Source organism: Poecilia mexicana, unplaced genomic scaffold (assembly GCF_051168715.1).
Source record: "Poecilia mexicana isolate PSO_F unplaced genomic scaffold, ASM5116871v1 scaffold_6, whole genome shotgun sequence".
NCBI classification, from domain to species: Eukaryota; Metazoa; Chordata; class Actinopteri; order Cyprinodontiformes; family Poeciliidae; genus Poecilia; species Poecilia mexicana.
This window is the reverse complement of record NW_028263375.1, coordinates 29,561,851-29,620,363: the sequence shown is the minus strand read 5'-3', so window position 1 is coordinate 29,620,363 and position 58,513 is coordinate 29,561,851. Positions and strand designations below refer to the sequence as shown.

Below are 58,513 nucleotides of genomic sequence, written 5' to 3'. Positions count from 1 at the left end.
CAACGTGGAGCAGTCATGAGAGGAAATGTTTTCCCCTTTTTTTTCTCAGTATGTTCAGTCTCTCGCTGACCAAACGTACACGCAGCTGATTTATCAGACTTCACTGCAGTGAAAAAGAATGAGGCCCCTCACAGATTCCTTCAGCTTTTTGTTCATTTTCTTTCTTAATCATTAAAGCTGCAGTATGTATTTTTATTTTTATTTTTTTTACATATTTGTTAAAAGTGTCACCATGTTGTGACAGTGTAATGTGAGAAGGATAATCTGTGAAAAGATGGAGCTCCTCTGCCTCCTCTCTGAGCTGCTATTGCTGTTTGACGAAATGCAGCGCTATGGTCAAAAACAGCCAATCAGAGCCAGAAGGCGGATCTTAATACTGTCAGTCATGCTTGTCTACATGCTGCTTAAGGTGCTGATGGCGTAGAAACAACTTAACGCTACAGAAAAACTGTTTAACCGGTGTCACCAGGGGCCATGCTAACTACCCTTAGCATTCCTGACTCTCAGAGCAAGGAGGAAAGGTGAGCGGTGCATACATGAACCTGATTGACAGCGCTAAAACCCACCTTCTCCTGGCTCTTATTTGTTGTATATAGCTAGCACTGGGAGAAGACAGAGAAGATCATCTGTCTCATATTATACTGACACAACATAGTGTAGGTTTCAACAAATTTGTGGGAGTATTTTTAGTAACAGTCACATACTACAGACCCCATTTCTTAAGGTGTTTTCACATCTATAGTTCATATACTTTGGTTTGGATCAGTTGTTGAGTTTGTTAACTTGTAAATTTTTCTAGTGGTTTGGTTTTTCTTCACACAGAAAACGCCAAGCGAACCAAAACCCGCCACTACAAACAACCTGAGAACGTTCAGAATGGTCAGAAGAAGGTCTGAATACAGGAAGCAGCTGTAGTGTTCTGAGTCAGTAGGAAACTTTGACAATTTAATCATACTATTACTACTTTCCCACTGTTTAAACAAAGTTTATCTGGGAAGTATACTAAATTACTTGAAGAGGGTTTCTTGAAAGTTGCATGTGACTAAGATTTTACGGAAAAGAAGTCTATCTTTCTTCGTTTGTTTACTCTGCTGCATCCCACAATGCATTACATGCCTGGCTGTGGGGATGGCTCAAGCTAGCACCCTAGCAGTGCTGGATTGAAGTCTGATTAAATTGACGCTATAACCAAAGTGCTCTGGAGTTAACTTACCGAGACCACTGGCAGAAGGTTGTTTTGGTCCGGACCGTGGTACGATTGCTTTGTTCATGTCGACAAAAACAAACTGCAACAAGCAGTGAAACTAACCAGAGTTTGTTTTAGACAAACTAAACTCCTCAAGTGTATTTCATTTAAGACTCTTTTAGGGTTTATTTAAGCCAGTTACCAATTATTTTGACATTGTGATCACCGTGCTCAACCCAAGTATGATCGAGCTTAAATGTATCAACTGTTTGTGTCATCAATGCACTGAATATTTTTCCAAAAGTCTTGGGCATCATCAAGATGCTTTTTGCCAGAAGTCAGATGGGCCCATGTGTTTCTGATCAGATGTCAAAGACTTCTCCAGAAGAATAAGTCATTGTTTGGCTCTTGGAGTAATTTTGGTTGGCCATCCTCTCCCTGGATGGTTCACTACGGCTTCATGTTTTCTCAGTTTTTGAACAATGGCTCCCACTATAGTTCACTGGACTCTGAAGTCTTAGAAGGCTTTGTAATCTTTTCCACACTGATAGATATCAATGACCTCATTTGTGATAGATTGGGAAATTATGTTGCTTTATTAGATCTAGAAACATACTTCCTGTTGTCAGACAGGTTCTATTTAAGTGTTTCTAGAAGTCTGGTAAATAGGCCTTGGTTTCTGGTCAGTGAAATTCATTCGTAGTTTTCCAGGATATAGGGACTTTTTCAGTTATGGTCAGGTGGGTTTGGATAGTAGCCAGTAGTTATGCTCACTGTGAAATACTGTACCAACATGTTAGCAAAAACTAATGCTAAAGCACTAAAGCCAACCATGTTTACATCCATCATGTGTCAATAACACAACATGTATTACAACACAGTATTTTGCCCTCAACAGAATCAAATTTATTGACGGTACAGTTGCTCTTCAGGAAATTTCTCGAAGAAGATTAATTTAAACAGAGCCTTCTCTAATGGCTTCAGTTTTGTAATAAAGAATATCGCCAACTCTGTTACTAACTTAGGTTAATTGACCACTGCAGGCCATCAGTAGATTTTAAACTGTTCTACAACGATGCATTCTGGGTACAAACTCTTCACCCACTGTAAAACCATAGCAGAACTATAAACACCTGACTGCTTGAGGTCAGTAACCAAAACTTCAGCACAAATGTCGCACTTGATTCAACTGAAAGCTTATGATACAGTTAAGCATATTAGAGCTTTAAATTATTTCAGAGGAAGCTAAGCAGCTAAACGTTTCAAAGGTTAGCTAAAGTGCTCATTAGCTCCACTATTAGCGCTTTAGTGTAAGTGTGTTCACTGCTGGGGTTTCGCTTAGTAAATGGGATTCTTGTATTTGCTCTGGTTATCTTTGTTGATCATGTTGGGATTCATGTTTGTTGCCGTTGTCACGACGACGATGAAAGCATGTTGGATCCAACATGCTTTCACTATTTAAAATATTAATCTCTCTGTTGCTCCTTTGTTCTGATGAGCGGCTCACAGAACCTGAAGTGGTGTGTTTGTGAGTTCTGTCCACATCTGAGTACACAGAACCAAAGGTTCTCTGGAACCAATTATTTTTGTCTCAAACAAAAAGGATTTTCAGGGTATATGATATGTAAACATCACCGAATGGAAAGAGGACAGTTTGGTAAACATTTCAAAAGCGGATCCGATCTGCATGCCGTGTCATACAAATGGATTTGGACTCACACAATGTGGTCAGGTTGCTTTCAGTTCTCTGCTGTGGCTCATGTGTTAACACTTTCAAAAGTTCAAATTCTTGATCCTGGAGACAAAAAAAAAAAAAAAAAAAACGGCACTGGGTCTTGTTCTTCACAGCAGCAGAATTAGGAAGAAACCTTTACGTCAAAACTGACTGAATTTCTAAGTAGATGTGTAAATACACTGTACAGTCCACTGACAGCAGGGCTGCTGTGTTACTATTGTTAGGAAATGCTGAAAACACAAAGCAGAACCAAATACAGACACTTTGAAGATGGACCCAAAAATCAACTGGAGATATAAGAAAAATCAGAAGAACCTCAGGAGAGGCAGAAATGTTTTAGAACCCATCACTCACTCAACTTTTGGCTCTGCCGGCCAGCAAAACAAACACTCTGTACACTAATTACGACATTGCTTGTTGAAAGAGACGGATTGCTTGTCTTAACTGATTCCTTTTGATGCCAAGAGTGTGACTGATGGGTCACTCTGGCTGACCCTCACCGTGTTTTGGACTCAAAACTCTTAACCTTATTGCTTTACTATTCATTATGGTGCTTTAGTTTAGGAAAGAATGACCATGAATTTCATGTATTATATCACCCACAACAACATTTGTCTGAACTCTTGAACTTTTTCCACAATCACCATGTTTCCGTCCAATTGCGATGCAAATTTATAAAATGTTGCACAAAAGAAAATGCGAATTAGGCATGTTTCCATCTGGGGGTTTGAAGCTAAACTGAGGTACAAACCCACCAGTGGATGGGAAAGTTTGCTAAGTCAGAACTTATTTGGCAAACGTGTCTCTGTTTCCTCTTTTGCGCATCAACTTTTTCAGAAAATTCAAAAACCACCTCACGCTTTCAGTGAGCGTGAGGTGGTAAGTTAACTCCAAAACCTTTCCTTTGCAAAATTTGTAAGGTTTTTTTCTAATTTTACCATTTCCATCGACCTTTTCTATCATAATACTTCAAAATGTGCATAAAAAAAATCTTGATGGGAACACAGCCAAATGGAACGTCAAACCCACCTCCATGTTCCGATGTCCAAGGTAAACGAAACGTACGCGACACTTCGGACTACTGAGCCCGCAACTGCAAATTAGAAGCAGCGGTAATTCAGGGAAATTTGTCTATTTTTAACACATTTGCACTTTTGTCCACATCATCATAGCACGGCATCTGCGTGTCAAATTTTTAGGATGGAGATTCCTTTAGTATAACTTGGAATAAAGCCGTAGTATGAAATGTGGAAAAAGTTAAGCGCTGTGAATGCTTTCCGGATTCACTGCACAGCCAAAGCTAAGAATAATCGACAATCAAAGATTAGAAAATCTCAGTTCACAGATGTTTTCCTACCATTCTGATTGAACTTTAGCTATTTTACAAAGAACCTGCCAAAAAATACAATCCTTAATGGGCGAAGCTGGTAAAGATATGCAGCTGGACCTGCAGTAAAATATGGTTCTATGAGGAGTTAGCTCATGGAGAATGAATATAAAAGCATATCACTCTTAGGATATTAATATCCTAAAAATATAAAAACCCCTGTCTCATTTTGATTCTACAAAATTTCGCACTTACTTGTCGATCTAAAACATAAAAATTCTAATAAAAAACACTGAAGGTTGTGGTTGTAACATGAAAAAGCTATTAAAAAAATCCATGTTTTAGTGAGAATAAGGAACATCTGACACAAAATGAGCTTTATGCAGAAATATCAAAAATCCAAACAGGTAAGAAGGTTTTATTTAACTAAATATTATTTAGAAAAAGAAAGCTTCAATATTTATCTTACAGGTTTTTCTTTTAAACTTTTTTGTGCGTCACACAGAAACTGAACATTTGTGTCAGACCAAGTTCTTTGTAGCATCGATGCTTTTATTACTGAAACGCTCATGTTTGAAAGAACATATATGTGGGATTGCACTCATCGCAACCTTATGTTTTTTAATTGATCTTAAAATTGCGCAAATTGGAATCACGGAAATAAATTTGGTTGGTGGAAACACGGCAATGTGGGAAAAAAAAAAGTTTTTTGATGATAAAACGTTTCTCCGCTGGAATGAGGTCATTTTTCGGCCGTATCAAAATTAGCATGTTTCGCAAAACTGCAATGTAAACTCTTGTTTCACATCACGAATCACTTTGTCAACAAACGAATTTTACTACTGGTAAAGACGACATAGATGATAACAGGATGTGGGGTTTTTTAAAACAACTATTTGCCTGAACAAACTTATTCATGTGTGGTTTTAGTTAAGTTTCTTACTTAATGGAAAAACCGCATTTGTGCAATTGAGGCTTTTTTTTCTCGACTTTAGCGCGATAGCGACAAAGTTTTGCTGATGTTTCACTCTTAACTAGCTGAACTACATCCACCAAGGTGGAATGGTCTTCATGCAGTCTTGACTTCAACCCTGTTGAACACTTGTGGAAACCTGTCAACCACATCGATTGAGTTGCACTGGTTGAAGCCTGGGGTGCCATCCCACAGCAGTGTGTGACCACACTAATGGCCAGAATAAAGAGCTTGTTGTTGGCTGTGTATGGTTCTCTCATGAAGACCTCGTTTATTAAAACGAATACATTTGTTTTAATCGCCGACGTGGAATAATTCACGATGTGGTCTCGAACAACGATCGGCTCCAAATCTCCCAGGAGGAAATGAGCTTCGTTATCGTCGGTGTATGAAGAATAACAGAAAGGCCCACAGATGGCAGTGAGTCTACAGTTACACTGTTAAGGGCAGGATCAGCAAAATAGGTTTAGTCATTCTTGGCCTTTGAATGACCCCTGTGTGGGAGGGGACAGAGACAGAAAAGATATAAGAAATAAAGCAAGGGGGTAAAGGAAGATGGAAATGAAAACAGAGTGAGGGGCAGTGAGGGGAGAGAGAGAGCAGTAGGATAACAGAAAGGGATAACAGACATGAGAGAAGAGAGAGAGAGAGAAACGTACTGTAGAGCTCCTGGAAGACAAAAGGAGGGAGGGGGATTGTTTCGCCGTCTCTCTTCTCTCCCTCCGGCTTTAAAAAGTGAAACCGCTCTTTGAAGTGGGGAGGTGGGAGGAGGTGGGGGCCACAGTGCTGTACCTTCACCATCCTGTCTGGAGTGTCAGGAGTATATAATGCACGGACCTGGACCTGAATCCCAGACGCCACGCGGAGCTGCAAACGGACAACGAGCAGAGGACCCGACGCCACGACGACCATGAACGACGTCAAGCTGGCCCTGCTGGGAAGCCAGGGGGCCGGCAAGTCAGGTGGGCCACAAAAACTACTCTGATAACAGGGAAAAATTTATATTTACTTAGTTTTTTTTTTTGCTTTTAAGGCAGAGTTATAGAAATCAGTGAAAAATGTATCAATGTAAATAAATCATTTTAGACGAAAACTAATTGTAACTCTTGTGATTTCTGTGTAATAAACCAGATTCTTCTACATATTCCTGAGATGGAGCAAAATAAAATAACTTTTTTGGTAACTGGATTATTTTTTCTGCTTTACTTATAAATATAATATTTTCAAAATGCAGGGAAAAAACCAACATGAGCAGAAACAGAATGTGCATCAGACGTCCATTCTGTCTTCAGGAAAACATTTGCTGTGTTTGTATGAGAGATGCTGCTGGAAATTTCAGCTAATTAGTGATCAATTAATTAATCACTAATGATTCATCGTACTTGACACCATTGCTGCCTGTTCTTTTGATTTTAAAGCGAAACAAATCTGTTCTACTGATCAAATTAAATCCAAACATGACATTTATTCAGATCTTTTTTAAAATCTTTTTAGCCGTTTTCAAGAACATCTTTTTATTCTTCCATAATTACTTTTTTTCCCCCACTTACACCTTAGACCTGACAGTAATGTGATTTCTTATTAAATCAACTGTTCAGATCTGATAAGATGAATATATTTTATAGTTTTTGCTTCGTTCATTTTGCTCATTTTGTTTAACTCCGCGAAGCATTATGCTCTTGCTGTATGTTTTCTCATTTCAAACTTTTGAGGGTGGTTGTAATATAACGGCAATGAAAATAAATTAAAAATTAAAAATAAGAATGAAGGTACTAATAAAATTTTGTATTTGGAATTTAATTAAGTCATTGAAATTTCTCTTGTAACACAAAGTTATTTACTATTTTCAAAGAACAAATATTCTTCATGCTCTTCTTCATCTCATTATTAATAATAATAGTCTAGTAATAATTAGGATTCTTTTGCAAGCTAACAAAACAGTAGCACTTTGTTTTTCTGGATTCTTGGCATACCTGGAGGTCTTTATTTTCACTGACGTAATTATAAAGAAAAAAAGTAAAAGGAATTTTTGCCCAGTTCGTGTAGATTCATCAACTAGCATGAATCACATTTTGACCCAGGTCCATGTGGAAGGTTTTGATTTGCCAGAGTTCAAAGTTCACATGCAGTGGAGACCAAAATATATATTTTTTTGCAAAATGAAATCATTCCAATTTTAATCAGAGAGAAGTGGAAGGAAAGCATCCAGCAGCTGGTCCCGCTCCCAGAGGCTTATTCCAGGTCTTAGATTTTTTACTTTTCTGTTTGATAACTCTTAATCCTACCCCTCACTTCAACCTCAATCACAAACTACAACATTAGTTTGTACTGTGGAAACATTAGTTTCCACAGTACAACTGAGAGTTGATAAGTAACGCCCAAACTGGCCACTAGGGGGTTTGGAGCTTGATGACACCAATATTTGTCCAACTGTGAGAACAGAGAAGAGATTTGATGAGTTTCATTTCTGTAATGGACGACTGGAAGTGGCAAAAACCTGAAATGACTTCAGACTGTGGAGCTGGTGGCTGCTAAACAGCTATAGCTAGCACGAGCTAGCTACTAGCTAGCCACAGTTGAGTTTAGTGTGAGCTCTTTCTAACAAAAGTTTTCATTTGTATATATATTACTAAAACAGAAGACAAACAGGTCTTGTTTTCCGTTCAAAAATTTGTCGATGTGATTTTGTTTTGGTTGAAAAAAGTAGGTAAATGCCGAGAAGAGCAATGCTAACAGTGGAGTATCTGGTTTGTTTGTGCCATTAAGAGTTTAAATGTCACCATTTCTGAAGCAATTGTTTTGTTAGAAAAAACACATTTATTTAACCAAAGTGTGGTACGAAACTAAAACGGATCAAACCAAGATTTAGATAGGAAGAAAACAGAGAAAAAACCAGCACAAATAGAATTAAATCATGTTACAATGGCTAAAGTAAAAACAGAAACAGAAATAAAGCAGCTTACACTGTGAAAATAAAGAACCAGATAAGTAGGTTTTTAAGAGAAAAAAACAACAACACACTAATATTTAATGGCAACTTTTCCCATAATCTCCAAGACTGAAAAGGTTCAATCTGCTTTGAGCTTCGGCCTTGTTTTTGACAACCATCATAAGCTGGTCAGCTGATTTAAGGGCCAGATGTGAAACAAAAGGAGAGCTATTGAGAAGAAAGAGAACTGAGACATTTAAAAGCCAAGGGAAGGAATTTAAAATAATTTCTTTGTCACACAGGAAGCCAGTGAGGAGCAGACAGAACAGCCGAGATTAGTTTTCCTCCTTGGTACTTGAAAAAACAGCTGACATCATACCTATTTTGACATATTGCTTAAATTCAAATGGATTAGTAAGGCACAAATTTCAAAATAAAAGTTAGGCTAATTTAGGAGCTAATGGTTTATGTCCAACCCAGTTGTTGCTACATTTTGATGTCAGTTCTTCTGGTTATATTGAGTGAATACAGACTTAGTGCCTGATTTAAAGGTTTTATCACAGTCAACAGTTAATCATTCAGTTTTGTCAATACAAATGTTGATAGGGTTAAGGTTTTATTTCCATTTTATGTGAGAAATATTGTAAGCATCATATTTACTAACCTGGTAAAAGCCATCCCCTGATTCTACGCTTGACTTCGTCCAGAGGGTCTGGATTCTTTGGCTGTTGAGAAATGATTGCTTGCTGTAGATGTGGATTCTATTGAAGTTTTAAATTTTACCCAATTCGACACTATGAAGCTTACCGGAGATTCTGCGCACTGTGAACAACCATATCAGTAGCATAAAATCTGCTTTTTGACTTTTTGAAGACTTCTGTTAGCATCTTGTGGCCTTGAACTTGTTTAGCTAGCCAATGGTTTGTGTTGAATGTCTCCCATCTGTAGATGACGTACATCTCCTGAGAAGCTTCTGCTGTCTTTTCTTTGAAGGCCCCAGGTAGTGGATTTGATCTCAACATGTTCCGTCTCACTTCAACAGGCACACAAAAAAAGAAATCTCTAAAGCAGACCTTCAAAATCCTAAATGTCTGAAAAATGTAAAAAGGCCACTAGCAGCAGCCAAATACACAATATAAATAAAAAGAAAAGCAAAATGATGTTATAATCATCATTATTGAATAATCATGGTCAAAGATCGTGTTAATGTAATATTGTAAATATTTGACCATTAAAAAAAAGCCATAGAAAGACCTAAAACCTGTTCATCATTTTAACACATTTCTATTCACATTCCTGACTAATTGGAGGATTCTCGCGGATGGTTTTTTGAAGAGTCAGGACGCGTTGGAGCACATCTGGTTCAAAAGCACATTCAAAACTTTGGTTTAAGTGGTGCTTTGCATTTAAATAAATAATACTTTAATTAGAAGGAAAGTTAGGTGCAGAAGTTAGACTGCAACAACTGCACCGTACTGGTTAACTAAATGCATTAGCGGCCCCGCCCTGCTCCGCTCCTGTCAGTCACACATCCCAGACGGTTTACACTTGACTAACGCTGCAGTCGCAAGATGAGAAGATGTTGAGTCAAAGCTAAAAACAGGAGAAGTTACAGCGCTAAATCAAATGGTGGTCTAAGAACAAAAGTAGTAACATTTTATTTAAAATATGTCAGGATTTACTTCAGGCTGAGGCCTGTAATTAAAGTTAATCTGTTGGGTTGGAACAGGTTCAGACACAATATCTATGGGCTCGGTCTGGGTCGGGTTGGATTCTATAGGATCTAATCTCTAGTGCAGATCTACTTTTCCATTTTTTTTCACTGGCTTGTACCTTACAAACAACAGGGAATATAAAAGCCTTCAAGGTTTCTGAGGCCAAAGGAACAAACAAAAATAGACCCCCATTATAGTGGCGGTCACACAAAAAAACTACAATTACTAAACTCCCTGTCCGGCCACAAAACAGGGAAGAAATCAGTCAAAGGAAAATGGCAGAGAACTCAAACTGAACTCCCTATCTAAGCACTGAACATGCTGAAGTTCAAATGTCACTGAAGCTCTTACGCGGTCCACTGATGAGGGGGAAGTGGTTCCAGGTGTGTTAGAAGGCCTGCAAACACAAAGGAGCAAAGGTGGGACCTGGAGAACGAGGACCCCTAGAGGTCAGACGTAACAGTAGGTGAGCGGCCTACATCGGAGCTGTGACTGTGGAGGGTCTGTACCCTCTGCACTCTGTTCCTTCATGCTTGGGTCCGTTCGTTACCATTTCTGCTCTGTTTGTTGCGCTTTGTGCTCAGTTTTGTTCTCGGCCGCTTCGGCCTCTCTGCTGTGACAGCGACAAGAACGTCCGATGCGCTAAAGCACAATGAGATATAAGCCTTTGGGGTCATTTCCGAATTGAAATGACATTGTGTGTGTGTGTGTGTGTGTGTAGGTGTGTGGGTGTGTGTGTGTGCGTGTGTGTGTGTGTGCGTGTGTGTGTGTGTGTGTGTGTGTGTTGAGGCCTACCGTCATTAATGTTCTGTTCTGGGACCCCAGCCCAACAATTGAAACTTGTTGTCTGTGGGACCAGAATTGGCCCCGGTCAGTCGGTTTCATGTGGGTGTGAATGGACCGCTCACCTCGCTGTGCCAAACATGCACACAAAACTTTTCTAGCAAAGCGGCGTGACCTGTTTGATGTGGAGCTAAAGGTTTTCACCGTTCCAGTCCCAGAAACTGTTGGCTCTGTGTTGGGTCTGCACAGATAAAGGATTTTTTTTTTTTTTTTTTTGTCACACCTCATTCCCCCCACCTGTAAGAAATGAGACTTTAATGATCCTGTGTTTCATATTCTTGCTTTTTTTCCTTTTTCTTCTTCTTCTGTTTCCTCCAGCTGTCCTTGTGCGATTCTTGACCAGACGCTTTATTGGTGAATACGCCTCGAATGCAAGTAAGTGTTTCCAGATTTCAGAAAGCCTTTTGCTTTTAAAAGCTTTAGTAGAAGACCATAAATACCTAGCGCTGCTATCAGATGCAGATCGGTGAAGGTCGTTTCACCTCTTTATCATTTTGGTCGTTTCCTTTTACTGAAAATTTTTTCTTATCCAACCTGAAACCTGATGACCTAAGGTATTTTTTTCTGATGGATCTTTATGACTTTTAATCAAACAGAAACTACTCAGAATTAATTTGGTGTGATCAGATCAATTCATAGTCTTTAATTTTTCCAGAAATCAGCTGTACCAAACAATTCATGGTTAATGGAAAAGGTCATTATTTGAGTTTTTCACCTGCCCATCAAAAAACTCAAATAATATACAATTTATTGGAATTATACAAAATATTTGTGCATTTTTAGATATTTATTTGACTTACCTATTAAAACGTACCCAAAAACAATAATGACAGGGCACAAAATGAGGGTAGAAAATGGCAAAGTGGAAAAAGGTACTGAATTACAAATTTACCTGATGACTCTGCACCAGTACAGCAACTCTTCAATACAACAACAGTTTGGTCAAATATGTAAAAACAACTGTAATTTATTTAGTCAGTGCAATCAGGAGCATAACAGCCAATGAGAAATAAACATAAAGAAACTGACATAATGAAATTGACTTATGCCAACAGGTTTTGTCCTTTTTCTCTCTCTTGCGTCTCGTTTACAGACTCTTTGTACCATAAGAGGTTGTCGATCGACGGCAGGCAGTTGAACCTTGAAGTGTTTGACCCCTGCTCTCAGGTACGACTCACATGTCAAGGCTATGATATGGAGCCCAGGTTGTACGTTCCTGTTTGGAGTTCTCTTATTTTCAGCATTCATTACTATAGATAGACAAAAGTCAGCTTCTAGACTGACTTTTTTTCAGCCAGGAAGTAACAATACCTGGGACAGATTTTTTGTTTGTTTGTTTTTTTTTGTTTGTTTGTTTCACATTCCAACAACAAAACTTCAAATCTGAAAAGTGTGGCATGTGCAGGTGAAATCGGATGTTTACATACACCGAATACAAAGACACACACACATTTTTTTTCTCAGCATCTGAAGTAAAGTCAGACCAAAGTTTTCTTGTTCTAGGTCAGTTAGATTTACCAAAAATATCTATATTTGCTAAATGCCAGGATAAGGAGAAAAATAATATTTTAGAGATTTATTTATGAATGTGTTCAAGATCAGAAGCTGACATACAGAATGATTACTGTCTCTTTAAACAATCAGGGAACGCCCCGATGATGACGTGGTGAGGAACTGGTGCTCTTCATAAAATTCATACAGTTCAAAGGCAATGCTGACAAATACAGAGGAAATTTAGGTAAACTTCTAATTTTAAAAACATTAATAAGTATTAATAAATAAACATTGATTGATTGATTGATTGATTTGGACATTGCTTCTATATTTTTACGTAATGTTGTTTTCCTCATGATGTTATCTATTTTATGAAGTGCACCAGTTCCTCACCACGTCATCATCTGGGCGTTCCCTGATTGTTTAAAGGGACAGTAATCATTCTGTATGTCAGCTTCTGATTTTGAAGACATTCATAAATAAATCTCTGACATATTTTATCATTATTGTGACATTTAGCAAATAGAAACTAACAGAAGTACTTTAAAGTCTATTCTCTGAGATAAAGGGTGATAAAAGGGCAAAACATCCAAAGTTGGTTGAATACTTTTTGCGTGGTTGTAACGTGGAAACAATAGTGTGTATGAATACTTCTGCAAGGTGTTATACGCAGCTTTCAGACATGAAAATTGCATAACACACTTATAGAAACTCATCTAGCTAATAACATGTTTAGAATACAAAACTGAAATAAAACTAGTTTCTTTTTTGTTTTACTCTGAAACTGTGATTTCAGAATAAAAGCACTTGTCCCCCTGTCAGCAGAGCTCCGAGGCCCGGTGCATCCTGGAGGAGCCAGTGGACTGGGCCGACGGCTTCGTGGTGGTGTATAACATCAGTGACCGCTCTTCCTTCATCAACGCCAAAAGCATCCTGCGCCAGATCCGGGAGGCTCGCACCGACAGCTGCAAAGGGTCAGAGGCAACGCAACTCAACAGTAGATCAGAAATAACAGCACGCTGATGTCATGTAGCTGTAAGGAGCTCTGACAGATCAGAGGTTTGTTTAGCATTGAGGCTTTTCCTGCTAGCCTCTAAATGTTTCACAGGCAGAAATATGTCCTACTGCAAACATTTATGGCAGTTCTGTTCTGGATTTGAGAGTGCAGAACGTAACTACAGCGGCATGTTGGGGTCACTGTTAAGGGGGAAAAAAAGAGGTGTAGATTTCTGCAAAAAACAACTCAAAAATTTACCAAAACAAAAAAAGTGGAAATTTCTGAGTTTGAAAAGCCAAAAATTTGCTAAAACAACCCTCTGAAATTTTGAAATTAATCTTTGAATTTCTTTAGAAAAAAACTAAAAAATATCCATGTTATTCAAAAGTAAAAAAAGATGGCAGACTGTTTTTTGACAGAGAAAATATAAAAATGATTTTAATTAACAAAATATGTAATGTACTACAAAATTAACAAAAGCTAAATTATAAAGACAGAAACACTAAGAAACATTATTTGGGTCAATTATTCTGTTTGGTTTCACTATAATATTTCTACATTTCTAAAAGCAACTCTTCATGCTGAACAGCTGCTATAACTGATTGCAGAAATCACTTTCCGAAAGTTGTTCAGGGAGAAAAGTCATTTTTAATGTCAGCTCCTAAAAACTAGGGATGCATCCGTACAACAATTTGAGCTGATATCGATATCCGATACTAATATTGCTGTTATGGTTGATAACCGATATTTTCCGTTATTACATATAGTTCAATACCGTTTTGACACCTTGGGGAAAAAACCCCCCAAAAAAACCCCCACCAGAAATAGACGGCAACAAGATAAAAATAAGTATCGGTTGCTCATATCGGCCCAGTTTTATTTATGGGGCCAACACTGATTTGTTAAAAAAATTACTAATATCGGCCAATACGGATGTTGGAAGCAGTATATTGTGTATCCCTACTAAAATCATGGCATTATTGTTTATTCTTTTTCTCCTTGTTCTGTCATGAAGTTTGACATTTAACTTGCTAACTGAGGCCTGTTGACTTTAATCCTTTGCTGTGTTGTAAACCTAACATATGATGGCGATCATCGAGGTGTTTGTCGTTATTTTGAGAAATTCCAAACTTGTCCTCATGTGGAAAAAGCACAAAAATAACATTTGTGATATTCATAGCTGTATTTTCACCAAATGATAAAACTGAACAAGCAAAGATGTTTTTATTTAAAAAGCAAACAAAAAGCAAAGATTCCTAAGAAGAAACTTTTTTTTGTTTGTTTTTGATTCCATAGCACCATATGATTCTCACACAACGTAACTCTTAATGAACAGCATTACATTCACTCTGACGAAGGAAATCGTTAACCAGCCACCTCCAGCGAAAGGCATTTCTTCTCATAGCTAGACTGTTGGTTTATGAGAGAATATTTAAACAAGGGAAGCGGTGAAGTGGTTGGAATTATTTACATCTACACTGCACCCAGACATCCGCAAAAAGAAAATGAAAAAAATACGGCGGGAAGACGGAACGAAAACAAAAGCTCCACTTTGAAGATGAACAGGAATCTTTGTGCAGGTTTGAGTTTGTGGAATGTCCCGACTGAGCCGTGTGCGTCCTGATTAACGGTTCGAGACGATGGGCAAGAAAAACAAGCCGAGCCACATCAGTGGGGCAACCCGGCTCAGGAAAATTCATCTTACCAACGGAAAGGGAAGAGGAGTGAAGGTGGAGATCATTAACTCATGGTGAAGATAAGAAGAGGATCTGAATGTTGTGTTTGCATGCTACGACCAGGGAGGCACAGATCAATTTTTTTCACTTCCGATACCAATATCTGAAGTTTAGTATCCGCCGATACGATACAGTACAGAAAAACAGTGCTGAGTTGACTTAAAAGGGTTCTTCTTTTTAAAAAAAATAAAAAACACTGACAAATGTAAATTCTCCAGTAGCATCACAAGCTTGATTAAACGTGTAAAATCAACTTTAATTGGTTCAGTCAGTCCAAGTGACTTGAATTGCACTGATTCTTCTGTTTGGTTTTGAGTAATTTCTAAAAGTGTAGAAATTTTTAGAAATTTACATAAAATTTTAGCGTCCATAAAACAGGACTCTAAATGCTGTTTTCACCGGGCCACCGGTTTCCAGTTCCTGACACTGAACAGTCCTGTATCATATTTCCAGCCACTGTAAAATAAATAATAAAGAAACTGACAAAAACAATAGGTTGACTATCTTGGTCAAACAGGTAAAACATAAACGGCACCATCTTTCAAATGTTTCAGAAAGTGTAGCTAAGAATTTTAAATATAAAGTGAAATAAAAGAACAAAGCTTAGAATTAGACAGTAAATTAAGGTAATCATTTTATTACAATTCAAAATGTTAAATATGGCAAAATGTATTTATCCTTTTTATAAACAAGCAGTTATTGTATAGATCCGTGTCTGTCCAGAGAGTTTTACTGAAAAGCCGACTGTGCTGTGCCCAAATCAGCTTCGACTTACGTGATTAAACTTGGTTAAATATTAGCAAGTGTTCTGAAAGACAGTGACCCAAATGCTGTTTTAATAACTGCGTAAATTTGCTCAATCAAGAACAAAAAAAAAAGAAAAACTAGATGCCTTTCTTTTGATACAGCAAATGTGCAAAATCTGTTTTAAAGTTTTGGATCTGCAATGAATAACATCCCTTTCCTACAAAGTAAAAATTTTTCCATTATCGGGATCGATACATTATTAAGATCAATACCAAGCTAGAACAGCCATCTCACACTCAGAAGGGACACGTTTTGGGTTAAGAAATGTGTCCAAACGTAGGATATACAACGATAGTGTCCGTCCAAGTTAACACTCCTTCCTGTTTCAGGGACTCGGACGTTCCCGTGTGCCTGGTGGGTAACAAGCAGGACCTGTGCCACGTCCGGCAGGTGCGAGAGGACGAAGGCCGCAGCCTGGCGCAGGAAACCCGCTGCCACTTCCAGGAGGTGTCGGCGGCGGAGAGCTACCAGGACATCGCTGGCCTCTTCACCCGGCTCATCCGGCAGGTGATGGAGCACCTGAAGTACCGAGCCGACCGCCGGCGCTACAGCGGCTCCAAGTCCATGGCCAAGCTCATCAACAACGTGTTTGGCAAGAGGAGGAAATCAGTGTGACGGTCCCAGCTGCAGTATGACCTGAAAACAAAGTCAAGCTGGGTGAACTGGGAGGTTGCTTCTTTTTTCTTCTTCTTCTTCTTTTCCAACAAAGTCATAGTCGAGGCAAGCAGCAAAGCTTCGTATTTGTTCAGTACCGTTGAAACGTACTCTTGAACATTTCCACTTGTCACAACTTTAATCTACTTTTTTGGGATTAAACAACATTAGACACACAAAGTGGTGCATAACTGTAAAATGAAGCTTGGTTTATGAATAGTTTTTGCAAATGAAACATCCTCTTTGGCCAAACTTAGGTCTAGTCAAAGTATTTTAAATAGGATTTAGCTTTGGACATTGACTAGGAACACCTGAATATGCTTTGATCTAAAGCAAAACAGCAGCTGCATTTCAATTACAAATGTTGACATTTCTGGTTTTTTGCTAATGTTGAAAAAACTATTTTACAGTTGCATTTTTTTCTGTCGCATAAAAAACGCAATTAAAATCACATGTGAATAATTATGTTCACGAGATAAGTCAATTAAAACACATGCCACGTCAACATCCTGCTACCACTTCCTGTTGTCTTCTTCCTCTTTTCTGCAGTGGTATAATTCGGTTGTTAATCACATTTTGATACTGCCAAAAACGTTTCATAGCACAAAAACGTTTTATTAAGGTTTTGTCCTGTTTCCGTTAAGCGGATTCATGTTTGTAATTCCAATTTGCACAATTTTATGGTCACTAGTGTTGCACAATGTAGATGATGTGTTAGTTCTCAGACATACATTGAAGCCAAAAAGTTAAACTTTGGTCTCGTCTGACCAGAGCGTTTTTGAACATTTCCTTTCTCCTTGGCCCTTTTGTTTTACAGCCTACATTTACAGAGCGTATAATCCCTGTATCTCCTCCAGAGTTAGAATAATTGAACCTGGGGAAAGATTAAATTACAAGCAGGAGAGCTCTGTGTACCACTTAGGTGACTCCTGATGGCGGTTGATTGTATGGACTTTATTAAGGGGTATTATTGTAGATGAGGATGAGTCTAAAACACACTTTTGTTTTTGTGAACAAATTTTAATCATCTTGCATACTTTTTCTCACTTCTCATTTATTCATTTTTTCTGTTGGTCAATCACAAACGCAGCTGCTTGTTCAAAGGCACTTTATAATAAGCAACACAAATGGTTGACCGCAAGCAGTGGTGGGCACCGCTAACTAAAACGCTAGTTGCGCTAACCAAAAAGTGCTAATCATAAACATTAGCTCTGCTAGCACTGAAGTTCTATACAAACATGGAATTTAGCAGAAGCTAATATAAAATGCAAAATTCAAACATGTTAGTACCAACCATGTATCAATGACAAAGCATGTGCTACAACAAATAATATAATAAAGTTTGACCATTTGAAGAATTCTCTACTTCGACAGAGGCATCAAACTTTATTCAACTGAAAGTTTACCAAACAGTAAGTGCTTCAGAGTTTATGTGAAAAAAAATTATTTAGCTAAGCTAATGACGCCAAATGATTTCAAAGTTAGCAAAAATGCTAAAGCCCTAATATAACAATTAGCTCTGCAATCAGCATGCTAGCAGATTAGCAGAAGTGTGCCCACTACTGACTGAGACTAGTATAGACATTTAGTGACAAAACTTTGGCATTTCTATAGATCTGCTTCAAATTTCGGCAATTTATGTAGGCCCCCTAGCAAGTTGCCTTAAGTAAAAAAACAAAAAAAAAAACCTTACAGATGTAGTTTAGAAAACAATCCTGCAATAAGCACTTTTTCTGCCCCAAGTTTTCTTGTTGTGAATCCAGCTATTGTGTCTATCTTAACGGCTTTTTCCAAAAATCAAACTGATACTTGGAGAGAAGAAACAAACACCTGCACACATAAAACATGCATGTGCACAGGGTGTTCATCAAACAACCAGAGGTTTATTGATTAGGTCCTGAAGGATCTACAGAGCAGCAGATGGTTGCAGAAAAAGAGGCAATAACTCAAACATTTCCTTTCTCAAATTGAAATGCTTCAATTTGCTTTTCTTTTTGTTTGGTTTTTTTCACTCAGAACACAGTTCTTGTTGTAGCTTGAGGCAGTTTTACAACACGACAACACGTATGATAAATGATTAGTGGTTCAAAAGCCAATAATAGAAAAATGTCCAAGTCTGGCCAACTCTTAAATTATGGTTTTGCTCCAGATAGGATGGAGACGACAGCCAGCTAACACTGCAGTTTGCCAAATGTAAAAAAAACCTTCTAAGTTCAAAGCCATTGTGCGCTGCTGGCTGCTGTCCTGTATTATAACTTTTCTGCTGGTATAGCAGGGCATTTCCTGCATGGTTTCCCTTTACTAACCTTATTTCTTTTGTAACTTTTCTTAAAGTGAATATTCAGATTTTGGCTGAAACCTGAACAAACTTTAAAGACAAGAGTCTCAGTGTGAGATTGTACGTATTTCCTGTCTGGATTAAACTTTTGAGACGCTAGTAGAGAACACCTCGTCATTTAGCAACTTTAGCAACGCTGTGAACTGTTAGCTAGTCGCTATGGGAGGGAGTGACGGGGAGAAACAGCTGGTTTTGATGTATTTTACTGAAAAATATATATGATGGACATCATGTAAAGGGTTATAAACACACTTTTGTTGTAATGCTACTCCTGGAAAGCTGTAGTGTTGACTGAATGAAGGATTTGGGTAAAATATGTTTTATGTTGTCATGTGTTCTTTAGTGATTCATTCCTCGATGCAGCAGTACCAAATGAAATCTTTTACTGAATAAAATTGAACTCGATGTTCATGTAGAAATATATTTTCTCAAGAATTTTTTTCCCCCCAACAACCGTTAAACATAAGAGTGGCCAACCCATATCATCATCAACCCTCCACCACTGTGCTTTACAGCTGGTACTTTACGTGACATTTTGAGTTTGTTTTTCACCAAACAAGCCACTATCAAACAACTGTTTGGTATCAATGCTGGAATTTCTCCATTGTCAGACAAAAATGTGAATTTCTAATTCTATTCCCTTATTTTCAAACATCTTAGCTTCTGACCCACAAAATAACAAAGGAAGAGGCAAAGCAGCTTATATGCTGGCTTAAATTTATTTGCCGTGTATGTTTACCTCTTACAACAATGAAAGTGTGTTGAAATAATAGTTTTTGCTATTAAATTTAATTTCTGGAAAGCCACGTTTAGATTTTTTTCTAAATGTACTTTTATGAAGTTTGGCAACCTTCCCGGTCTTATAGAGCGGCGTTCAGGAAGAGCGCGACGGATGTAGCGGTCAGCCAACGAGGAAGTACCAGCGTGTTGGGGTCATTGGAAAAAATGAGGAGTAAATTTCCGCCAAAAAACTTCTGAGTTTGAAAAGTCAGAAATGTCCTTGTTTTTTTAAATAAAAAAAAGACAGATAAATATACTCCTCTTTTTTCCTGTCTACAGTGGCCCTAATAAGCCATCTCTGGGATGCGATGGTGGTGGCCCAAGTTGTAAAGCGCTTTATCAAGTCTGCAAACTCCAAGCAGTTTCACACTACACCACACCTTCATAGTGTACATTATAGCCACGGATACAGTGCAGACTGACAGAAAAGGCTTTCAACAGGCATCACTGTTTAAAAAAAATAAAAAAAATCGCAGTTGCAGTGTTTCAATTAAATAAGAAATGGCATTAAAATCACACGTGAGTAAGTTTGTTCATGCAGCAAGTCGTTAAAAATCCCGGCAGCATTAGATGTGAACACATGTATGTGTGTCAGAAATTATATCTCATGTATACATGAGATACATAATTTCATAATTGAGCCCTGGTGCTGTAGCGCTCATCTATCACCTATTAGAGACGGGAGTTTTCACAGTTCACACAGAAGTCATTATTTTAATCCAGAAAACAAAGAAACTCTGAACAACAATTTAAAACCACTTCCCTTCTCACTTTAATCCTCCAGAATTTTCTTCTAAAGTTTGCAAGTTTGACAATTTATTTAATTTTATATGATTGATTGTATGGAAGTAATTTTGTTCCATTTCCATGCTGTAATGTTTGGTCATAAAACATTCTAGTGATATTGCAGTTTTTTATTATAGTGTGAGTTTTGTGTATATATTGGACATTTTATGTAGTTAGCAAAGAAAAGGTTATAAAACGAATGAAGAAAGCCACGTTCCAGTTCAGGACATGAACTCTGATGTTTTTCCACTTCGAGTGAAGTCACCCCTCAGACTCTGCACACAATTACAAACGTGTTCTTACATAGAGCGATTCGGAGACCAATGTTCCCTCTGTGAATACTCTAAAAACACTGCTTGTTCCAGAGGAAATTAAAGCTAAACATTTCATAACTCGACGGCTTTTTTAGTACCTCAGTGGACTGCGCCGATGCTTTGAGCTTAACTTTAATTAGACAACCACTAGAGGAGGCTTTTTTGTTGCAAAAGAGGAATTTCCTGTGTTTTTGCTAAAAATAGCCCGACCAAGGTGGAAAAAGTATGAAGCAATTTCCACAAACAAATTAGTTGAAGGTTTTCCACTAGATGGCAGCACAGATATCAAAACACGTTGTGATTTTTTTGGAAGGGGGAGTTAATGATTCCTTGTTCTTGGTACTTGATAAACCGTGTAATAGAGTAATTTAAGAATTTAAAAGCCATTTTCAAGCACGAGTCACAGCAGATAAAGTATAACTACATCAATCATGGCTGCATTCTACTGAAGAGAGGCCATTTCCAGACATTTAGATGATCTGGACCCAAAAACGTTTCTTCCTTCGTTTATTTGTCACTTATTTTTGTGCATAGAACAAATCTGAAAATCAATGGAATTGTTTCAGAAGGGACGAACAGGACACGATATGAGGTTCCACAAGGCAATGAAGAATTACAAGTGGAAGAAAATAACACGCCAGAGGAAAGAAAAATGGATTAGAACATAAACAGTCCCCAAGAAATGATCTATGGCTCTGTATAAATACTCGCAATTTCTATTTTCCCCTTTTGTCAAATAGATGATCACCTTGTCTTTGAAAACAATACAAAGGGCTGCAAAATGAGTTTTCAAAGATTTAGTCACAAAATGACAAAGAAATAGTAAATGTATCCAAAAAACAACTGTACAAAACTTCACACCCCTTCAACTTTTACTTTTACTGTTTTCTGTTGGGATCACATCTAGTACACAAAACAGAAACTGGTGGAAAATTTTGAAGCAAATATAAAATATAAATAAGTTTTCTTGTTTCAAATAAAAGGTGCTGTGCACATTTGTAGTTAAACCCACCTTACCCTTAGAAAACACACACATTACTGTCAGTTTCCTTTAGAAGTCATCTAATTACCAAACAGAGCCCACCTGTGTGCAATTATCTATCATAAATCCAGCTGTTTTGTGAAAGCTTCACAGGTTTTGTTGGACAACATTAGAGAACAAATGGCATCTTGAGGAACAAAGCAGACAGAGAGAAGGTTGTGGAGAAGTTTAAAGCACAGTTGATTATAAAAATCAAATCAAAATAAAATGTAAAGCTTTGAACGTCCCACGCAGCACCGACTGTGTTTTCATTACAAATGTGTGCAAAACTTTGTAGATATTCTGCTAAAGTAAAAGAAAAAAAACTAAACATGAGTGCTGTATTTCTATTGAACAAGAAATGCAATTAAAGTCACATATGAATAAGGCTGCGTTCAGACTGCAGCCTGAAGCGACCCAAATACGATTTTTTTAATGCAACCTGTATCTGATCTTATCTGAATATCACAGGTCAAATTTTTTCGTATGCGACCCTCATTACTTGGATGTGTGGTCACGATTTTGTGCCCCGATACAAACAAGGGGGAAGAAAAACAATGACCATGGTGGACGATAATGAGGATTAAGTTGTTAATGTGCTGCCTCCAGTCAGACAACTTCCAAATTGTAAGCTGTGCTCCACCGTTAGCATCCATGTTTACTTCCACAAACACTTTTGTAATACACTATGTAGTGTATTACACTATGTAGTACACTATGTAATATCAGTAAAGCATTGCTTTGCTGAAACTGATTATTTAGTTTTGGTAACCAGAGAAATAGTGGCTTCAGATTCCTCTCCTTGTGGTAATTTCCAGCTAAAAACATGATACTTTAAATATAATTTTCATTATCCTGAGATATAATTTGGATAAAATCCTGATTTTACCCACGCTGCTTTGTGATAACACAAACGTTCATGTTGCCTGCACAGAAACTGTGAATGTTTTCGCCCGAAAAGCTAACATGTCAGAGAACGCACAACAAACGTGGAGAAAAATCCAAATCGATTCCATTTCTCCATCTGTCTCCGTCGTCTTTCCCTTACAAAGAAAAGCGAGGAATCCAGGTGCATGGAGACGGACGCTCCGGGCCGTGGCCCCTCAGCTTCAGGTCAGTGGTCTTATTTGGCCCCCGTGTGGAGGGACAATTGCTTTCAGCTCACTCGAGGACGGCCGTCAGAACGGAGGGGACGGGATGCTGCTGAGACAACCCCCAGAACCAATCAGAAAGCCCATCGATCAGTCTCTCTTCATCACACAGCTGGTGAGCACATCCCCACTCCAATCTAAATCTCAGCAGCTCAGACTGACCGACCGACTGATGATTGGTTGGCTTCGGGAGAAGCGAATCTCCGTGGAAAAGGATCTGCGTTCATTCTCTTCTCATCAGTTCTGGCTGCTGATTTAGCTGCATTAATAAGCATTGGTTAGAACACAGACTGATTTGCTCATTTTGTTTGAAGAAGATGGAAATTTTATATAACAGTGTGGTGAAACACTTACCCTTTGGATCAACTGTCAAAAGGGCAAAAGGAAACATTTTCCTTTGTGGGAATCAGAAAGCTATGGGTTGAGGTTTTCTATTTATGTACATTGTACCATATTACATGAGTGACTGGTGATTTATTGCAGAATGTATATGAAGTTTTAAAACTAGCTGAGATGTTCTTACTCAAATTTTGAAAGGTTAAGCCCCATGACTTAAAAATCATCCAACTGCCTCCTTGAAGAACAATCTAATATTTTCCAAATGCTCTCTGAATTCTTCATGGTCTGGTTGTATTTACCCAGAATGCCCTGCTCTATAGTCCACTTGCAGCTTTTGGTGAGGTCTCCGGTCCACTTGCATCCACATATACATTTGAACCGGGCCAGGGTTTACTTCAACCAAACCGAGACATAGGTTTTTAGGCGGACCATCGTTTGCTTTTTGTTCCGCATCAGAGTTTGATTGAGCATTCACACCTCCACACTAAAGCGCAGGGCATTCTGGGTAAATACAACCAAAGTAAACGAGCAGGTCTAGCGCTAGGGGGAGAAATGGTTCGTGGCCTTCAGTCAAAGACAAAACAGAAATCCTCCGACTGCTACAATCTGACGCCACTCCAGTTTTGTTTGCATTTTATGAAGAAAGAAGTTGCGCTCAGTGTTTTCTGGGGTTTTCCTATTGTTTCCTTCAATGGCACCCTGAGGCCAGGAGGGGAACAAGTTCCTCAAGGGGTTTTACTCATTTGACACTGTGCAGTGTGAAAGCAATGGAACCGAGTCCACCAGACTACAACACCATAGTTCCTCCAAATCTTTACCACTTGTTTGGATCCCTATGATTCTGTTCATTCACAAAAGTTCTCTAACAGACCCGTGAGGCCTTCACTGAACAGCTGGAGTTTAGGTTGAGACTATTAACTACTGAATTTAGTTGTTTGCACCAGATTTCACACCACTTTTCAGATTTCTACTTGTAAAGAATTGTAAAACCAAGTACCATTTGGACACATTTGGAACTTTTTCCTAACCTGTGCATTCAGATACGTCCAGAAGGATTTAAAGACATACTAAAGTATCTTAAGGTGGAACATCTTGGGAGGACTTTCTTGTATTTTCTCCTTTAAATTTCAGCCCGTTGCTCATTAAAAATGTGCTCCAATGAGCACCGAGGCCTCTCGCGGTATTGTATCAGACAAAACGGGCCATTTTTTCTTTTTTTATACAACATGCCTAAATTTGTCTCTGCCCTTTTCACACAGAGGACATGACGGTACGCTACGGCAGATGGCCACACAGGCTTCCCATTTCCACAGACTGCTAATTAGAGCTCTAACCACAGCTCACCTTTACTGTCATCCACAGACTGCTTTTTAGTGCAATTAGACTAATGGGATCCCATGAATAGTCTGTAATGTTTAGTCTAAGCCAGCCTTTGCAATGGAGTGACTGTATGCCAAAAACGGGAGGACAAAAGAGGCCTAACACACAACAGTGGACGACAAGACCGCAACCGTGGTTACCTACAGAAAATATTTAATTAGATTCATTAATAATTGAACTAATTAGCTCCCATGTGTCTCGCAAATGAAGAGGGAGCCTTAGAGCTCCACTTGCACCTCGTCAGCTGATTAATTAGCGCGTTGATCGTTAGCCGTCTTGACGGCCTATATGCGATCAGACGAGAGGGCGGATAATGAGGAATAGTTGGTCGATGGTGCTGGTTAATTAGTGTGACCTGATCCAGGGGCCATGTTAGAACAGTTGTTTATGCTACAGCGCCTAATGAGGAGGATTTAGGGCCGGGTGATCTATTAGGGAAGCAGGCTACAGTGTTGTTTATGGATTGTGGTTAAAAAAAAAATCCCAGTAATGTTCCAGTAATCTATCAGTAGGGAGGAATAACAACGTCTGCGATGTTCAATATGAACTAAACGTTAATGCTCGACTCCCTGCGGTGTTTTCTATTAATAAATCGGCAATAAAATGGCTTAAACAGGTCTGGGATTTGAGTTCCGAGGCAATAACAACGCTTCAGCTGCGGTAGTTATGTATTTCTATCTAAATACTTCCAGGACGACGAGCCTGACGGTGGGAGGTCCGGCCATGAAAACTGTTGCCAGACCTCCCACGATCAATCATCGCTATTTCATGTGTTTCCACTGACATTAATACGACTCTGTGTCTTTTTAAAGAGAGATTTCCAGTATTTCTGGCTTCTGACTGCTTCAGGAAACAAACTGTAGACTTCCTGACAGGGAGGCCACAAAAGGGGAAATGACGGGGGGCATATCCCTTCTGCTTAGACCTTATGGAAGTAGCAAAGATGTACTATTTTTTTGCCACACAACATTTTCCCTTTTATTCTTTTATAAATAATGACAGAAGTCAGGATGAGAAATTGTTTTGAAACTGGTAAGTCTTTGATAATATATTTACAGTATAGATAAAAATAGGTTGAAATAGTGATTATATCCCGGCTTTTTTGTCACAAGTCATTCAAGGTGGTAGCAGCTTTCCAATTACTCCCATCTTGTTTGACATTTTAAAACATCAGTACAACAAAGATTGGATTGTTTTTTGTTTTTTTTTTGGTTTAAAAACAAACACAAAAAACATTCCTATTTACATTTTACTACAAGTTGCATGTTCAAGCTTGAGGTGCAAAGGGTTATATTCACCAACAAGATGGTCACTTTGCGTATAAATCATAGTGAGTGGTAGCTAGGGGGGAAAAACAACGTATTCACATCTTTGACTCTTATTTAAACAAACTCCTGCTTCCTATAAAAAACAAGAAAAACATGTCTGTTAGCTTAATTTGGCTCCCTGAATTTCCATTAATTGTGATGCAACACTGAATGGATAAGCAGTTAATAAATTCATTATTAATGAGGATAATGAATAGATTATATATCAATATATTTTTTAACATACAGCATTATACAACCTCCACTAGTCAACGTGTTATTATTACTGTGTTAAAAAGTACAAAACTTGTAAGAGTAGCTAATTATTTTTATTATGCTAAGTTGTTAGCCTGCTAACCAGTCCTACCTGGCTTACTGCTATTTCCTACATCAGTTTGCAATCATTATTTTTAAATAATTCAAGGCCAATTTTTATTGTGGGTTCCACTGAAGATAGCAAATCCAACCGGCGGTACTTCTACCAATGGACCTTGTTCTCACACAATATTTTAACTTTGACTCTCACATACCAGTAAGAGTCAGGCGATGGGGCGGAAGGGGGTGTCCCGTTCGCGTCAGTTCCTGAAAACACGAGAAAAGAACTTATAAAAGCGCTTTCAGGGTCAGTAGACCACTTGAAGGTGGGGGTCCACTCAACCCCTTCTGGAACCGCGCGCGAGGTAAAAAGCTCACAAGGGTCCATTCGACGACTGGGTTAAAAGAAACCTAAAAAAATAAAAAAAAATGGCGGTCAATTGTTTTTACCTCAGCACGGCATATACTTACAATGAAAATACTACTAGTTCTGACAAAAAAAATACAAAGAAAAAAAAACAGTAAACAAGCTAAAATAAAAACATGAACAGGAATTGGCACGCATGCGCACGAGCTCGCGCGCGTCAGCCGGCTGTGCATCTGTCGTGCTGAAAAGCTCCGGCTTTGACTACAGGGAGCCCCGGAGATAATTGGTGTCCTTGGAGTTGAATAAGCTCATTCTAAAACACCTCAGGCCCGGGCTGTCCCGGTGTGTGTGACTGTGTATTGAATAATTGATTCCAAGAGGGAGGGGCGGTTCCTATCAGATCTGAACCATAATGACTTTATATAATTAGCACGCAGGAACTGAAAAAAACAACAACAAAACATTTGACTGTGGAAGTTTTTTTTTTCTTTGAATTTTTTGCAGCGGGAGAGGCAGAGAGAGAGAGCGAGAAAGAGAGAGAGAGATAGAGAGAGAAGGGGAGGGAGGGAGGGAGCCGTGCAGAGTGTGTGCAGAGCGGCTCATTGCACTGAAGGGAACGGCCGCAGTCCGTGCAGATACAGACATACTTAAGCACTGACATCAGCCAGGACAGCACTCACACATTTAAAGGACATCTCCCCCTCGCCGAAGAGGTGACACTCGAGAAACGTCATCTGTCATCCATCCACGGACTCAGTTTTTATTATTATTATTTTTATTATTAGTAGTAAGAAGACGGAGAGTGACCGGGTTTTTTCTTCTCGTCGTTCTCCGGGGACAATGAGAAGCAGATCCGAAGTTTGAGCGACTCCAGACTGATCGCAGTCATTTACGCTCCGCTCCGAGGCTGTCCGTGTTGATTAGCGCTGTTATTTAGCAGACAGAAGGAGAAGAAGACGTTCGGGTAGTTCTGTTCTTGTTGGATCGTAGCCGCTTTTTCCTCCCCTGAAGGATGGTGCTAGACAAGGAGGAGAGTAAGTATAGAGGGATATTTGTTCCTTTTGAACTGAGATGTGGAGTGTTGAAATGTACTTTATCTGCTCAGATCTTTTCCCATAAACATAAAGCTCTATATTCCTGACTTACATCACTGGTTGTCATCAGCTGTACTTTAAAAACATTTTTTTTTACTAGGATGTGCTGGACTGCATTATCCTTTGATCTGATATGAAGTTGAATTTTCTTGCATGTCATATAAAATTAGAAATATATGAAATGGAAAAAATGAAATACTGACTCAGAATAAACGGATGTGCCTGAAATAAATATTTTATGTAAAAACAACAACAACAACAACAAAAACAAACAAAACAAAACAAAAAAAAAACCACTGGAGTTCAATAGAAAGTGGAAAATCATCCAAGCTGTTGTCAGACTGACATGTTCACCCATTCCTCCTTGCAAAAGCTCGGTCAAATTGGACGGACAGCATCTGTGAACATCGCTTTTCCAATCTTTTTAAAAATTCCTAATTAGATTTAGATCTGTACTTTGACTGGGCCTTTAACAGATGAATATGCTTTGATGTAACCCGCTCCATTGCAGCTATATGTTGAGGATTGTTGTCCTGCAGACAGTGAAAGAAAAATCTCAAGTCTTCTGCAGTCTCTGTCAGTTTTTCTTCTATGCGTCCTGCAGCACCGAAGCCTCCCCTCACCATGATGCTGCCACCACCATGTTTGCAGTGAGAATCAAGTGTTTCTTGCAGCTCTTTCATACTGTCTGCAGACATGAAGTGGGAGTCTTGAAAGCGTAGGAGTTTCTTCAGCTCAAACACTGATTGGCTGGCTCTACTTGATCTGTTTTTCTGTCCCCACACCGCTAAGTTGGACGGAGGAACTCATCAACGTTTAACCCTCCCTACTTACAAATAACTTTGAAAAATTGCTACCATTAATTATTAAATCAGCAATCTTGCAAAAGTAAATAAATAGATGATACCACAGAAGTCAGGTAGTGATATTTACAGGAGCAGTATTATGTGTTTTCCAGTCACAGAGCGCCATTTTACAGCACAGTCAAGTAACTATGTTACTTTCTGCTGTTATGAAGGTACTATTTATATCAAATTAAAAGAAATTTGACTTTATAATTTAACACCTTGACATTGGGCCTCTGTCTGTTTAAAAACTCCTGCTCTTTTTGAAACTCTGCCTTCAGGAAGTCATCACAACATGGCTCCTCTATTAACCCCTTAACAATGATTTTACCAGTGCAACACTGTGAAATAGGTCCTATAATGAGCTCAGCAGATGCACAGTTCCACCAGGTGTTTACCAATTGCTGCTGGCTAGTCTGAAGGAGCCGAGCGGGAGAGCAGTGAGGGGAGGGCTGCTCTGTGAGGCAGAAGCTCAGAAGCTTGGAAACCTCATCTCTCAGGAGGAGCTTTGTCCCCAAAGGCAGCACTAGGTCCACCCAGGAGTTTTTAACATTTTACATAATACCGTCCCTTTAAAACCAAAGAAAATAAAATGTCAGATGACACACATTAATTTTACCCAATGACTTCCTGTTATGATGGAACGCCTACGCAACGTTCATCCAATCAGTCTTTGACATTGGGATACGCCCATGATGCCTGTCCAATCGTATTGTGTCTGACTGCTCGTCCAATCGGGTATAGTTCTTCCCTTGGATATTTAGATACTTCTACCTTGCCTGCAGACATACCTACCTGGATTTGAGGAGCGCCTAACTGATTGTCCAATCAACAGATTTTTCCATTTAACCTGTGGATCTCTCCAGCTAATGCGCTAATTATCCCACCGGTCAGTTTAGGTCATGTCTTGGTAGTTTTGAAGGTGCGACCACACATTGAACAGAGCTCTGCGAGAAGCTTAAAGCATGACTTATCAAGCTTTAAGCAAAGTTATTTGAAACTTCTGCAGAACTTGACCTCTGACCTGTCTGCTGTGTTTTTTGGTCTGTATGATGCTGTCTGTTCAGTGTTGCCTAACAAACCTCTAAGGCCTTGGAAGAACAGCAGGATTTAAACTGACATCAAGTTGCACACATGTAAACTTCTTAATTCAGTTGAACTCAGTCTGTGTTGCTTCTTTTTGCTTTGCTGTAAATCCTTTTTTTGAAGAAATTTTACAAATAACTCAATTAGTTGATTCGCTACGTTTCATGTGATACTGGGAACTGGGAAGTACTGGAATTAAGTTTACTGATGCTCTATACCCTAAGGTTGAAAACTGGGGAAAAACTGGACAAATATCAGTTCTCAGGTTTCTATTTGGTCATTCTCTCTGTTTCATTTCAGGCGTGTCTGTCGTTCCTCTCCAGTCCAGAGAGAAGCCAAGAGGCTGTGCCGGCTGCAATGGGAAGATCCGGGACCGCTTCATGCTCCAGGCGTTAGACAGGTTCTGGCATGAAGACTGTCTGAAGTGTGCCTGCTGCGACTGCCGCCTGGGCCGGGTCGGCTCCACCCTGTACACCCGGGCAAATCTTATCCTCTGCCGCAGAGACTATCTGAGGTATGGCTTCCATGTGTGAAGACAGAATAACTGACTATACCATTCGCTTTTTGCTTAAGTGTCGTTTATGCAACAAAAATTAGCTGATGAATGCCCCAAATATTGACCAACCTTTAGTCCATTAGTCTTAGTAAGCCTGCATCCTTATTATGTAGAGTTATACCACATAGAAAGTCCAGTAGATTCGGTTTGATTAGGGACCAACATTGCAACATTTGCTACATTTTCAGCTGGTGCGGTTCGCTTTCAAATGAACCAAACCCTTTGAAAAAGCTGTTTCCCCTCCTCATCTGTGGTGGCACTGCTCCAAGAACCACTGAAGAAAGCGACATAAAAACCTCTGAAGGAGACACTGAGTGCAACTTCCTTCTTCACGAAATGTAAACAAAAGTTGTTGAATGGCATCAGATTTTAGATTTTCTCTTTTGTCTTTGTCAAAGAACTATAAGTCATTTGCCCTGCTAGCTCAAAACATGGGCATTTGTTTTGGTTCTATTTACCCAGAATGCCCTGTGCTATAGTCTGCTTCCTGCTTTTGGAGCCGTCTCTGGTCCAACTGGCGTTCACATGTTAATTTGAACTTCACCAGAGATCACTTCAACCGAACCACAACCTAGGTTTGTAGGTGGACGAGAGTTCGCATTTTTGGTTTGCATCAGAGTTTGATTGCGCGTTCACTCCTCCCCAAATGAACCGGACTTCCTAGGCAAATGAACAAGAGTTTGATTAAAGCAGACTAAAAAGGGCTGGTGTGAATGCAAACCGATTTTTCAGTTCTAGATGTGTTCTTCCTGTGCATGCATGTGTTCTCTCCAGGTACTCCAGCTGGACCGTCAAGTTAATTGGTCTCTTTGAAATGTCCTGAGGTGTGAGTGTGTGTGCTTAGTTGTTTATGCTGTGTGTCTCTATGTGACCCTGCCTTTCGCCCAGTTAGTGCTAGAGATATCGACCCTGCAAGGACAAGCCGGAATAGACAATGGATAGCATTTGATTATTTGCTATGGTGTTGTTCAACTTAGGCGCAAATCATACTGCAACAATTTTACATTCTTTGACACATAAACGCGCTAGAGGGTTCAAGGATTTGGGAGAAGTGACACCAAATGCAACAGTCAGCAGCGAGCTCACGCAGTTGGAAGAATGAATGCAGGAACAAAGGAGACAAGCTGCTGACCTTTTAGTATGTTTTGAGTCATTGTCAGGAAATGTAGAGTGAAGCCAGAACAGTGGGGTTGGAACTTTCTGTAGACTTACCCTTATTTTCTTAAAATGAATTAGGAAACATTTCCTCTGTTTGATTTGTTCTGCAGAGAATGGACGGAAAAAAAAAGATGTTGAAATACAGGTGTTTTGGCTTCCTCTGTAAGGGGAAACCATGAGCTTTCTTTCCAAAGGAATAAGCAACGAGAGACAGGAGGCCTGTAATGCCTGTGGATGCCTTTGTTATGCTGCTTAATGTTGGTCAGTCCTTGTCTCTGTTTAGCACAGTAACACATGTTGAATGTTTTTAGCCTATAGGGCGTGTCCAAATTTAGGCTAAACCAAGACATTGAAAGTCAGACTTGGTTAGAGAATTTGGTCAACCTCAAACACATTTCAACCACATTTAGACACCAACATGTTGACGTCTTTTCTCCTTTCTCCTTTTATACCGCCAATACAAAAATGGTGGGCAACGTTGATTCTCTCCAATGAAAGTTTCCCAATGGAGATGGAAGCTTGTTAGAGAAGCATGTGGCAAAAGCATTAAGACCACAAAAAAGCAATTTTTGTGCGTTTTCAGGAAATGTATGTGCTGTGTTAGGTAAAAGTAGGTTCAAACTTAGGTAATGCAGATTTGGAAGTTTTAGTATTAGCTAGCTTAAGGTAATCCTGTCAGCTTGGTCAGTTAGCTCTCTATGCTTAGCTAACAATCTTCATATATCATATATTTGCTGTTTTTGGAAAGTAGAACATGATTAACTCACTAACGAAAAGTAAACAATTGTTATGTTTTTCTTTCAAACAAAGGAGGAATGAACAAATAAAATACTTTTTAGCTGTCTTGGTAAAAATATATAAGTAAATAGCAGCTTGTTAGCTGCTATGTACTGGTAAAGAATCATATATGTATATGGCAGGCAAAGCTCACCAAGATCGGTGTCCCTTATTTTCATTTCTGAAAGGTGGCGTTCCTAGCATAGCATGGAATAAAGACAGAAGAAACAATAATAACTCAATTCTTTGTAGGTTTTCAGGGAAAATATTAGCTTACGGTTATGGTAATTGCAGACATTCCCTTGTTTCCCGCAGAGGTTTTGTTTTTGCTGTCTAGCTAGCAGTGTCACACCTACTTATCTCTATGCTAAACCTAGCTAACACCCGAGAGACAATTAACTTAGCCTACTTTCTCTGAGGTGAGCGAAGCTAAATATCTTATGGTTTGGACTTCTTTGGTTTTATGTTTGTCAAGAAAATGAATACATATCTAGCTGCCAAAATACATTAATGTTAAAAAGCTAATTAAATCTTTTTCCATACACAAGTTGATTAAAAGGAAAACAATAATTTGTTGCACAGGTCTGAATTTACTCTAGATTTTCTCTAATCCATGCAAGGTTTTGTACTCAAATATATACACAGCCTAAATCTCTCTAAATCCTTTAATAAGTGGTGCTGATGGTTGTAGAATGTGTTTAACTTGAAAAGGCCAAGTCCCATTAACTTCTGACTGGTGATGATGACTGCTTGCAGATGGTAGATTCTGTGTTGCTATAAAAAAAGATTTCCTTGACAGGACTGATTGGACTGAGAAATAATCAAGTTGGGAAAGTTCTTCAAATCCAGTTTAGAAAAAAAGCAAATCCCAAATAAGCAGTCCAAACAATAAGTGATTTGTTTAAGTCAACACGATGTCAAGGCCTGCAGGACAACCAAAAATGTCTCAAATGTAAGAATAAAAATTGGATGTTTGGGAACCACCCAGGCTCTAATTTGCTATAAATTGAAGCTTGCTTAAATACAAGTGTCACTGGCCTCTGTCTCCAAGGAGCTTTGTCAAAATGAGCCCCTCTCTGAAATGCCTCTGACTGTTCAAGCTAAGTCAGCAATATTGCGTCTGCATATAAGCTTTATAAAATCAACTCGATTGAATACGATCATTATTTTAAAAAAATAAATAAAAATCCTCAGTAGACTCAAACGTATCCACCCACTTCTTATTTTTTCAAAATTATTGAAGTGTTGTAAAATCATCCCAACCTGGTTGGAATAAATCATCCCAAGTTAATGTAGTTTTCATCCTAGAGACGAGTGATCAAACTCAAAACTTGGGGGTAGTAACCTGGATCTTCACAAACACATAAAGAGAGTTACAAAGTCAGCCTTCTATCACCTGAAGAACGTTTACAGAATTAAAGAACTAATATGATTTGGTCTGATATTGTATGGAGTCAGTATCGGTATCGCCCAGTGCTGAACGATGTGATATCGGCATCGTATCGGAAGTGAAAAGGTTGTGTCGGAACACCCCTAGTTTGAAGTCATGTCATTCTCTTTCCATTTATTATATTATGTTTTTATGGCGCAAGGAACTCTGAACTGCCTTATTGCTGAAATGTGCTGTGCAAAAAAACTTGACTTCACTGAACACAACGGTGCCAAATGCAGTATTTGAATCAACAGGATTTTATAAAACTGGCTGGTCCGAAGGTCACACCCCAAAACAATTTCTCCACCAAATTAGCAACGTGTGGAGTCAGGTCAGCAGCTAGAACTCCTGATTTCTCAGCCCCCGATGCCGAACCCATGTGTTAGTCTCATGTACAATCCAGCTGGATTTTGTTGGAGCTAAGTCGCTCATTAGCCGCGCTGCACTTAGGAGACCAAAACCCCTTTTGACAGTTAAATTGGCTAGATTGCCTCCTGTTTCCCTCATCATTGCAAGGGTGCAGACCAAAAGCCTTTGAAGAGCTGGATTAAAACCATGTGATTTCTTTTAATTGGACCATTAGTGGAGAATTAGCATTGAGCTTCGTAGCCTCGTTAAGGAGAAGGGGGGAGGAAAAAAAAACCCACCAGGTGCCTGTGAAGGACTCACACTCGTTAGATCAGAACATTCTGGTAATTAAGGCTCGCTTTTGTTCCCGCATTAGTCACTCATTTGATGACGTTTTTCAGTTGTTGTCTCGGGCTGTGGGATACAAATTCTCCTTTCTTTCCCCCCTTTCTTTCCCTCTTCTACCACGAATGTCAGGGATTTTTTTTTTCTTCCAAATGCTTTCTCTTTGACCTCCCCCTTTTTTTTTTTTACGTGGCCTCTAATGGAATATGGAAATCAGTCGTGGCCACTTGTCTTCATGCATGTTAGGCTCCGAGGGAGCCGTTTGTTCGTTCTGTTGGAGGTGAGTGAGAGGTGAAGCCATCTGCAGTTGGCCAGAGCCAGAGCGTTTTAAAGCCCTACAGAGTTACAACCCCTGGCAAAAAGTATGGAATCACCAGTGTTGGAGGAGCAGTCATTCAGACATTTCATGCTGTAAAACAAACTCGGATCAAAAACATGACACAATATTAAGGTCATTCCAAAGTGCAACTTGTTGGCTTTCAGGAACACTCAAAGAAATGAAGAGAAAACATTGTGGAAGTCAGTGAATGATACTTTTATTGACCAAACACAGGGAAATAAATATGGAATCACTCAATTCTGAGGAAAAAAGTATGGAATCATGAAAAACACATAAACAAAAGACCATTCAAAATACATCACTAGTATTTAGTTGCACCATCTTTGGCTTTTATAACAGCTTTTAGTCTCTGAGGCATGGACTTGATGAGGGACAAACAGTATTTGGTGCCTACTCTCTTTGATAGCAGTTGCCAGATCAGCTTTGCAGGTTGGAGCCTTCTTGTGGAACATTTTTTTCAATCTCCACCACAGGTTTTCTATTGGGTTGAGATCTGGACTATTTGCAGGCCATGACATCGACTGAATGTGTCTTTCTTCAAGGAATGCCTTCACTGTTTTTGCCCTATGGCACGATGCATTGTCATCTTGGAAAATTATTTCATCATCTCCAAACATCTGTTCAATTGAAGGGATGAGAAAACTGTCCAAAATGTCAATGTAAACTTGTGCATTGATAGAAGAATTAACCACAGTCATCTCCCCAGTGCCTTTGCCTGACATGCAGCCCCATATCATCAAGGACTGTGGAAATTTGGTTGTTTTCTTCAGGCAGGCCTCTTCATAAATCTCACTGGAACGGCACCAAACAAAAGTTCCAGCATCATCACCTTGTCCAATGCAGATTCTTGACTCATCACTGAAGACAACTTTCATCCAGTCATCCACAGTCCATGATTGCCTCTCCTTAGCCCATCGGAATCTTGTTCTTTTATGGTTAGGTGTCAATGCTGGTTTTCATTTAGCTTTCCTGTATTGAAATCCCACCTCCTTTAGGCGATTTCTTACGGTTCGGTCACATACATTGACTCCAGCTTCCTCCCATTTATGCTTCATCTGTTTAGTTGTACTTTTTTGGTTTTCAAGACAAATGACCTTTAGTTGTTTGTCTTGACGCTTTAATGTCTTTCTTGGTCTACCAGTACGCTTGGCTTTAACAACCATTCCATGCTGTTTGTGTTTGGACCATATCTTGGATACAGCTGACTGTGAACAGCCCACATCTTTAGCAACCATGCGTGAAGGGTTACCTTCTTCAAGAAGTTTCACAATCCTCTCTTTTGTTTCAAGGGACATTTCTCTTGTTGGAGTCATGGTTCTCGCCACTCCACTTCGTCCAGCAGCCCTCCAAGGTGTCATGACTGCAGGTGTTTTGAACTGCACACTAACGGGCACATCTAATCTGGGGCAGGTGTCCATTTAGGGAAAGGAAATAGACTGGGTGTGTCCTTTTTTCTACCTCCAATTTGAGTGATTCCATACTTTTTTCCTCAGAATTGAGTGATTCCATATTTATTTCCCTGTGTTTGGTCAATAAAAGTATCATTCACTGACTTCCACAATGTTTTCTCTTCATTTCTTTGAGTGTTCCTGAAAGCCAACAAGTTGCACTTTGGAATGACCTTAATATTGTGTCATGTTTTTGATCCGAGTTTGTTTTACAGCATGAAATGTCTGAATGACTGCTCATCCAACACTGGTGATTCCATACTTTTTGCCAGGGGTTGTAGTTCCCAGGTAGTTCACTTGTTGCTTTAAAGGAAAATGTTCAGATCCTGCACTCTTCCACGTTAAAATCAGTAACATTTCATTTTTTATTTTTTATTTTTTTTAGAAAAAGACCTGATAAAGTGAAGCCATTAAGAAAAAAAACACCCTCAATATCATACAGCCACATATCAGAGGAAGCAGAGTGTTGATGAGAGCAGAAAAGAATCCTTGAGCTTGTCTTCGTGAAATGTTGGCAGAAGAGCAACAACGTTGTTAAAATATGGGAGCATGCTCATTTTAATCCAGGCTTGCTGGCTGCTTTGCTCGGCCTTTAATCACACTGTATACCCCGATGGAAAGAAAGAAAGAAAAAAAAAGCCCCCAACCACAAGATTTCTGGCCAGCTGTTTCTGACTAAAATCGGACATAAATAAAACCGTCCCGAGCAAAGCGAGGAATATTCTGCAGAGGAATAAGAGACTGGAAGTGCGGTGCCTTGCTAAAGTATTTGCACCCCTTGAACTTTGGTCACGTTGCTACTGCAAACCTTAATGCAGTTTATTGGGATTTTATGAGACAGACTAACATTATGTAGGACATGATTATGAAGGGGAAGTGGAACCCTAACCCAAGATGGAAATCTATAAAGTGGGGCACGCCTTTGTTTTTCAGCCCGACCTTATTCTGGCACCGCCAAGCAAAATCCAGAGCAACCAATCGTCCGACTTTATTAAAAAAATTAAACATTTATTGTACCATTTATCAACTGTTGTGAAAAATTATTGTGATAAGAACTTGGATTTATCGTTGCCTTGATCAATTCCAATTACTGATGTTAAATAAGAAACAAAAGTGATGGTATCATTGGAAATATTAAAATAACTAATTTCTGCACTGTTTGTTCCCTAAGAGCATCAATACACTGAAAATATGATTAAATGCAGTTACTGTGTGCTGGTTAGTGATATAAATCTTCCTCTCATAAGACTGTTTGAAATTGAAATGTTTTTCACAGTCAGCTACCTAAAAAGAAGCAACAACATTGTTATCATATTAGTATTATAAAACATCATGAGAAAATTCAATATCATCCACCGCTAGTCGCAAAACAACAATATTATATCGTTTATCGCAATAATTGCAGGCACAATTTGTTATCGTGACAATCTAACTCACCGGTTAGAATGAACACCAAAGAACAAATGAAGCAGAAAGGTCAGGAGCAGAGTTGTGGAGAAATGTATGTCAAAGTTACATTGTGAAACCTGTTGACAGTATATGGATTCCCATTTACCAACAACGTTTTTAGTATTTATCTTAGTTTTGGAGCAACTAGAACCAGAAACAGTGGCCTACTTTTTCCTCAAAAGCAAATCGTACTTCTCAAATAAGAAAACAACCTACAAAAATGTAGAAACTGTGGATCCATTTTGTACAAAAATCAGTCAGACTATTTTTCTTAGTTTTAGTAACATTTAAATAAAATAAAGGTACCAAAAGTTTGTCTTAGAAATGTTTTATTAAAAAAAGTATAATTTTTGTGTCCCCAAGTGCTTTCAACTTAACGACTTTGACCCTCAGGACATAAACCTCTTGGTTTTAGATGAAAAAAAACAAAAACTTTTTGACTGGCCCAGTCAAAGTCCAGACCTATATTTAATTAAATATGTATGACAAGACTTGGAAATTGCTAACAGTGGAGGCTCTTCACTCAGTCTGACTGAGATTGATTCGTTTTGTAAAGAACAGTGTGGGAAAATCTCAGCATCTAGACGTGTAAACCTGGTACAAGCACACACCAAAACCTGGTTCTAGAACAAGTCACTTTTAGTCACTTTTTAGCGACTCAGCACATACAATCTGTCACATACAATACCAAACAGAAGACATTATAGTTTTGTGTTGAAACGTGACAAGCTGCTCAGATCAGCAGTGGTCTGAGCAGCGGATGATGAGCTGCTGAACACCCGACTGATGAAAGTCACTGTTACCCTGTGAGTGAGGACAGTGGCAGCACCGGCACCTCAGGGCTGCCACTTCTGAAACAATCCTGTCGTCCACCAGTTTTCAACATGTGCAAACATTAACCATTTTCCACTTCCAAGCTTGGGAGTCGGGGGGCCGTTTCGTTTTTCTTTTATTGCGACCTGCAATGGGACAACTTGGAGGATGAGTGGATGATAAATTTAATGGTTTGCAGCAGTTTTTTTTTGTTTTTTTTAACAACGTAGAGTGCAGTTTCTTTTTATGAGAAGCTCATCCCATCATGTTCCCATAATTACAATTTGGATGTTGATTTGAGTCCCTTTCTCACACTTGGCTGCGTATACAGATGATGTGATTAGACGACTCTGGTGAGTAATCTGGGAGAAATGCAGATCACCCCTAGAAAGAAAGCAGTAAATTGGTTATCTGGAGATGGTGGATTAGCAACATCTGTGCTGCTCACTGAAACACACAAGCAAGTTTTTAACACCCTTACTTTCTTCATAGTTGACTGAAAAAGTATTTACACCCCTTAAAGTGTTTGGTAATTTGTCATGTTTCTACCACGAACGTGAGTTTTAACAGTATTTGAGTGTCAACAATAACAAAATAAAAAAAACATTTAACTTTTACAGTCACATTGTTAGAAATGTCCTTCCAAATTGAAGCCTGTTTTGTTTAGGTCCCAGTGTGTCTTTAGTGGGTGAAAAACTACAAATACTCCAAAGACGATGCTGGCTTCTTCTCCAGCTTGGTGTTTTAGGACCAGGTTGTCTTTCATTTGAAATCTTTTTATTTCATAACATCACTCTGAGCCCAAGGTTTATTTATATATTTATTTATTTTTAAAAAGTATTAATTCGAGAAAGCTCTGCCCAGATTAATTTTTTAGCCATATTGGCCTTCTGTGGAGCTGTGCTACTCCTCTAGAGTTACCATGAGCCTCTTGGCTGCTTCTCTGACTAAAGCTCTCCTAGCCTGACTTGTCAGTTCATGCGGACGGAGACATCTTGGAAGGTTCACAACAGGATTGTCCTAATTTGATGCTAATATTGGAAATCGTTTTGATATCAGCCAAAAAACGAGTATGGATTTAGTTTTTCATGACTCTAGCAAACATCTAACCGAACATCTTTCTCAATACTGGAAATAAATAACATACATGGAAGTATGGGTGTAGGATATGGACTTAAAGTTTTATCACCATAGTTTGTGGTAGTATCACGATAACAATAAAAGTGATAACTGTTTATTGTTTCTTTTGAAGGGGAACAGCAACTATAGCCACACAAACACAAATACTGCTCATGGAAAACATTCGCATTTGTAACATGTTTCTTCAGGATGCCAGTCACATAAAAAAATAGATCTGTATTGCTGAGCTTCACACCATAACAGCATTTAATCATATTTTCACATTTATTGATATTTAAAGACTTCATTGAGCAGACGGTGGAGAAGTTAGCAAACACAGCAAATCCGATAATCCAGACATTTTGGAGGCTTTTAAGCATCATTAATTAGAATGTATTGTTAAACGATGCATCAAAATTCTTATCGTGATAAAAAATGTATCGGGATAAAAGATAAACACGATACTTTTTTGTTTTCTTTTCTACTCAACTATCCACCACCTACTTTCTGCTGTCCTGTCACGTAAAATCACAACAAAACACACATAAAGCCTTTCGTTGTAATGTTTCGAAAGGATTGGAGGGGGAAAAAACACAAAAGTACAAGACGGTACAAATTCCTCTGCAGACCAGCTTATATTGTGTTTCCCCCACACCGCAGCTCTTTGGTGAAATGCATCCATGTGCGCGCCCAGATTAAAGGCCCGCGTGTCGCCCTGCTCTCCCTCTGCAGGCTCTTCGGGGTGACGGGGAACTGTGCAGCCTGCAGTAAGCTGATCCCTGCCTTTGAGATGGTGATGAGAGCCAGAGACAACGTCTACCATTTAGACTGCTTTGCCTGTCAGCTCTGCCGCCAGAGGTAAGATTAGGGGAGCAATTAGCCAGGGAGATCAAATTCAGTTGACTTATCTGGAAGGTGCACTGGTGAGCACACTATTAGTGCAGGCGTAATCACAACTTGATTAAATCCACAGCGGAGAAAGAAAGAAAGGAAGGAAGAAAAAAAAAAAAACCTCGAAGGGTTAAAGACTTTGTTTGACACTTGAATAGTTAATCAGGGCCGTGGCTATGCAAGATTAATTTTCTGATTATAATAGCAGTAGATGTATGCGGTATGAAATTATGCCTGGAAAAAAAAAAAGAAAACATTCTCGTGGGAAAACCTCGCGATTCATTTGAGATGCGGCGAGAAGCAGGAGCCGGTTCATATTTTGATTGTTTCTCTCTGCAGATTCTGCGTGGGAGACAAGTTCTTCCTCAAGAACAACATGATCCTGTGCCAGCTGGACTACGAAGGAGGCCATCTTAATGGAGGCTCTGACAGACAGCCACAATGAGAGGTAATATTCTGATAACAGTGAAGCGCAGTCCCACACAGCTGTGCTGACAGTTTGGACCAAACCATCCGTGAGATATCGTGACAGTGTTATTCCCCCCCAACGCCTCCCAAATAAGACCATATGTAGATATGATACTTCACACGAGAGACTGAAACTCCTCAGAGGAGAAGAAATTTGAATTTGGATGGTTTGTGAATTGAAAGGAAGGGAGTGCGTGCTTTTGACGAACTGAAAAAAAAAAGTAAATGTGTGATATTTCAGATTACCTTTTGGTTGCAATTACAGCTGCAAATCTTTTTATGGTTTTGTCTCTGCCAGCTTTGCACATCTGGAAACTGGAAGTTTTGCCTCTTCCCTTTTGAAAAATAGCTGAAGCTCAAACTACATGCAGAGCATCTGTATACAGTAAATTTTAAGTGTTGCCACAGACTTTCAGTATAACTGGACTTTGACAGGGCCATTAAAAAACATGAGAATGTTGTGATTTAAACCCTCTTGTTGTGTGTCTGGCTTTCTGTTTGGAAGGGAAAACTTTGCCACAACCTGAGCTCTAACGCCGCCTCAAACAGGTTAGCACCTTCCATCTTCTTCTCTGCTCTCTCAATGTTTCGCTGAGGAGATGTTGTTGTCAGGAATGCATTTTACAAACAGGATAAGCATAATTTGCTGCTCAGCATCACAGGTGGAGAACATCAGAAGAGGAAGCAGAACCAATGCACAAACAGTCCCATCAACTTCTTAAGCCGATAACCAAAACTCTTAACACAGACGTCAAACTTTATTCACCTGAAAGTTTTGCAAAACAGCTAAGTTATTAGTTATTAGTTATAATTTATCTGGCAAAATGAAACAAAGTGAGCTAAGCATTTTCAGAGCTAGCAAAAACACTAAAGTGCTAAATGAAAAATTAGACCATGAACATAAACGTCTAACTACGTGAATTTGTAACAGTTGGTAACCAAAAGTTTAACACAGACGTCAAACTTTATTCAACTGAACGTTTGCAAAGCAGCCTAGTAAATTAGGAAAATAGAGGTTAGCAGAAGCTAAGTGCGCTAAACATTTCTAAAGTTAACAAAAAAGCTATAAAGTGCTAAAAGAAACATTTTTATTCTATTATTAACGCATTAGAGAAAGTCCCCCCGCCCCCTACTGAGTTTAGATAGACCATCATGCCTTGCTGGGTTTGTAGTTTTGCTTTGTCTGCTCTGTTCCTGCTTCTATCATGAAATCACTCACAAAGTGACTCCGTTTACCACTTACTGGGATTTATTTAGGACTCAGAGTAAAGAGGCCGCTAAATACAAAGACCCACCACACTTTTCAGATTTTTATTTGTAAAATCTTTTGAAAATAGAGTATCACTCTTTTTCCACTCTGCAATTCTGTGCACATTTGTGATGGACTATCATATAAAATACCAACAAAATGCGCAGAAATCTTTGGTTCTAAAAGTGCAAAGGTCTCTGGAGAATTATTAGTTTCACTCCATGTAAGAGTGGAAGGTGCTGCAGTTCCTTCCAATGTGTTCAAATCTGGAAATGAGTTCCAAATCTATAAAGTTTTATATTGGTGGAAGAAAAGTTGGATGACACTAAAAAAAAATAAATAAAAAAAGTTAGAATAGTTATTGTGTTGGGAAATGTTTCTTAAATAAGGGGTCTAGGGAGTATATTACGGCAGAAAAACACTTGTGAAGTGTTTTTTTCTTCTTCTTTTTCGCTGCTGCAAAGTGACCTGAGGATCTTTTATATTTTCTTCTCTCACAGCAGATCTGGAGAGGGACCACTGAGAGCCAGCTGGACCATGAAACTCACAGCAGCACACTGCTCATCAGCTTCTCGCTTCAAACTGAACTCTGAAGAATGTAAAAGAAAAAACAAAAGAAAGAAAGAAAGAAAAGAAAAAGAAGAAAATCTCCGATTGGACACATTCGCCGCGGCCGATGTTTGAACTCTTTGCTGCAGAGCTGCGTGGTTAGTTCCCTAAAAAACTGACCATTCCGATCAGATGAGCTCGAGGTCAGCCAGGAAGTGAAACTGGAGAAACTGTGAGGAGGACGTTTCCCACAATGCTTTTTATGGACTGCGAACTGGAGCGTTGCGGATTCTGACAATAATTTGAGGAGTTTGTTTAAAAAAATAACAACAACAGCAAAAAATTGATACAACAGACGAATGAAGTGAGTCAGGAAAGGAATCAGGAGCTCGAAGACTGCCGGATTCTCCTGGCTGTCATTTTTGGAGGAAAACAAAATAATAATAATAATAATAATAACAGTAAAATAAAACTTAGATTTACAGCCCACTTTAATTATATTCAAACTGTTTCCCTTGCTGCTTTTTATTTCTTGATTTATTAAACTGGAATTATATCACAGTTTGTCTGCCTTTTATTTATGTTATGTACCAACATTACTACATGTGACATCATAGGGTCACTTTAGGTCAAAGACAGGATTGCTTGTTCTGCAAGAATAAAATCCTACAGAAAAGGTCAAATAGAAATATATCTGAACATACACTAGATAGCGCTCTTCACTTATTATACCCAGATTTAACGGACAGGGATGGACTTGCTTTGTAACATTGAAATTATTGTTAAAAAACAAAAACAGAATGACACTAAATACTGAACCTAAAACACAGAATTTAAAGGCCCATTAAACTCGCCCCTGGTGTTTCTGCAAAGTAAACATCTCAGTCAGCAGGTGTCATAAGATCTGGCAGAAGGAGGCTCGAGTAGGAGATTTTTTTCTTTTAGTACGCTGTGTGAAATAAAAAGATCAGTGTTTGAACAAACTCTGAAGAATTTTCATCAGATAAATCAAAGCAGAGAGTTAGCCTCGTGTGTTTTGAGCGATTATGGAGTGCAACATGAGGCACAATCGTCCGCCTAACATCGTCTGCCGAACGCCACGGCAATGTTCATATTGCCTGTTTATATTCCTGGTTGATATTTATCACTGCTTTTTTTTTCTGACCATGTTCACCACTTGTAAAGTGACTACTGGCTGGTTCAGGGGTTAACCAGCATCGTTCTCTCTCCTAGGTGATCATTCTTGGCAGTCGTGGCAGATGATGTGGTTGTTCTGTGGCTCCAACTCCAATAAAATGTAGTTGGCACCTGAAACTAAATCTGTCTGTTCGAGTCCACCCTGGTCCTCTACGTGACTTGCTTTTATAACCAAAATGTTTTTTCCTGTGGCTGTTCTAGCGGCGGAGAAAAAAATAGCCACACTTGTTATGAAAAATTACAGTTTGAATTTAGGTCAAACATTTGGTGAAATATGACACCTTCTTCATTGTAACTATTGTGTTTGTAAAAGATACTTGGGGTACCTGGACATTTTATGTGTCTTAGAATTTTAATTTCATATCTTTAGATGTGTATGTACAAATGTAAACAGCCCAGTAATTTTTCTCTGTAGCACAAGAAAGACGCTGCTGATGTTGTGTCTAGTTTAGGAGAGGCTTAGCACAAATAATGCCACATTTGTAGCCCAGGTAATATTTGTCAGCTCAAGTATTTTCCACTTTAACAATATTTCACTATTTACTTTCTCTATCGATTGATATTTAAAATACGGTCCATTGGCGACCCCTGGCGGTAAAAATATTGTAATTGCCGTTCATTCTCACTTCCGCTCCTGTGGTCAAAGAGGAAGTCCCACTGCTCCATCATGTCTTCTCTATTTTTGTGACTTCAACCTGTTTGTTTAACACTGCGATACAGCCGGAAGGCGGCCGCCCACCTGTCGGTATGTCAATGTCAACGTTTCAGAAGGTGACCCTCGCGACGTGCCTCGTGCTGTGCGTCGCGCTGCTGCTTCCCAAGATGCTGCTGTCCAGGGGGAGGAAGGATGCTGCCGAGCGGCCAGAAGGTGCGTCGCCATTTATTTTCTATCCGTAAAACCGTCCCTGTATTTGATTTGGTGGTATTTTGGTTTCGGGCAGGTTCATAATTCTATCACCTTCAGCCTTATGAGATGGGTGTGTTTATTGTGTTATGTGGCATGAAATATTTCCAAGACAATTGTATCATTCTTCTTCTTGTAATTGCATTTTCCTCCCTACGGGTGGCGCCAAAACACCCAATTCAGAAATTGAATGTACCCAGTTTTTCAGAAGCGTAAAGAAAAGTTATTATAAACGGATAGGGATTGAGCGCGCGACACATATTTGGAGGCCTCAATCCTCCACGCGCCCGTCACAGGTTCGAATCCCGTTGTCTGTCTTCCCCATTTCTCGCAACCCTCTTCCCCGTTGACTCACTGTGAAATAAAGGCCACTAAAGTCATAAAAAAAAGATATAAATTGAAAATAATAATAACAATAATAATAACAGATTTCCAAATCATTTGAAAGCCTGCTTAAAGTAGTTAGAAGTTCCAGTATTTGTTCACTTGGGTTTATATTGCATTGGTTCTGTTTGGGTTGGACAACCATCTTACCAACTTGGTCCGATCCCTGCAGGCTCAGGCCATTTCCCTCCCATGATGCACCGGCAGATGGCTCCAGAGGGCCGTAGCCAGAGGGCAGCGGGGTCCGGGTTCTCCAGGGCCCATAACTCTGATTCCATGTCCAGGGCTAAAGGAGCCGGAACAGGAACCGGGACCGGAGGCAAATCCAACCTGGCGGGTCAGATTATCCCCGTTTACGGCTTTGCGATCTTACTCTACATCCTCTACATTTTATTTAAGGTAAAAAAATAAATAAAAACAATTATGTGACACTGGCCTGAGGAAGGAGCTCTACTACAGCTAATCTAGAGCTCTACTCTAGAACAACAGGATGTGAGAATCATTGGGAATGTTGTATTTTTAGATCACATCTAAAGGAAACAACAAGCCGTCAGCTAGAAGGTGTCTTCCACATCGATCTGAGAATATGAAGAGGAAGATCAGTGAGTTTAATTTCATTAATAAACCTGTTTGTTGATTCTGTTAAAAAGTATTCACTTCCATGGATGATTTACCCTTTTATTACTTTTATAAATAAAAAAAAGAAAAAAACATCCTTGCTTGTCTAAAATATTGTTTAACATAATTGTACTTTTTTTTTTTTTTGCCAACATTTCTACTTTGGTCCCTTCTGTCATTCAGAGATCTAGTTCATTTATTCAAACCTAAGCTGGGCCGCCATGTTTGTTTCAGAAAGACGGGTCTTTCTCCTAGCAACCCCTCCGTGGAAACCACCTTTTTTCGATCTGTTTCTGAACTTAAACATCTAGCGTTCTGAATCTCAGATGAAGCTCCTGGGTGTGTTGTAATTTCTCCACATGTTGAACCTAAAGGAATTTCAGTCCAGTGAAGATTGGGAACAATGTCTCAAATGTTTTTTATTGTGTAAATAATCTTCTTTTGGTTGTTATTTTGACTGTAAAATGCTGGAGACAGCCTTGTAGAGCAGAATCTAGCTGATACTTTCATCCCTAAAACTTATGGAAGGAGTGAAGGTGAACTCAATATTCCCGAACTGGTGTTGGCTGACTGTACGATCGGTTCCACACCGTCTGAACGTCTCGTCTCTTCGGTCCCTCAGCTGACTTCGAGCTGGCCCAGCTGCAGGAGAAGCTCAGGGAGACGGAGCTGGTGATGGAGAACATCGTTTCCAGCGCCCACCACAGTCCTGACAGGTGACTCTTCTGCTAAAATAATTGTTTAACTTTTTTGAGTTGAGGTTGCACTACTCTGGAAAAACAAACTAGAAACTACAACTGCATCTGCAGGGTGACGGGGGTCACTGCCGACCAGGAGGAGAGCCTGCTGCAGCAGCTGTCAGAGATAACCAGAGTGATGCAGGAGGGCCAGCTAGTGGACGGGATCCTGCCGGAGAAGAAGGTCCAGGAAGGCTGGGACGGTGAGGGAATGCTGCAAACTCACCAAATTCTGAACAAGTTCAGAAAACTCAATAACTGTGTTTCCATTGATAATCAGTTGATAAGTCACAAAAATAAATTCACTCAATAGAAACATGGCAATTTAAAAAAAAACTTCTTTTTTTTTTTCTAAAACGTTTTTGTGCTAGTATGAGGTCATTTTTCATCTGTATCAAAATTAGTGTGTTTTGCAAAACTGCAACAGAAACACTAGCTACATTTCCCATTTCCATTGATTATTTCATTGCGCAAACTGGAATTGCAAAAATGAATTTCCTGCAACACTCCAAAAAGAAAAACAGTCATGTTTTTTGATAATAAAAAGGTTTACGTGCCAACATGAGTTACTTTTTCGGTTGTATCGAAATTTGAATATTTGCAAAACTGCGATAGAAACAGTAGTTAGGTCTCCTTTATGTGTCTCCTTTGAGCACATAAACCACACAAATTGGAATTATCAAAATAAATTTGCTTAATAGAAATACCAAGTAAAAGAAAAAAATTAACGTTCTCCAATAAAAGGTTTTTGTGCTAGGAGGTTTTTTTTGCTATATCAAAATGAGTATATTTCACCAAACTTTAATGGAAAGACTTTTTTCACATCACTCAAGTCACATGATCCGCAACCAGACGTTGCCACTTATTGTGTGAACAGACTTCTTCACATGTGATTTTAATTGAGTTTATTTAATGGAAACACTGTCATTGCAAAATTGTGTTGTTTTTTTTTTCAACATTAGCGAAACATCCTGCAGTTGACCTGATTGTTAGGTTGGTAGGTAGATAGGTCAGTCAAACTTTATTAACAAACCAGCGTTCTGACAACTATCCCAGCATGCACAGCGCGCTTCTTCTTCTAGGGCGAAAATGAAGTCGGCGGCTGCTTACCGTAGTTGCTAGACTTGTCGTGGCTCAATATTGGTCCATATATAAGGCGCATCGGATTATAAGGCTCATTGTCGGCTTTTGAGGAAATTGAAGGGTTTTTTTTTAGGTGCGCCTTATAGTGTGGAAAATACGGTATTATTTTTTTGTCATTAGTGGAATATCAAAAAAGTTTGTAATGAAGACGTAGCTAGTGACTGTATTTGCTCCAACATTTCCCAGACTATCCAGAGGAACCTCGCCCGTGTTGGGACGGTACCCAGTGCTGCTGTCAGCACAGCCCAGAAGGAGAACCTGAAGCAGACAGAACAGAAGAGGCTTCGGACAACCAGGTGGAAAACCTTCTGGGGGGGTTTAAAGGTCAAGAGTCTGAAGACACTGAAGAAAGAGTAAAAGAGGAGGAGACAGAGCATCAGCACAAAATGGAAAGTGCTCAGCCTGACCTGGCCGGGGGCCTCAAGGAGCTGGAGCTCACCCTGAAGGTGACGTCCATGTTGGAGCAGGAGAAACTCCACGAGCTCAACCGACCTGCGGCGACGGAAACATCCGGCGGCTCAGTGAGACGGAGGAACAAGAGAAGGAAGGCCAAGAAAGCCGCACCATGACTCTCCCAGGAGGCTTAGCAACGTTAGCTCGGGCTTTAGGGGCTCTCAGCAGATTGGCCGTAGCATGGCAGCTGGTGTTAGCATGACAACACCAGCCATGGTTATCTTTACTTGAACTGGAAGAGAGCAGAACCTGAGCGTCAGGAACGGCTTGACCTGAAGGTTTGGTATCGTAAAGTAGCATTTAAATGAACCGTTTAATAAGCTAAGTTCATACTGTAACACCGACATTAACCCAGCAACCTGTTTATGGGATTTTACTATTTCTGACAAAAACTGTCAGCCAATCATCACTGGTGTATTAAATTTGGGCTTTTATTGATTTATTTGAAATGTTCTGTTTAGAGTGGACTGATCATAGAAGCCGGGCCGGACCGAGGCATAAAAGAACTTGGTATCACACAGAGCAGGTTGATCTGGGCAGGAGCTGTTCACATATGAAGGCAAATGTTTAGAATTGGAAAGTTATGTCAACAATAAGCTCTAATTTATTACTTCATCACCATCTAAAATTGTGAAAAGTTCAACTTTTTTTTTTTTTATAAAAAGTGATAAAATATTTATAAATTACATAGCCAGGCCAATGAGAATCAAACTGCGACTGAACTGTGCAGATATGCAATCATGCAAGAAACTTTATGTATTTTATTTTTTTAACTTGGTTCTGGCTTCGATCTGCCCGTTTCCCACATCAGAAAGAAGACGGGCTTAAGGATCGCCGTTACCGTTTGAAAACATTTTCAGACTTCCTTGTGTTTTCCATGTTTTTACATTTTAGCATGCAAACTGAAAACGTTTTTTCCTAAAAACATATGACGATGTTTTAGGAAGTTGTTGTCGGAAAAGCACACAAGTTCAGACAGAAAGTATTAAGATATTCTGAAAGACAATAAATGCTTTTGCTTCCTCATATTTCACGTTCGTTTAAACTTCTGATCAAACGTTTTGGACTCAAATCCGTTAAAAAAAAAAAAAAATTGACCAAAAGCACAACTCAAAAAAAGGGATGTTTATTACTATAATGGTAGATTTTACCCATACAATAAAAAACGTTACATGGGTTGATGTAGGCAAAGACTAATTTGAATGAACAGTTTTGTGAGTGGCACATCACGACAGCCTTCTCCTCTACAGAGCCGCATCATCCGGTTGGTCTGGGGGTTTTACGGAGGCTCTGCTCCCTCAGTGCTCCATCGGCTCATCGGGTGCTTCTCCAGAAGCCAGCTCCTCTGCAGGCTGGGCGACCTGGACGGAAATACAGATTGTGTTTTAGTTCACGGATATTCATTCAGATGAAAAGCGACGTGATGTGAGCCGAAGCGCTGTACCTTTCTCTGCGGCCTCTCCTCCAGCCCCTCCAGGAACGGAGCCACATCGTCGTCGTCGTAAATGGTGAACTCCATGTCCTTACCCACGATGCCGATGGAGACGTTCTGCAACACATTCATTCGTCATGAACCGATCGCCCCAACAGAAAATCTCCATGCTCTCAATAAAGTTGTATGAATATAAAGTTGTAATACAAGAATAAAGTTGTGGTTTTATGAGAATAGTCAGTTTTCCATCAATAAAGTCGTATTACGAGAATACTCATAACATTACGGTTTTATTCTCGAAAAAATGACAACTTTGTTCTTGTTATACTATGACTTTATTCTCGTAATTTTGTTTTCTTAGCTTGATCCTAATATTTCATCGTACAAAATAAATCAAAGCGGTTGCCTGTATTCCAATAAGAAAACCCTTTTGAAGCTTTAGATCTACAATGATTTATACATTCCTTGCCTACAAAAAAAAATCTACTTTTAGTTAAAATATTTCATATTTCTTTATGGTTTATGCAGGGAAAATAAATCTTTTTGTGAGTTGTGTTTTTTTTTTTTAAACTGTATTTTACAGTTGACAGTTTTGTAAAAGGTTTGGTTTGGCCAGCGCGACTGAAAGGGAACCGGGTACCTTGGTGGTGAGGTCCTGCTCGGTGGGGAGCGTTTCTCTGAGAGCGCGGAGGCCATGTTGAACCAGTTCATTCAGAGCACCTGCCAACATCAAGGTTCACTGCTGAATGACGTCACAAAACGCTTCTCAATGAGTTTTGAATAAAATCAGAATCTTACAGTCCTGGAACTTGTCCATGCACCTCTCCAGGTAGGTGCGTGCAGACTGGGAGCGCGCTCCGATCGACATGGCTTTGCAGTCAAAGTAGTTTGCCGATGGGCAAGTCTGGAAGATGTGAGGCCCCATGTCCTGGCAGACAGAAAGATCTCAGCGCTCCACTTATCGTGCTTCAAGTTAACGCTGGAACTCTAAATCCAAACGGCAAAAACTTACATCATAGCCGGCGATGAGGAGTCCGACTCCATAGGGCCTCCTCCCGTAGCGCTGTGTGGGAATCTGGGTTTCTATGGGTTCAGTTCAGGATCCCACTTTTTCAAACTAGGGCTAAAAATACATTTACCTAAGCGTTGAATTTGCTTGTTTTCTTTATTCGCTGCTTTTCCTGGAAATGAGTCGTCATTTTTTCTGTAACTTGCTTTGTGATAAACAAGCAGACGAAGGGAAGCAAACTGTCAGGAGGAAGCTTTTTGACCAATCACAGATCTTTATAAAGTCTGCCCTCCAATTTGGGTCAATACCAATATTTTTTGTCCATTTTGTTTATGCAGTTAATGATAACTGTATAAACTTAAATGATCATGATTAGTCCAGTAGAACCAGTTCTACTTTCCTCATTCCAATGGATAGAAGCTTGTTTGCTATTAATGTATTGGGCACCACGTCATTTTCAGCGGTCTAGTATTGATTTGTTTTTAGTCCCAACACTGATCCTAAAGTTCAAAATATTTTTCAAATGAGAACTTCGCTAACGGAAAGGATACTGCTGCCGATGAGTGAAACGAGACGGGAAATTGGAAGGGGTCGGTCAAAGACGAACCTCGAGTCCAAACACTCCTGACGCATAAAGTTACTGCAAGAGAGAAGGTTAAAGGTCTGATTAGTCAAAACATACAAGCAGGTTTAATCTGGTTAAGAGACATGTTCCTGTTTGATGTCTGTCAGATGGAGGTGAGAGAAAATCCACCTATTTAAAGGGGAAGTAGTCTGTAGCTTATATAGTGGCATTTTACAGCACTATGTTAGCTTCAATTGTTATAAACATTTTGTAAATATACCAAATATGACAGAAGAAATTTGTAATTGGGCCTCTGTTTCTTTAAGAAACTCCTGCTCTTTCTGAAACTCCGCCTCCAGGAAGTCATCTCAACATCATTCCTCTATGAAGCCTTTAAAGTTGTTTTTTTTTTTTTTACCAGTGTTTCACTGAGCAGTTGCTCCTATAACGAGCTCAGTAGATGCTCAGTTCCACCAGGTGTTTGCTAATTGCTGCTGGCTAGTCTGGAGGAGCTGAGTGGCTGGATAATCTGAAGTTCAATCAGACCAAACTTCTCTTGTTTTATCTCTGTCAGAATCACCAGAATTATTTTTATTTACTAAATGCCATAATATTGAGAGAAAGAAAATATGTCAAGAGTTTTTATTGACGTCTCTGAAATGTCCAACATCCAGCTTGTTCCAGGTGATGGACGTCCTTCATGTCCTACCAGAGCAGCCTGGCATCAGCAGTCAGTCCGGCGATGGAGATGCCAATGTGGTTGTCGACATGCAGGATCTTCTTCTGGTGGGCAGCCAGTTCAGACTGGGCTCTCTGTTCAGAATTAAAACAAAATTTGATAATACCAAATCTGAGTGTTTTGACATTTTACACAAACATCTTGCTTGGAAGGTGTCGTTTTCCCAAAACAAAATGAGATGCTAAGATCATAGATAACAAAAGGAATGATTAAAATTAATGAGCTCTGTCAGTAATCTGACACAAGCACATTATTCTCTCTGAAAAGGCATGAAGACGTTCGGTAGAATCATGACAAAATGTGTTATTTCACACAAAACTAAGTATTATTTCATGGGTATCAGTCATACACAGAGTTTTGTAGTTATGTTTACTATTATTCAGAACCCTGAATTAATATGAGTTACAGTAACATTTAAATTCCCTTCGGGAACACAAAAGCATTTTCGAATTTGAATTGAAAACAGTATTGATTGGTAAATGAACCAGAGGTTGTAATCAGCTCTGATCTGTTGTTAGCAGGTCAGATATGTATGCACGCCAACCAGAACCACCTACTCTGATGTTAAAATCGGTAAAATCCTAACACAGTCACATTTCCCTTCCCATCCCAGAGGGCTGTAGGGCTGTGTGATCATACCTTCAGTGCAACGAGGACAGCGTGTGTTCTGGATTTCAGTCCCACAGTTGCTGAGCCTTGCTTCACCGCTTCCATGGCATATTCGATCTGATGGATGCGACCCTGCGGACACAGAAGCGGCTCAGAAAACGGCCTTGAACTCGGTGCAACTGGAGCCTGGGGGTGGGGGGGAGACTCACCTGAGGGCTCCATACTGTTACATCGTTGTCGTACTGGTTGCGGAACTAGAGAGAAAACAAGCAAGAATTCAAAAGGAATGCAGAACAAATTATACATTTTGATAGCTGGAAAAACACAACAGAACCAGACGCACGTAATTATCTTCCATAATCACGAAGTTCTTTATGAAAATATGTGTTCAATAATAATAATAATAAAAAAAAAACCTTCTAGGTAAAACGTAACACCCGGTTCTGTGCCCGTCTAAACCCTGGGCTGTTTTAGTCAGGGGTTTTAAATGACCGTATAGCGGCTAAATAATTGATAAACCCACGTTAAACGATGACAACTCAGTAACCAATGCGAGCTTGAACCATTTATTAGTCTACACTATAGTTGTAGCGTCAATTGGATTAAAATGTACACATTAAATTTATCTAAAGATTTCTCCAAGCGAATTTCTTTACATATAAGAATGCAACACAAATATATCATGTTATTTTAATAAAAAGAAAGTGACCTGAGACAAAGCGAAAGTAAAGCCACGGTTCTCCCTCCGCTCGGGGCATTTATGCTAACTCAATCTGGTGCGGCTAACTTCAGCTAGCACCTCTGTGGTACGCTGCTGCCGACGGCTTAACCGCACAAATAAGCTTCTCAGTTTTCATTATGTGGTTTAAGGAGATGTGTTCTCGAGTATTCCACAGTGGACTTTAAAGAAAAGTTGCTTCACGTTCCCTCTGAGTCAACTTATAATACTAACAGCTACTGAAGCTGTTTTGCTTACTCACAGTGCACACACAACTTAGCAGGCTAACGCTTAGCATAGCCTGACTAAATGAACCCCTGATCAAAAATAGAAACACAACAATAACTAACTGGACGTTTTATTGTTAATGTACATATCGCATATTATTAAAGTGATAAAGCGGCATTCAGCTTCATTCAAACCTACCATCTCTGCTCTGATAATGTCCGAGTTCCTGCGCAGGATGTGCCGCTGTGATACTCGATTGTTCTTCCTGGATGTGATGACAGGGGAGAGCAGTAGAATGCCGATTTCAAACCAGTCATCGGCCAAACGCCCCCAGTATAATTAATTTTCTCGGGAAATGTATTATTATTATTAATTATTATTATTATTATTATTATTATTATTATTATTATTATTATTATTATTATTATTATTATTATTAATTATTATTATTATTATTATTATTATTATTATCAAACCATTTAAGAATATGTGGCAAGACACAAAAATTTGTTTTCAAGATCCCAATTCATCAAATCTGACTGATCTTGACTTTTTGCGAAAATCAGTCTCTATTAGTCAAGTAGAAGCAGTGGTGACATATCTCAACGGACTTGCATCTTCTGAATAGAAATGCACATTATTATTTTTTAGATTTATAGTTATTAAAAAGATTATTAATTAATTAATTAAAATCTTATAGCTTCCTACTCCATTTCAAAATCATTCACTTCTTTTTGTTGGATTATCTCACTAGGTAAATAAAATCTAAAATATGTTTTATATATATATATATATATATATATATATATATATATATATATATATATATATATATATATATATATATATATATATATATTTGCTGCATGCTGCTACAGTATTCAAAAATGTCTTTTTATGTCACAATGGACTTTTTAAAAAAATTAACAATTTCTGTGACATATCCTTGAATTCAACTACAGTTTTATTAATGTACAAAATAAAAACGTGAAATTGAATTATGTCTCCATACCTTTTATGCAAGTAAATATGTCCAAAACTAACATACATTTCCTTAACTGCGGATGTTGTTTTACATCCGTTTTCATCCTGGACACGCAATGGCAATATTCGGACACCAGGTGGCAGTGACGACTTAGAAGAAATCACTGCACTCTTTCACCAGTTTGGATTCGACGTAGCGGAACATAAGTTATTATTGTGTGTCCAGATTTAGCTTGGAGAACAATTCAGTTTGGACACACTCACTAACTGCTTTCCCTGAAGAAACTTCAGCAAAGAAGACCCAGCTGACCTGTAGACAACAACTGTGAATGTCTTATAAGCGTTTACACATTTCTGATGTCTTAAACCTAAACATTCTTACATTCAGGTGTAATTTCTTAGGGTATTCTGATTTGTTCTGACAAAGGAAATTTCTGTCAGTGTTTTTTTTTAATTAACTAGTGCACTTCAAAGGGGACATGTAAAATCCACTCTTTTTAGCCCTTAAATTTAAAATGCTTTCAGTGACGTTCTTGACGCTCCCGTTAGCTACCTCCTCAATTATGTTGAGCCTTTGTTTACTACTTTCATATTGTGGTAGCATTACTACTTGAAAAGGTATTTGACATGCATGGACACTGTAGTTAAACTACGCTCCATACTGTAGATAGTTGGTAGAGAAAGAAAGGGTATAAATACGGTAATAACACCATGGCAATACACTCATTTGAACGCCTGGTTCGTCGTGTTCGTAGTCTTCATTGTCCTGCTCGGGGTCAGACTCTGGCTCCGACATGTAAGATACGATGGACAAGTCTTCCGTTGTTGACATCTGTGGAAGATAATAGTATCGCTGCAATCAAACTACAAAAATGGCCGAACGAGGGGTAAAGGAGGGGGGCGGGGCGTGTCATGTCTCAATCACAATTAAAAAAGAATTGCTGTAACGAGTTGCTCTAAAATGCCTCAGAACAGGTAAACAAGTGGTCTGTGGAGCTACAATAACCAGGGATTCAGACCAAAACATTGCAGTTCTACTTTAAATAGATGATTTAAATATGAAAAAGAAGTATTTAAAAGCATGAAATGTCCGCTTTAAAGTATCGTTTGAGAATACATTTCCGTTTCGTGGACCAGTTTTGCACAAACGCTGCATAAAAGTGACCAGAGGCATGGCATGGCCTCATGGCATGGTTGTAAAAAACAAAAAATATTTCTCTTCAACCGCCACATGCTGACATCCAGAAAATTTCTTGACACCAGCCGCCTTTCTTTTTCTGGAAATCCATAACTGTATTTTTACTTGATTGCCCCCAAGACTGATCGTAAGAGAGAGGAGTGTGTTCAGTTTTCAAGGAAGGTGTAACAAGTACGTTTTCTGTAGAATCTCAATACATTTTGTAATGTGCAAAAAGAGAGGGGGGCATTAGGGGGGTAGGGGGGTAATCTTTCTCTCATTCTGTCACTCTTCAGTCTGAAAAGAAGTCACTAAATCTCCCATCCTATACCTTATGAGTGCCTGCTCTTACACTTGACCATAACTCTTACCCTCCCCCCCCCGCCCCGCTGATGGCATGATGTACCCTTGATCCGGCATGGGGTGGGGGGGATCTTGTGATTGGTGGTGTGTGTGGCAGGGTGAATTAGTGCGGCCGTGCTGACGAGCTCCCCACCCTCTGCCAAGGCGGTGGCAGCACGACTTCAGCCATTACATCAGCTCTCCGGCTCCCTCCTCTGTGATTGAGATTGTAAAGGCTGTGCTGAGCTCAGCATGTTTTATTTTATTTTATAATTTTTTTTTTTTTCCCTCTTCATCCCGAGGCCCTCATTTAACTCTGCCAACTCCCTAGCCGCCGCCAACTCCAGCCTCTCCCACCGCCGCCACCTCCACCCACCTCCCTCTCTACTGTTTAATTTTTCAAATGGAGAGCAGCCTGAGTCACTGTGCGACGGGTCCAAGCCACACAGCAGACCTGGAGATGATGCCCTGGAGGAAAATGCATTTAACCGCTGAACACAGCAGTGTGTTTGCTTCCATCCCTACAAACATTGTTTTTAAGTTTGTTTTGTGACGGCGTAATATTCGTTTCCATACCAGTTTTGGATCTATTTGCTTCTATTCTATTTGCTTCTGTTGTTTTAGAGGTATCCGAATTTTTGAAATGAGGATCTGTTGAGCGATTATAACCAGTGAATATCTTCTCTTCTTTAGTATAAACCCTGATCATCTTAAAACATTTCTATTTTCTAAAACAATTAATTGTCACGCTTGAGTTGGGCAATCGATTACACTACACAAAAGTTTATAATTATTCACCTGGGAAACTGAGGTAGGGTTGTGTGCCTCACCGGTGAACAAATACTAAGGACAGAGCATGTAAACCAGTTCCGCTTAGAAAAGCTTTTTGACGTAAAAATAAAGCGGAGTAAAAAGCAAAATTACTTTGAAGTAGTCTAAATGAAGACAATTTTCTCAGTCTGTACTGTTTAATCATCGCCATGGTTACATTAGCCAGTTTTCTACAAACTAAGTAATATCTAAACAGGAAATTGAGCTTGGAGGTGATGCGCCATAAATGATTCTCCTGGGTGAAACAAGTACTGAGAACAGAACAGAGCATGTAAACCATTTCTGCTTAGAGAAACTTTTTGATGTAAAAGTAAAGTGGAGTAAAAAGCAAAACTACTTCGACGTAGTTTAAATGAAGAGAATTTTCTTAATCTGTCCCTATAAGTCATTGCCATGTTTGCATAAGGCATTTATTTACAAAAAAACAATTAATACTCATCCATCCATCCATTTTCTAACACCCTTGTCCCTAGCGGGGTTTGGAGGGCTGCTGGTGCCCATCACCAGCAAACGTTTTGGGCGAGAGGCGGGGTCACCCTGGACAGGTCGCCAGTCCATCGCAGACCAATTAATATTTACACAGGAAATTGACCTTGGAGGTGGTGCGCCACCAACGATTCTCCTGTGTGAAACAGGTACTGAGAATAGATCCAGCAAAGGGTTTTCTGGCAGAATAAGTGTCTGGTATAGAAGTTAAATGAAGAGAACAGAAAATAATTTCTTAGTATTAAAGTGAACACTTTCTTATTGCTTTTCACAGCAACAAGTATAATATTTTTTACATTTTAACAGAACTTTACTTTAAACATTTGGAACTATCTCTTTAATCTGGACTGGAGTTATTAATTTACAGAACAAAATACGCTTGGAAATGTACAACTTGCTTTCTTGTTTCTTTAAATAGGTCCAGGTTTGAGCCCTGGAGACGATGGGGGTTAATGGGTGGGAAAAGTGCCAGGTTCGCATTAAGCTGAGAGCCGATGATAGAAAAGAAGGTCAAGGCTCACCAATTCTCGATCTTAGGCCATACCACTATGTTTATAGCTCCTCATACTGGATGTTGTCATTGACTCCAACATTTCCTGTGGCTAAGAGCCTGGGCTTGTAGGTGCGAGCGAAAAGGTTAGCAGGGAGACTCGGTTCCCTGTTGTCAGCTTCCTGTTTTTGCTCTTGTGCAGCACTTAGATGGTAAATCGCTGATGAGGCGTTTAGGTATTAAAAAAGCACATTCTGCCCTTAATAATATCAGCAAGACTGTTGTTCTGTCTTTGCATCTCCACAGAAAGGACTGCTGGGCTGTGTAGTTAACATAAATGCAGTTTTAAAGCTGGTTGGACAGAAGTCTAGTAGTTCTTAAGTTAGAGAAGATCGGAGGACGGGGCTCGTCATTTTTCACAAGCTGCCCTTTTGAATTCTTCAACAACCTGTTGATAACCTTGTTTCACCAAAAGACATAAGGAAGAATGGTAAAATTGTTCTGTTTCATAATGTTTATGCCATTGTGTTAATGACATTAGTTTACCCAAGAGATTGAATTAGATAACTTGAGATAACTTTAGCCTGAAATTTGCTAGTCAACTAGTGCAAGCTAGTCCTAGCTATCTGTAATGTTCAAACTTTGACAAAAATTAAAAAAAAAAAATCTGACAAAACACTCAGTTTAGTCACATTAATTTAGTAGCGTTTCATACTGAGCAGGAACTTTTTTATCCAGATTTAAATGTTTATAAATATTTTGCTCAGACCAGACATTTGATGCCATACACAGGCTAAGTCGCTAACAGGAAGTACATAAATAACTAAGAAGTTACCATACCATACCAACTTTACTTATAAAGCACTTTAAAACAACCACAGCTGATACAAAGTGCTGTACATCAAAACACAACATAACAATAAAAAAAACATAAAATAAAAACTTACAGTTTAAAAACAAAAACATACAATTTAAAACTAGATCCCGCTAGAGTTGAAAGCCAAGT

General features: G+C 39.2%; 4 protein-coding genes across 7 annotated transcripts; 3 read left to right on the top strand and 1 right to left on the bottom strand.

Moving 5' to 3' along the window:
• The first annotated feature begins 5,773 nt into the window (after nucleotides 1-5,773).
• rerglb (RERG/RAS-like b) lies at nucleotides 5,774-19,153 on the top strand. The gene is made up of 5 exons (XM_014995677.2): nucleotides 5,774-6,183; nucleotides 11,027-11,083; nucleotides 11,802-11,875; nucleotides 13,028-13,176; nucleotides 16,072-19,153. The coding sequence occupies exons 1-5, from the start codon at nucleotides 6,132-6,134 to the stop codon at nucleotides 16,355-16,357; spliced, it is 618 nt and encodes a 205-aa protein (XP_014851163.2). The 5' UTR covers nucleotides 5,774-6,131; the 3' UTR covers nucleotides 16,358-19,153.
• Nucleotides 19,154-26,985: 7,832 nt separating this feature from the next.
• Nucleotides 26,986-43,022, top strand: LOC106922916 (rhombotin-1). Of its 4 annotated transcripts, none has more exons than XM_088006562.1 (6): nucleotides 26,987-27,528; nucleotides 29,820-30,033; nucleotides 40,037-40,162; nucleotides 40,535-40,643; nucleotides 41,169-41,212; nucleotides 42,416-43,022. In XM_088006562.1, the coding sequence occupies exons 1-4, from the start codon at nucleotides 27,507-27,509 to the stop codon at nucleotides 40,638-40,640; spliced, it is 468 nt and encodes a 155-aa protein (XP_087862688.1). In that variant the 5' UTR covers nucleotides 26,987-27,506; the 3' UTR covers nucleotides 40,641-40,643; nucleotides 41,169-41,212; nucleotides 42,416-43,022. The 4 variants fall into 4 exon arrangements, with proteins under 4 accessions (XP_014851160.1, XP_087862688.1, XP_014851159.1 ...); XM_014995673.2 differs by having other exon boundaries at nucleotides 42,413-43,022; XM_014995674.2 differs by lacking the exon at nucleotides 41,169-41,212 and having other exon boundaries at nucleotides 26,986-27,528.
• Nucleotides 43,023-44,312: 1,290 nt separating this feature from the next.
• Nucleotides 44,313-48,251, top strand: ric3b (RIC3 acetylcholine receptor chaperone b). The gene is made up of 6 exons (XM_014995667.2): nucleotides 44,313-44,526; nucleotides 45,119-45,345; nucleotides 45,470-45,548; nucleotides 46,187-46,280; nucleotides 46,374-46,504; nucleotides 47,631-48,251. Exons 1-6 carry the CDS (start codon nucleotides 44,406-44,408, stop codon nucleotides 48,011-48,013), a joined length of 1,035 nt encoding a protein of 344 aa, XP_014851153.1. The 5' UTR covers nucleotides 44,313-44,405; the 3' UTR covers nucleotides 48,014-48,251.
• Nucleotides 48,252-49,007: 756 nt separating this feature from the next.
• Nucleotides 49,008-53,494, bottom strand: psma1 (proteasome 20S subunit alpha 1). The gene is made up of 10 exons (XM_014995661.2): nucleotides 53,396-53,494; nucleotides 52,461-52,505; nucleotides 52,282-52,383; nucleotides 51,613-51,716; nucleotides 50,890-50,978; nucleotides 50,342-50,412; nucleotides 50,128-50,257; nucleotides 49,970-50,049; nucleotides 49,342-49,446; nucleotides 49,008-49,258 (listed from the first exon to the last, which is right to left on the bottom strand). The coding sequence occupies exons 1-10, from the start codon at nucleotides 53,396-53,398 to the stop codon at nucleotides 49,196-49,198; spliced, it is 792 nt and encodes a 263-aa protein (XP_014851147.2). The 5' UTR covers nucleotides 53,399-53,494; the 3' UTR covers nucleotides 49,008-49,195.
• Between the last annotated feature and the right edge of the window lie 5,019 nt (nucleotides 53,495-58,513).

Excerpts from the sequence above, each read along its gene's own strand:
- ric3b (XM_014995667.2), top strand. The coding sequence starts at position 44,406 with ATGTCAATGTCAACGTTTCAGAAGGTGACCCTCGCGACGTGCCTCGTG. Across the intron at positions 45,346-45,469 it reads TCCTCTACATTTTATTTAAG|ATCACATCTAAAGGAAACAA; the intron begins GTAAAAAAATAA and ends TTGTATTTTTAG. Across the intron at positions 46,281-46,373 it reads GCCCACCACAGTCCTGACAG|GGTGACGGGGGTCACTGCCG; the intron begins GTGACTCTTCTG and ends CTGCATCTGCAG.
- LOC106922916 (XM_014995674.2), top strand. The coding sequence starts at position 27,507 with ATGGTGCTAGACAAGGAGGAGA. Across the intron at positions 27,529-29,819 it reads GGTGCTAGACAAGGAGGAGA|GCGTGTCTGTCGTTCCTCTC; the intron begins GTAAGTATAGAG and ends GTTTCATTTCAG. Across the intron at positions 40,163-40,534 it reads TGTCAGCTCTGCCGCCAGAG|ATTCTGCGTGGGAGACAAGT; the intron begins GTAAGATTAGGG and ends TTCTCTCTGCAG.
- rerglb (XM_014995677.2), top strand. The coding sequence starts at position 6,132 with ATGAACGACGTCAAGCTGGCCCTGCTGGGAAGCCAGGGGGCCGGCAAG. Across the intron at positions 6,184-11,026 it reads CCAGGGGGCCGGCAAGTCAG|CTGTCCTTGTGCGATTCTTG; the intron begins GTGGGCCACAAA and ends TGTTTCCTCCAG. Across the intron at positions 11,084-11,801 it reads TGAATACGCCTCGAATGCAA|ACTCTTTGTACCATAAGAGG; the intron begins GTAAGTGTTTCC and ends TCTCGTTTACAG.
- psma1 (XM_014995661.2), bottom strand. Across the intron at positions 51,717-52,281 it reads CTGTCCTCGTTGCACTGAAG|AGAGCCCAGTCTGAACTGGC; the intron begins GTATGATCACAC and ends AATTCTGAACAG. Across the intron at positions 50,413-50,889 it reads CGTTTCACTCATCGGCAGCA|AAACCCAGATTCCCACACAG; the intron begins GTATCCTTTCCG and ends CTGAACCCATAG.